At 36.6% G+C, this 72,089-nt stretch overlaps 2 protein-coding genes, 1 long non-coding RNA gene and 1 other non-coding gene across 7 annotated transcripts; 2 read left to right on the top strand and 2 right to left on the bottom strand.

Moving 5' to 3' along the window:
* Window positions 1-16,562: 16,562 nt before the first annotated feature.
* LOC116861396 lies at window positions 16,563-37,945 on the bottom strand. Its single transcript, XR_004381471.1, has 3 exons — window positions 37,888-37,945; window positions 17,007-17,026; window positions 16,563-16,584 (listed from the first exon to the last, which is right to left on the bottom strand). It is a non-coding gene; the product is annotated as an uncharacterized LOC116861396 (long non-coding RNA).
* A 155-nt stretch (window positions 37,946-38,100) lies between these two features.
* On the top strand, window positions 38,101-52,028 carry EIF5A2 (eukaryotic translation initiation factor 5A2). 3 transcript variants are annotated; one of them, XM_032847920.1, is made up of 5 exons: window positions 38,101-38,239; window positions 38,954-39,153; window positions 39,688-39,792; window positions 46,607-46,694; window positions 47,297-52,028. In XM_032847920.1, exons 2-5 carry the CDS (start codon window positions 38,989-38,991, stop codon window positions 47,320-47,322), a joined length of 384 nt encoding a protein of 127 aa, XP_032703811.1. In that variant the 5' UTR covers window positions 38,101-38,239; window positions 38,954-38,988; the 3' UTR covers window positions 47,323-52,028. The 3 variants fall into 3 exon arrangements, with proteins under 3 accessions (XP_032703811.1, XP_032703809.1, XP_032703810.1); XM_032847918.1 differs by having other exon boundaries at window positions 38,103-38,239; window positions 46,607-46,738; XM_032847919.1 differs by having other exon boundaries at window positions 38,103-38,239; window positions 38,777-39,153; window positions 46,607-46,738.
* Window positions 45,955-46,093, bottom strand: LOC116861406. Its single transcript, XR_004381474.1, has one exon. It is a non-coding gene; the product is annotated as a small nucleolar RNA SNORA67 (small nucleolar RNA).
* A 9,297-nt stretch (window positions 52,029-61,325) lies between the features above and the next one.
* On the top strand, window positions 61,326-65,557 carry RPL22L1 (ribosomal protein L22 like 1). Of its 2 annotated transcripts, none has more exons than XM_032847933.1 (4): window positions 61,326-61,419; window positions 63,104-63,196; window positions 63,363-63,484; window positions 65,312-65,557. In XM_032847933.1, the coding sequence occupies exons 1-4, from the start codon at window positions 61,411-61,413 to the stop codon at window positions 65,454-65,456; spliced, it is 369 nt and encodes a 122-aa protein (XP_032703824.1). In that variant the 5' UTR covers window positions 61,326-61,410; the 3' UTR covers window positions 65,457-65,557. The 2 variants fall into 2 exon arrangements, with proteins under 2 accessions (XP_032703824.1, XP_032703825.1); XM_032847934.1 differs by having other exon boundaries at window positions 61,346-61,419; window positions 63,107-63,196.
* Window positions 65,558-72,089: the final 6,532 nt, after the last annotated feature.

Raw genomic sequence — 72,089 nt, 5'->3', positions numbered from 1 at the left:
GAATTCTCTCCCCAGACATGTTATCAATTGAGTGTGAAAGTAAAATAAAAATATTTCCAGACATACATGACTCAAAATTTTACCTCTTCTGCACCTTCTCTCATGAAACAAGTAGATAGTGTACTCTACCAAAACAAAGAAGAAAACCACAAGAGAGTAAGGTGTGGAATTCAGAAAAAGGGAAGAAAGGAAGATGAATCTGAGGACATAGTCATGGGTGAAGAGCTAGCATCAGGGCCAAGAAAGCAACTGATTAAACCTGAAGCAAGGAAAAGAATATTCCAGGGAAAAATAGAACTGAAAGATTCACTGATGTGTTTGGCCATATGAAGAATAATTTGGGAAATTTAGGGGAAAAAAATAGTGACAAACACATAGAAAACTATACAAATGAAGACATGGGGTAATTATGAATTTCTGGAGCTAGAGTAAGGTAGGGAATGGTATAAAATGGAAACATCATAGTACACTACTTGGCTGGGCAGTGAATAATTATTTACATAATTATGTAAAACACTGGATATTGCTATAATTTTTGTTTCAAAATAAATAAAGTACTACACTATAAGATATATAGAAAGAAAAGGTGAGAAAGTGTGAGAAAAAGCACTCAATTATTATCACAGTTGTCAACATATAAATTCATAAAGCAAAAAATATTAGTATAGGCCTATGTGCTGGTAATTTTCCCTGTGCTCTTGCACATCTATTGTAACCCTTTCTAACCTGTACTGTGCCTCAGAAGGCTGGTCTCTTCAGACTATCATCTGGGTTCTTGTCTTCAGCTTCTAGCTGGGTTTGCTTAATGGGATGTATTAGCGGAAACCAGGAGGACAGGAAGAGGTAGAAAGTAGGCTATTGGTTCCTATAGCTCCCACCGTCCCAACCTTGGCTGGACAGTGTCTGCATTTCTCTACCTATGGTCACAACTCTGAAAGGTGGGCCCTCTCCTCCACCTACTGTTCATCTTGTGTTCTGGTAATTGCTTCTCTGACCTTGCCCTGTCAATCCTAGAGTTGATAATGGCATCCTACTATTATTAGTTCCACTAATACAAGTCCCAGGTGCTTTCTCATCCCTTCTTGCTTCCTTAACTTGGCCTTCTCCTTTGTAAATCATCTCTTCATTAAACTTCTTTAATCATCTCTTTTTCTACTGGGACCCTGAGCAATACAGCATATAAATTAGAATATAAAAATTAAAGTTTTAAGGGATAGCTAAAAACTTTTCAAGTGTTCATCTATATGGAGATGCATGAGTGGAAAGGAATGGAGCAAGAAACTGCTGTGTATGGTTTTTTAATAGGTTTAATATAAGCTTTGTGTTGTTATTGACCTTTATAGACTTGCATTATTTTATAAAAATAAAAATAATTCAATAGCATTTTAACTTAAAATAGTAAATCAACCTTAAAAAAAACTATGTAGCACAAAGGCAAATGAGATTATATATAAACAATAGATTTTAGAGAGATGAGAGAGACTGAGAAAGTAAAAAGGGGTATAAAGAGGGGGAAATGGTTGAAGAGGGAGAGAGAGTGGGAGAGAGAGAGATTGAGAGAGAGAGAACAATGTTAACAGAGGTTGGTGGTTATCTATGGGTGGTAGGATTTCAGATAGTGTGTGTGTGAGTATGCGGTCTAAGTTGTTTTCATTGTGCATGTATATTATGTTTGTAATAGGATAAAAATAAATGTGGGAGAAATTAACCTTCTTTTAGAAATATGTGGTGAGAAAAAAAAAGATAAAGTGGTCTGTAATCTGAAAAACAATATGAAGTTTCATTACTTTGGGAAATGTGTAAATGTGTTTGTAGACTAAAGGAAAAGAAAAATAGAGGAAGAATTTTAGGATGAGAGGAGGATAAGCAAAGCATGGGAAAGTGTGTTACAGAAATCACAGGTAGTGATATTAGGAAGGAGGAGACGGAAAGGTGAGAGAAAAGTGAAAACTGAATAAAGATATGGAAACATTTTGGGATAAAGAGTAGAAAAATTGAGGTTGCTTGTATCAGATTAACTGTCCCTTTTCAGCAAATAAAGTGGTAGATAAGCTCATACCCAGAGCAGGAAGGAATCTTGGAGATAAGTGATTCCTGGACTAACCCCAATAAATCAATTGTACCCCAATGTTCAGCCTTGATTATAAGGTTAACAGCCGAGTCATTTTGGGTAGGTTATATAATCTCCTAAAGTGTCAATCATTTGCTTGTATGTAAAATGAAAATGAAAATGAAGATGGCACAATTTTGCTTTAATTATAGGATTTTTTTGAAACATAATTGTTTCCAATTTTTTTACCTGAAATGTGCTGTATAATACACAAATAGTTTAGTCAGTAAATGGTGTATTAATGAGCTCAGGCTGTCATAATAAAATACCATAGACTATATGGTTTAAACAACAGAAATTTATTTCTCACAGTTCTAGAGTCTAACAAGTCCAAGATTAAGTTTCCAGCTGATTTTCTTCCTTGGTGAAAGCTCTTTTCCAGGCTTGGAGACAGTCATCTTCTCACTGTGTCTTCACATAGCAGAGAAAGGGCTCTAGTTTCTCTTCCTCTTCTTATAAGGGGACCAACTTTATCAGATTAGGGTCTCACCCTTATAAACTCCGATCACCCTTATCACTTCCTCACAGGCCCTATCTCCAAGTCACACTGGGGCTTAAGTGTTCAGCATAAGAGTGGAAGGAGTAGGGAGTGGGAGAAGACACAAACATTTAGTCCATGACAAATGGTAAAGAACTTTTATCTCCAGGATAAAAGGGAAGGGTGGAGTAGGGAAAGAGCCAACTAGCCTCGGAGGAATTAATGTGTTTTAAAATTAGGCTGTTGTGAAGAATGAAAAGTAACCCATTTTTGTTTTCTTTTGTTGGTATAGCCATTAATCACACTTAAATACTTCCCCAAAGAATCTATCCACCAATTTTTAAAGGACTCTTTAAAAAAATAATAAGTAACAGAACACTTTTAAAAGGGGGGAAAGATTGGAGGCAACCTGTATGGCTAGATAGTGGAATGTAGGGTTGCCAGATAAAATACAGTATACTCAGTTAAATTTGAATTTCAGAATCTCATGCAATATTTGGAACATACATATACTAAAAATATTATTCATTACTTATCTGAAATTCAAATTTTACTGGGTGTTCTGTGTTTTCATTTGCTAACTCTGGCAATATAAATAATAATTATTATAAAAGCGTGGCACAGCACAAATACATAGGCTGGCATAATATAGTTAAAAACCCAGAAATAGTCACAACTCCATAAAAGTAATTAATACTTAACAAAGTAGGAGGGGCACCTGGCTGGTTCAGTCAGTAAAGTGTGTAACTCTTGATCTCAGAGTTGTGAATGGAAACCCCATGTTGGGCATAAAACTTATTTAAAGAAAAAATAAATAAAGAACAAAGAAAACAAAAAACAACTTTGTATTTACCTAAAGAATACAAAAACATTCATTCAAATGGATATATGCACCTCTATGTTCATAGCAGTATTATTTACATAGCCAAGATATGGAAGCAGCCCAAGTGCTCATCTGTTGATGAATGGATAAGGAAGAGGTGGTATATATATACAATATAAAAGACTATTCAGCCATAAAAAAGAATGAAATCTTGACATTTGCAATGAATGAATGGAGCTAGAGAGTAAAATGCTAAGCAAAGTAAGTCAGTCAGAGAAAGATCAATATCATATGACTTCACCTACATGTAGAATTTAAGAAACAAAACAAGCAATGGGATAAAAATAAGAGAGAAAGAAAAGGACTCTTAATTATAGAGAACAATCTGATTGTTATCAAAGGCAAGGAGGGTGAGGGGATGGGTGAAATAGGTGATGGGGATTGTCTTGATGAGCACAGGGTGAGGTATGGAAGTGTTGAATCACTTTATATTGTACACCTAAAGCTAATATAACACTGTACATTAACTAACTGGAATTAAATTAAAAATTAAAAAATACTTAACAAAGTAGGTATTTCAAACAAGGGGAAAGTATATGTAACTTGATAAATGTTACTGAACATATTTACTAGTTAGAAAAAATAAAGTTTGATGCCTACCTCACACTAACAAAAACAATTAGGCAAATGGAGAAGAGTGCTAAATTTAGGAAACAACCACTAAAAGAGTCAAAAGAAAATGCAGATGAATATTTATTTAACCTTGGGGTGTAAAACATCTTTCTAAATAAAAGCAAAGGGAAAAAAAGAGCTTTTCTACCTAGAAATTAAACACTTGAGTATGTCTTTTACAAATCCATAATAAAGTGGGGGGAACGGGCGCCTGGGTGGCTCAGTGAGTTGAGCCTCTGCTTTGGCTCAGGTCATGCTCTCAGGGTCCTGGGATCAAGCCCCGCACTGAGTCCCACATCAGGCTCTCTGCTTGGCAGGGAGCCTGCTTCCCCTCTCTCTCTCTGCCTGATGCTCTGCCTACTTGTGATCTCTAGCTCTCTGTCAAATAAATAAATAAAATCTTAAAAAAAAGTGGGAAAATGGCAAATATTATTATTGCCTAAAAAATAAGATGCCATTTTTTCCTGTCAAATCAGCAAATCTATCAAAAATGGTACCATTGAATACTAGCAAGAGTGCTAAGAAAACAGGGCCCGGATATATTGCTTATGAAAACATAAGTTGGTATATCTAGGCAAAATATCTTTTAGGAATGAAGGGAAAGCAAAAGCATTTTCAGATGAAGAAAATCCAGGAGATTTATGTTGCCATTATACCTACTCTAAAGGAAATGCTGAAGACATTTCCTTAGCATTTCTTAAGGCTGAAGGAAATGATACTAAAGGGAAACTTAGAACTTCAGGAATAAAGGAAAAGCTAAGGAATCAGTAACTATCTGGGTAGATATTTTTTAAAACTATTTTCATCTTAAATTCCTTAAAACATGTACAATTGTTGAAAGCAAAGGATATAACATTGTCTGATAAGATTTTCAATGTATACAGAATAATATATACATAGAGGTAATAATTACATTATAACACACAAGCAGGGGAGCAGAATGACTTATATGTTTTTAAGGCTTATACATTTTACTTGAAGGCATAATATATTAATTTTAAGTAGTCTATAAATTGTTAGGTATGTATATTGTAATACCTACAGCCATCACTAGAAAAATAATATAAGGAAATACAGCCAAAAGCCAATAAATAAAATGGAATATTAAAAATAATTAAGTATATAAAAGAAGGCAGGGAAAAGAAAACAGAAGAAATAAGAGATAGGAAAGACAGAAAACAAATAATAAAATAGTAGACTTAAATCCAACTACATTAATAACTGTAATAAACGTAAATGGCCTAAACAACCAATTAAAAGACAGACTGTGAGATTGGACATAAAAAATAAGACTTAATTGTGTTCTGTCTACAAGGTATCCATTATAAATATAAAGACACAGATAGATGAAAAGTGAAAGAACTGAAAAATTATATCATGCAAACACTAAAAAAAAAGGCTGTAGTGGCTATATTAATATCAGATAGCTTTCAGAACAAGAAATATTAAGGGAGATAAAAGAGATATTATATAATAAAAGGGTCAATTAGCCAAGATGATATAACAATCCTAAATACATATGCACCTAACAACAAGAGTTCAAAATACATGAAGTAATAGAAATGAAAGGGAAAAAACAGCCAAACCACAACTACAGCTGAAGACTGCAATACCCCTTCTCTCAGTAAATGACAGAACTAGTAGACAGAAAAATCAGTAAAAACAACAACAACAACAACAACAACAACAACAAAAATGACATTTTAAAAACACTAATCAACATTTTAAAAACAATCTATGCTACAAAAGAACACACATTCTTTTCAAGTGCACATGAAACACTCACCAAGATAGACCATATTCTGAGCCACAGAACATGTCTTAATAAATGAAAAAAAAAAAAACACAAAAAACTAAACTAAAATCATATAAAGTATGTTCTCTAATCAGAAAAAATTAAGCCAGAAATCAATAACAGAAAACTACCAAATTATACCAACTGCTAGTAGGGATACAAAATAACTGGAACCCTTATTCATTCCTGGCAGGAATGCATAATGGTAAAGCCATTTTGGAAAACATTTTGGTGGTTTCTTATACTGTTAAATATATACTTAACCACCTCCATCTTAAGCCACCTCCATCTGACGGCCTCTCTAACTAATTTAACACATGCAACAACATGAATGAATCACAAATATGTTAGACTAACTGAACAAAACCAGACTCAAAAGGCTACCTAATCTATGATTCCACTAATATAATATCTGAAAGGACAGGACAGGACAGGATAGGATAGGACAGGACAGGACAGGACTAGAAATCAGAGTATGGTAGTATCTGCAAAGGATCAGGGTCAATTTGTAAAGGGGTTGCATGAGGGAATTTGGGGGAGTAACGGAACTGTTCTTTATCTTGATTGTAGCAGTGGTTTACTGGACTATATTATTTGTCCAAATGCATCGAACTATATACCAAAAGGAGTGAATTTTACTGTACATAAAATTTAAAACATCAGCTTAATGTTTTTAAAAAATTTGGATAAAATGAAAGGCAGAGAAGTTATCTTCTCAGGTTACTTGAGGATTTTTTCCCCATGTTTTCTGCCTATGGTCAGTTATCAAAACATGAACCAAAACCAAACCATTTAAGCCTTGTTTATTCTGTTAACTTTAGGTGATTTGCAGCAGAGAGGAATATGCTAATCATCAAAATCCACAGATAATCCTAAAGCACAATTTTACCTTCTCTTCACAGTCTCTGAGCTACACTCAAAACCTCTTTCCACAACTGCCAAGGAGGCTTGAGTTTCAGCATTATTTCCAGACCTCTCCAAGTGGAGCCATTAATAATCAGTGAAATGGCCCAAAAAGAGCACTGAAAGGAACATGAGTTTCAAAAATCTGCTAACTGCATCATCAGTCTCTGATTGATTGAGAACTGAATATCAAGGCCATGGTACCTCTGCATGTTTCACACACCTACAACACTCTGGAGCAGGAATGAACCTATAACAATGACATCAAGATATTGCATAACCCTAAGTAGACAGGGTGAAGCTGGCTCAGTCTGGAGCTGTGTTGGTTGTCATCCATCAATCTGCAAAGTCAGGAACATCCATAGTCAGAGCCTCTGACAACCAGATCCAGTTTAGACTTGTTTCCAAGGGACACAGGTGATTATTTTTATCTCCTAACGTTATAGTTTAACTAATTCACTAATGATTAAGGCAATTTGAAAGACTGAGCAGGCCCCACTAACTAAATGGCTGCTGCACTTTAGTTAATATGCAAGGGGTGTCCGCTGCCTGCAGCTAGCTAATAATGCATTATAATTAATAGTACTTGGCAAAAGTGTCCTGTCAGCAGGAGCCTGGAGGTTGTTTTCCTAATGCTCCAAGATGATCTCCATCAGGCCTTCTCTTGTTTCATCAGATAAGTGATTGTGCTGTCCCTACTCTGATTCTTTTAATTCTAAAAGTAATTTGGTTCTGGTTCCAAAAACCTCACAGAATTTTCTTCATTAGCATTTTCTTGAACTGACATGTGGGTTGCTGTGGCGATAAAAGTGAATAACCACCTTCTTATTTACTCATCTTCAACCCCGCTTTGCAAAAGCACATCTATCTCAGCAGGAGGGCTTCAGCAAGCAAAACCCAGGGGAAGTTAGGACAATGATTCATCCACCGCAGTATAGATTTCTTCATTTGCTTGCACTGCCTCATGCTCTTCTAATTGTTTTTTTTTTTAATTTTTTATTTCCTTGTGTATAGGATCTGCTTTGCCCCACTATTCTTAATTGGTGCTAAGAAGACTATGTTGTGTGTTGGGAAACCAATCTTGAATGTCCTAGGCAATTAACTATTACATAACCTAACACCACTTTGCTGGAATAAGAAACAGATGATGATGAAATCAGAGCAGTTCAGTGAAAGCCAAGAAAATAACAACAAATAATTGCATGACAACATGGCCAAAGACCTATCTTCATCTTATTTTTGGAAATTCAGTGCCCATCTCCAGATGCCCCTTCCCATCTCTGCCATCCGCCACTGCCCAACTACATTCCAGCACAGGGGAGGGATCAATGAGGTACACGTCCCTCACAAAAGCAGAAAGCATCTAAATCATGTAAATATGATAGAACTATCAGAAGGGGGAAAATGGGAGATGAATTTTATATATATATATATATATAGTGAAGTAAGAATCATTGTTCTCTTGGCTCTGCAATTGCATAAATTTTCATTTTTTGTCAAGTTAGAAATTAGATACAAAGAAAACCTCTAATAACTTTGGCATTAGGTCAGCTGGCAGAGAGTCTAGTTGTGTGGTCTGTGTCATGGGTTAGAGTGTTCTCTGAATGTCAATCAGGTCAGTAGTGTTAATAGTGGTTAACAGTGCTGTTCAGGTCTCCTCTGTTTCTTACCGATGATTTTTCCTCTCTTGTTCTCTGATTACTGAGAGAAATTTTGAAATCTACAACTGTAACTGGATTTGCCTAGTTGTAAAACCTATGCCACCCCCATAGATACTCCTCCCTAACATTTTTTACCATTCTAAACTCTACTGTTATTATAATCGCCATTTTAAAAATAAGGAAACTGAGACACAAGGAAGGGTAAGTAAATGTACAAGGCCACTTAGATTGCAGATTGGGGCAGTTTGCTCCAGAGTCCTTGCTCTTCACCCTGTCTGATATGCTAAACTCTGTCTCATCTGTGAATTTCAAGAGCAGGTAAGATGAGGCCATGACTTTATGTGCCCTTTACAAGGTATTTGTAAAGGTATTTGTGGTACAAGCCAACTTCCGGGCTTGCTCAAATGCCATCCCAGCCCCCACTCTCTCCCATCTCCACCACTCAACACAATCTTATCCTCCCTTCAAGGAGCACTAGAGGGGACATTCTAAAGATGTGTTGTTAGGAAATACAGCTTTCACTGGGTCCAAGAAGGTAAAAGACCTTGCTTTGGCATGAAGGGCTATATGGAGTTATGTCTTTCTTTCCAGCTTCTCTCAGTTCTTAGTTAGCTACCTTAGCTTTTATTCCCTTCCAGGATGTTTCTGTGAATAGGTCTGAATCCTGCCTTAAGAGAGTCCCCCTGCCCTGGAGAGGCCTGGAGGTAGGGAGTTAAAGCCAACATTACTCTGGGGTTTAGCAATTCACCTGTTCTTGCTTCTTTTTGTCATCAGTGTGGTAAGACCTTAAAGGTCAAGTAGGAAGTGTGGGCTTTGAGAAAGAGGCGATGAAGACCTATTCAGATTTGGCCTTAGGTTAGAAAGGCAAAAGGAGTCCTCCTCCTTCACTCACAGTTCACCTAGTTTAGCAAGGTGAGGATGTCTTGGGGTCAACAGGAGTTGGGGTCAAAGTTATACAGGAAAAAGCAATGTATATTCTCCTGGAATATGTCCACTATGTATGGATCTCTTAAGGAGACTGTAATGGTGAGTGGTTGGCCACCTCTTTTTTCTTCAAAGAAAAATCTACACCATAAGACTGCCCATGGGAATGGAATAACCATTTCTAATGAAAGAAATGTAAATCTTCACTCAGAATATGGCTAAAGAAATGTTCCATTGTATGCCTCAGAGATTTTTTTTTTTTTTTTTTTCCAGTCCTGAGGGTCCTTCCAGTTCAGATTAGGGCAATCTTTGGATCCAAAGAAAAATAAGCTGAAATCTCAGTGAAGGCCAGTGCATTTGGTATCTTCAAAGCAAGAGATGACCCATCACTCCCTTCAGTCAGTTGAGGAAAGGCTATGAGATCTAAGTCTTACGATCAGTGTCCGGTATATAGTTAATGCTCTATGAGTGTTATCACAAAATTAATAAAACACTGGTCACAATACCAGAGTGATAAATTATTTTTCAATGATGAAACATAGTTGTCAAACAACCTGGATACTCCTGTTGACTTAACCTGATCCCAAGGGAAGCCAAAACAACATGGTTCTCAGTAAACAAGGAATGCTAGCAAGTGAGGGGAGTTGTTAACGATTTAAGTATCTTGTAGCATTAGGCTCTGAGATTGGTTCAGATTGGAACATTCCTGCTATAGTCATATTAGTATATTTATCAGGCAAGAATTATGGGCCTAGAGGGTCATCTGGTCTGCACTCATCTATTGTAGCAGTTATGATAATGCTATAATAATAACTTGGTAAGCACTTATTATGTCCTTTATAAAAATAAATATTCTCTCATTTATTCTTCATGACAATCCTGTAAACTAAACACTATTACAGATAAGGAAACTAAAATTTAGAAAGATACACATGGTCCCTTTGGGATTTTGCCCTCATAGTTTTCTTGCCAGGAACACACATTTGTCAGTCCTATTCATCCTCAAGACTTAGTTCTAGTGCCCCCTATTCTAGACACTCCCCTTCTTGGAGCTGCTCCTAAGCTAGGCATCCTTCCTCTCTTCCCCCAGTTCTCTGCATTACCTCTGCAAAGCACTTGCTGTATTAAAATTTCTCAGCTGTCTCTAAGGCAGGCTGCATCTTGTTATGACTAAATCTTTCTTTCTTTCCAAAGATGCTCAGTATCTGGCAGCAATTATTATTCTGTAGAATGAATACTATAACTGGTATTGAGTAGATGCTCAAATACTTGGGGAATCACAACTTAGAGGATGGTAAAGCCTTTAAGTATTAAATGAATGACTGGGCTAAGAACTCTTCAAGGTGCCTTCTAATCCTGAGACTATAGTTTTGAGACTCAGATTTGAGCCTACCTGGCTTGAGTAGATGATGTTAATCTTCACTGAGAAAAGAGAAGTGGGTTCAAGAGGAAGATAAGGAAGTCAGTTCTGAATTCAAATGCCCTCCCTCCCAAAATTGCCCCTTCAAAGTTGGTAAACTCATCTAAAAGTAGAAGAACCAAACATTTTCTTAAAGGGAAAAAAAAAAAAAAACCCAGAATTATTATAATGCTATCCTATATGACACCACTTCTAATTAAATCGCTACATAGTTTTTTTTTTTACAAATAATCCAATGTAAATAATATCTTCAAAGAATAAACTGCTTAGTTGTATAATATAGATTATATCTTAAAGGACATGAAAATGCTATATAGGAAGAGATAAGAGACAGGCCACAGAGTCAGCCCCCCTCTATTACCAAATGACTACTACAACAATAGCAGTGGGCTTCTGCTAGGCTCCATTCACAACACTCATGCACTGCTTGGAACATCTGGAACAACATACAGAACAATAAACAACATACTGATTATTCCTGTGACCTTCGCCAAGGTGTCTCATGCAGTAGTCATTCTTTTCTGCCATCTAAGGGCTTCATGAATTGTAAATCAGTTCAAAATTGATAAGCACTCATCAATTCCCACTTAAACTCTGTTCCAAACCATAGTTGTTTCTATTAGTCCAAAATCTGTCATAAACCTTTCACTCTAGGAAACCCATTATGAGAATTTCCCTCAGTAGTAAGCATATTTGTTTCACTTAAAACTTGGAAACAAGCTTAGCAAAATGTAAAATGATTCCTTTTGTCTTATTTTTAATGTCTCTTTATTGCAGGAAAAATATTTTGAAGGGTCTCTGGTAGAAGGCAGGTTTTGATTGCCAATACCATAATCTAAATTTCACCACAAATACTGACTGACTCAAAAACAGCAAAAGAGAGAGGTCTCCAATTACCTATTAGAGAGCCAAGTTTAATCTGAGTATTGTAGGCATATTAAACTCATTTGTGGAATTGAATACAAGATAATACACTCATGTTCTGATGCAAATCTATAATTTCAAGTCGAGTTTGCCAATAACAGTGTTACTGTGGTACAAATTCAAAGTTTAACATGCCTGTGTTCACGTGCTTTCCAAACACATTTCAGAGTCCACTTGTTGTACAGATAAGCTCTGAAATCTGCTATTTTGGATTTTATCCAAGAAACGTTCTGCAACCAAAAGGGGTTTGGTTATTTTAATCACCTCTCCTTAAGCAATCCATTTCTTTTAGCCTTAAATGTTGAAAACTAGTTCATTAATTTCAACCAAAATCTGCCACCCTGAAATTTCTTCTACTTTTCAGGTGAGAACACCTTCCAGGTAAAAGTTTCAATGGCCCAATTTCAGCCTATTATGAAGAATGATTTTGGGTGGGGAGGTGGGGTGGGGAGGGCCAGAGGAAGAGGGAGAGAGAGAGTCCTAAGACACAACCTGAGATCATGACCTAAGCCAATCAAGAGTCAGATGCTTAACCAACTGAGCCACCCAGGTACCCTAAGAATGACTTTCTAACAATTCAAGGGCTTCAGTGGACACTGAGTTCCCTATCAACATGACGACTACATCAATTGAGTACACATGAATTGCACATACACTATGTGCTAGACACTCTTTTAAGTGCTTTGCCTATCTTCAATCTTTTATCACGACAACACCTTTAAGTGAGTGCTATTATTTATTCCATTTTACAGATGAAACAGGCACATGGATTTGAAACAATGTGAGTCAAATCAGACACGCAGATAGTAAATAAATAGAGTCAGGACTCAAATCCAGGCAGTTTAAATCCACTGACCATACTGCAAAGCCCTGTGACATAAAATCAGCACTGGACACAGGTAATTCCAGTAGCATAGGATGTTTGAACTAAATGACATTTGAAGTCTTTTCCAATCATGAGAATATGTCACACAGAATTTTCATGCAATGTGAACGTTTTCACTTAACCACTCCTTCCCCAGAGTCTAAAATAGTTACCTCTCTAATGTGCTCCCTTGGATGCTTGTACTTCCTCTATAATGACACCTACCCAATTGCTTTACAAAACCGAACTTCCTCAGAATAAGGACTATTTCTGCCTTCTCTCTCTCTCTTTTTTTTTAAAGATTTTATTTATTTATTGGACAGACAGAGATTACAAGTAGGCAGAGAGGCAGGCCGAGAGAGAGGAGGAAGCAGGCTCCCCGCTGAGCAGAGAGTCCAATGCAGGACTAGATCCCACGACCCTGAGATCATGACCTGAGCCGAAGGCAGAGGCTTTACCCAACTGAGTCACCCAGATGCCCCTATTTCTGCCTTCTTAATCATTATACCCTGAATATCTAACACAGTGCCTGGCACAAAGTTGGCACTGAATTTGTTGAGCAAGTGAATAAAAGATATAACAAATCATTAACATCAGTAACATCCCATTTTTCTTCAATTTAGTCTTACTGCAGAACTAGACTCTAAAATGAAGACTAGAGGAAAACAGATACATACTAGAAATTAACTGTCTTTAAAAAGCATATTCCATATCCCTTTCTGCTTACTGTATGTTGCTTACTGAAATATGTATGTACATATTTAACAAGAGATTAGTTAAATAAATTACTATCTGTTCACACAGTAGAATATTGGACTTATATTAAAAATGATGTTGGAAAAATAAGTTAATCACACAGAAACACATTTTCAACGCACTGATTTTTTTTAAATTAACCAATCAACCCACTTTTTGTTCATTTGAGAAAAGAAAAAAGAAAAAAATTAAATGGTATTTATACATAAACATTACTGAAAGGATGTGTTAGAACCCTAAGTAGCAATAATGTTTCTGTCTGTTACAGAATTGGAGATGAATTTTTCTTTTTACAGGTGAAGTTTTTTTCTATTTCATTTTTCTTTATGTTCTAAATTTTCCACAATGAACATGTAAAGAGAAAAAATAAAGAGTTGTGGGTTTTGTTTCATTTTTGCTAAATAAAAATGAATTACTTACATAAAATAATTAGAAAGGAATGTGTTCAACTTCTACCCTATACTCAATTTTCTCTTTTTTCCCAATACTTTTTTAAAAATTTTATTTATTTTTATTTGACAGAGATCACAAGTAGGCAGAGGCAGGCAGAGAGAGAGTGAGGAGGAAGTACGCTCCCTGTGGAGCACAGAGCCCAACTCTGGCGGGGCTCCATCCCAGGACCATGGGATCATGACCTGAGAAGGCAGAGGCTTTACCCCACTGAGCCACCCAGGCGCCCCTTTTTTCCCAATACTTTAAATGAAATGCCATATGTGACTTTGTGTAAGGGGGAGGGGTGGCTCTTGGGAAATATTTTTTCAAAGTGGAAACAAAGCAGAATACCATCCTCACCCAAACTTGACTAACATATTCAGAGGCTAACTGTGCTGGCATGAATTTCTTCATGGTTTTGCCTTTCTCTGTGCATTGTAATAATGATACTAACTCCCCAATGAAGTGATTTAAACAAACAAGAAAGCAGTAACAAATCCTGTATAACAGCGTACCGCTAAAGAGAAAAATGAGAGCTAGATGCAGAAATGGAAAAAAATAAACAAGTTTAAGGCAGTGATAGTTCCTGGCCTAGAACTATGTATTTTATGGGGGAAATCATATACAAACATTCCAGGCAAAAAAAAAAAATTCTAGATGTTTTCTTTAGTTCTTCTTATTTTTTCCCTCCAGTGATTCCAGATTTGGCAACTCCTGAAAAATGTTATGCCAATATTCTAACTTCTTAATTTATTCCTTCGCCATAACAACAGGAAAGAAAGCGTGGAAAGAGACAAGGGAGGAGGATAAGAAAGAAGATAGAAGGTGGTGAGCAATGCTGGCTGTTGTTCCTTGTAATAGAATCCAATTGTCAGCTGATACAAATAATGGTTAGGAAATTTTTTTTTTAAAAAGGAGGGAGAGGTGCATATGTGAAGGAGGGTGTGCCTGCAAGTCATTGAAAACTGGCTTTCTTTCCATCTATTTGGGAAAGGATTGAAGTTTGATGACCAAAATCGGTAGTAGGAATAGAAAGTGTGGAGGTAACACTCTAAATGACAGCATGAGGTAATCAGAAGATAAACAGCTCCATATCTCCATACCTTGGAGTCATATAAGCAGTAATCTGGGGGGGGTGGGCAACTGGGTGGCTCAGCAGGTTAAGCCTCTGCCTTCGGCTCAAGTCATGATCTCAGGGTCCTAGGATGGAGCCCCACATTGGGTTCTCTGCTCAGTGGGGAGCCTGCTTTCCCCTCTCACACTCTATGCCTGCTGCTCTGCCTACTTGTGATCTCTCTCTCAGTCAAATAGATAAATAAAATCCTAAAAAAAAAAAAAAAAAAAGGAAACAAAAAAAACCTGGGAACCAGGTCCACCTACCCAAAGGACCCACCTCTGCATAGATAGGAAAGATAAGAGGCCATTTTCTGACGAACACTGGACTTAAAATCATACATGAGATGTTCTATGTACTAGCAGCTTGACTTGAATAGATTTTTGCATATGCCTGCCAACTACAGTTCCTGAAGTTCTCCAGAGTCCCCCCAGGGGAGAGCACTCCTTGGTGAGATATATACTAAATATTTAGTGAGATTTTATGTAAAATGACATATTATTTCTAGTTTCTTGATTAATTACAAAATCACTCTTGCCTGCTTTCCTTCTCACTGAGCAAGTCTCTCTTTCCTTTTTGAAATTGGCATCATCGCATCCCATACTAATTTACCTGTTCAGCTCTCCACAACAAAGGTATACCTGGTCCAAAATGCCAGGATTGTTAATGTTGAGAAACCCTAGCTTATATATATATACGACTTCATTTATATTTTCTGAGTGCCATTTTATTAATCTGTAAAATGGAAATAAAAATACCTCCAAAGTATTTACTGATCCGTAAAAATACAAATTTGGGGGGCACTGGGGTGGCTCAGTCATTAAGTGTCTGCCTTTGGCTCAGGTCATGATCCTAGGGTCCTGGGATCCAGGCCCACATTGGGCTCCCTGATCCTCGGGAAGCCTGCTTCTCCCTCTCCCACTGTGTCTCTGTCAAATAAATAAATAAAATCTTTAAATATATATACAAATTTTTTATTCAAGACCACCTACCTCATACGCAATAATACTAAACATTACTAAATCTTGGACGTAGATATCTAAGTGTAGTTATCTCTGTGCTATATTACAATCTTGGTACTTGCTTGATGTCTATGGTTCTACTTGTACTCCTGACTCCTTTTGTTGCTGAGCATGATAATTGTACTCCTGGACCCTCATCTTTTTCTGCCTGGGTTCCTTACGTATTCTGTCTGCTAATATTGTCTTCCCTTGTGTAATCATTTGACCCTCACTGTTCCTTGGCTCTATGTGAAGCCCAAGGAATAGTGTTAGAGCTTGAAATTCTTTCATGCATTACTGAATTTTATGTATACAATAGAATAAATTTCAGGATATAATTCTTTTATAATTCTTTAAAATGAACTTTTCTTTTTGTTTTCTTAACATGCTCATCATTAAAACTTTTTAAAAAGATAGCAACAAAGATATTTGAAACATTTAATCTCCAAACCTAGAAATATCTCTGCCATTATTTTGTCTTTTTTCAATGCATGTTTTTTTTCTTCCATTAAAAAGTGTTGTGAGGGGCGCCTGGGTGGCTCAGTGGTTTAAAGCCTCTGCCTTTAGCTTAGGTCATGATCCCAGGGTCCTGGGATGGAGCCCCGCATCAGGCTCTCTGCTCAGCAGGGAGCCTGCTTCCCTCCCTCTCTCTCTGCCTGCCTCTCTGCCTACTGTGATCTCTGTCTGTCAAATAAATAAATAAAATCTTTAAAAAAAAAAAAGTGTTGTGATGTTAATACTCTTCTGTAATTTTTTCCCATTTAATAATACATTGGGAACCTCTTTCCATTCTCTAGCATCATTTTTAATGCTTCATAGTAATCCAGTATACAAGTATATTAATTTATTTAACCAACTCTGTATTGTTCGTAATTAGACTGTATTGTTGGGTAATTTTTACTTTCTACAAATATGTCCTTCTAAATATTTCTAAAGCAAATCTTTGAGCATTCTTACCACATTCTTACCAAAAACTGGGATACACGAATCAAATGACATGCAAAAGTTTTGAGTTTTGACATACAGTGTCAAATTGAATGGGAATTTTACTTCAAATTAATGAATTTTTTGGTTAGTAGGGGTTCATAAGCCATGGGACATTCTTCATCCAGGTTGGTTTCTCGCTACAGTGGCGTCTCATCACATATCTGTGAAATGAAAGCCGAAATAAGGCTAGCAATTGGTGGTGATTAGTCAGTACCATCATCCCTACTGTTAGCTAGCTTTGAGTTATCCTGAGATTCAATTCCACTGAACTTGAGTGACTACTACGTAGTACTTAAAAACAATGTGGAGACTACAAACTGCCCACCTTGAAAGTGTTTATAATTTAGTGTTCACATATAATTATTACACAATACAAAATGTGGTAAGTTCAGTAAAAAAAATTACAAAGTGCTATGGGAAAAGGAATATTTCTGAATAGAATGTTTGGGAGGTTTACATAAAGGAAGTGGAATTTAATCTGGACTTTGATAAAGATAAGGTCAGACTTTGACTAGCTGTGGGCAGAAAGGTTTCCTGGGTATGAAGACATACAAAGTAAAATGCCCAAGGACAAGAAGGTGTGTGATATTCACAACAAAGGGAAGGGGGGGCAGCAACTGAGATGCCTCATGAGTATGGTTAATGTAAGGCAATAATGGGAGATACACCAGGGAAGCAGACTGATAATCAAATTTTAATACATTGCTGAGAAGCAGAAACTATATGGAGGGAAATAGGGAGTTAATGAAGGGGAGAGATATGTTGCAGAAAGGTTAGTGTGTCAGCAATGTCGATCACAGAGGTACCTCATATTGGGAAGTACTTAGAAGTCCCATAAGAAGTAAATAAGGATCCCCATCCCCTCCAAAACCCATAGTTTGTTTCTCAGGGAGGGTGGTAGGGGACTGGGTGAGCCTGGTGATGGGTATTAAGGAGGGCACGTATTGCACGGAGCATTGGGTGTGGTGCATGAACAGCAAATCTTGGAACACTGAAAAAATTTAAAAATTAAATTAAAAAAAAAGAGGAAGTAAATAAGGACCTGGAAAGTAAAGGGGCAGGTAAAGAGGCAGGCTGTGAGGCAAAGAAAATGTATAGCTGAAACTCGTTAAGTTACATAGGATATAATAACAAAAGGAAGAGTGAAAACCGGCAAAATTAAAAAGCTGAATTTGTAGTCTGTGTTCCCCTACACACGCACCCAAGTTTTTTCCTAAATAAACATCCAATTGTCAACAGACTGGTCACCTGTTTATTTAGCTTTATTTGAAAAGCACCAGCACCACCTGGTGACAATATTTCAGATTGCCCCTCCCTAACAGCCCTGATTCCTTCTTTCAGTTGTTTTTTTGAAAAAATTTCACACATACATAAAAGTTGAGAGAATACTAAAATAAACACCCTTATACTATCACCTATATTTACCAAAAGTTAATGTTTTGCTACATTGGCTTTATCTTTTTCTATATGTGTTCATATACTAAACCATTTGAAAATAAATTATAGACACAAAAACACTTAAGCTCCAAAATTTTCTGCATCAATCTCCTAAGAAAAGGATATCCTCTACATAAACACAGTATCGTCACCTGAACTGAAAAATCAACAATTTTACATCATTATATAATAGGCTATATATGTTCAAATTTTCCCAGTTTTCATAAAGATGTATGTTTTTTATCCAAGATCCAATCAAGATTTATACTTTGCAATTGGTTGTTGTTTCTAAGGTCTCTTTTAATCTAGAACAATAGAACAATTTTCACTACCTTTTTTTTTCACTTCTCATGACATTGCCACTTTTTAAACATCCCAACCAGTTAACTTAGAGAATGTCCCATATTCTGAATTTGCCTGATTATTATCCCCATGATTAGGTTCATAGTAAACATTTTGGCAAGAATTCATAGGTGACTCTGTAGTTTAATTGCACCTCTTCAGGAAAAGTTAATGTCAGCTTGTTCTACTACTGGTGTCAGGAAGTTTGATCACTTGGTTAAAGTCATGACTGCAAAATTTACCCCCTATAATTAATGTCATGAGTGGAGTGTTACTTTGAGACCACCCCAACAAATCTTTACACAAAGGTTTTGACATACATTGACAACCAGTTATTACACTGGAAATTGCAAAATGATGATTTTCTATCTCTATCATTCTTTTAACATTAATTATTAAAGATAAACAAAAATAAATTAACCTACCTATAAATCAAACTGATAAGAAAAGGGAAAACAATGATTCAAGCAGATTTGACCAAGGATTCTGTACATCTTTAGTGAGCTATATTTCAAAGACAAAAAGAACAGAAAATGAAATTTTAAACTTTACTTAGTGGTACATTATTAATAATCCTATAGGTATCATAATTCTGAAGCTTTTCATGTAATTATAGAATAAAACAAATAAGCAGATATAGTCATAAAATTAGGACCCAGAATTTCATTGTAAGAGCAAAAAAATACACATATAAAACAAAATCAGGTGAGGAAAAATGCTATAATGTTACATTTAAATTAGAACTATCAATACTAACCATGATTTAAGAAAAAAAAAATTACTTCTTAGTTAAACAAAGACACTGCAGTAGCAATAGCATAACTAGCTCCCAGATCTTGGTTTCTCATGTGCTTACTAGCCATTTGTGTATCTCCTTTGTGAAATGTCTGCTCAAATCTTCTACCTATTTTTATTGGATTGATGGAGTGGAAGGACTTTTTGTATTCTAGGTTAAGAGCTCATTATCAGATCTATGTTTGTGAATATTTTCTCTCACTGTATGTCTATATTATTTATTTTCTTAACAGTTTTTTGTTTTGTTTTATTTTGGGGTTTCCTTGTGTGTGAAGGGATGGAGGGAGGAGCAGAGGGCGAGGGAGAGGGAGAATCCCAAGCAGGCTCCACACCCAATGCAGAGCCCAATGTGGAACTCAAACTCAAAACCCTGAGATCATGACCTGAGCCAGAATCAAGAGCTGGACACTTAACCAACTGAGCCACCCAGGCACCACTTAAACAGTGTGTTTTTGATGAATAACTTTTAATTATGGTGAAGTCCAATTTACCCATTTTTTTCTTTTATGGTTATTGCCTTTTTGTGTCCTGCCCAAAAAACTTTTGCCTACTCACAAATCACAGATACTCTTCTCAGATCTTTATAGCTTTAGTTTTAAGAATTTTTTTCAATTTAAGTAAGTCAATTGAGTTTCAAAAAAATCTTTATACCTTTACTTTTTAATGTATTAGTCTATGATCTATCTGTGTATGATATGAAGTAAGCATGAAGGCTAATTTTTCTATATGGGTATCCAATTATTCCAAAATCACTTGTTAAAAAGATTTCCCTTTACCTATCAAATGACTTTGGCATCTTTGTAAAATCAAATACCTGTATAATTGTGAGTCTAATTCTCTCTCTTCTGTCCTCTGATTTACATGTCAATTCTTATGCTAGTGCCATACAGCTTTGATTACTATAGCTTTATAGTAGCCTTTGAAATAAGTAGTTAGGTCTTTCAACTTTGCTCTTTTTCAAGATGCTTCGAATATTATAGATCCTCTGCATTTCCAAGTAAATTCTAGAAAAAGTTTGTCAATTTCTACCAAAAGCATGGTGAAACTGTGGCTAGATTATGCTGAATCTACAATTAGTTTGGGAAGAACTAACATTTGAGTCAGTTCAATATTAAATCCATGAACACGGTATGTATTTCCATATAAAGTAATCCTTTTTTCTCAGCAAGATTTCATAGTTTTCAATGAAAATATCTTGCAGTTCTTTTATTAAACTTATTCCTAAGTATTTTAACTTTTTTGATGCTATTGTGAGTGAAGTTAATTTCTTATTTTGTTTTCTAGTAGTTTAGGATAATATACGAAAATAGCATATTAACCTTGTATCCTGAAATTTTCTAATAGGTATTTTGTAGATGTCTTAAAATTTTCTCTGTAACATCTGCCCAAAAAAAAACAGGACAAAAAACAAAACAAAACAAAAACAAAAACAGGTTTTCTCTTCTAATCTTTATGCCTTTCATTACTTTTTCTCATCTTATTGAAAGGGCTAAGATCTTAAAGGCAATGAGTATAAATAATGAGAATGGGTATTCGTGCCTAATTCTTAATCTTTGGGGAAGCATTCAATATTTCACCATTATGTAGTACTGTTAGTTTTTCATATATGCCATTTCACATATTCCATTTATTAGATTGAGGAAGTTCTCTTCTATTTCATGTTTCTGAGAGTTTTTAACAGCAAATGAATAAAGTTTATCAAATGCTTTTTCTGTATCTATTGAAATGACAATATAGTTTTTTTCCTTTTTCTGTTAATATGGTGACTTACTTTCACTGATTTTCAAATATAAAGCAACCTTTTAATCCCGGGAATAAAACTGACTTGTCACCAAATATTATCCTTTTTATGTATCATTGGATTTGATTCACTAATAGTTGATTATGGATATTTGTGTAAAGATTATTGGGGATACTGATCTGTAATTTTCTTTTCTTATAAGGTCTCTGTTAGGTGTTGTATTGGATTGTGCTGGCCTCTTAAAATGAATGGGAAGGTAGTAGTTCCTTTATTTTTTGAAGGAGTTTGTTGGAATCGGTTTTATATCTTCCTTAAATGCTGGATAGAATTAAACAATAAAACCACCTGGACTTGGGAGTTTTTGTTATGGGAAGGTTTTTAATAATGAATCCACTTTTTAATGGAAATAGGATTACTTAATCATATGTCAATTTAAGTTTTCTTTTGTCCATTTTAGCCAAGATGTCAAATGCATTGCTTTAAAGTTGTTCAAAACATTCTCTTATTATCCTGTTACTTTCTTTAGAGTTTTAGTGATCACTCCTCTTTAATTCCTAATACTGGTTATTTTGGTCTCTTTTTCTTAATCAGTTTGGATAGGAGCCCATCAGCTTTGTTGATCTTTCCAAAGAATAAACTTTAAGATTTATGAAATTTCCATATTGTTTTTCTGTTTTCCCCTTTCATTGATTCCTAGTTCAGTCTTTATTTTTCTTTTTTTTCTACTTATTTTGGGTTTACTTTGCTCTACTTTCTCTGGTTTCTTAAGATAAAATCTTAGGTTCCTGAGTTTAGACCTTTCTTCTTTTCCAAAATAAACCTTTAAAGCTATAAATCCTCTAGCTGCATCCCACAATTTTTGATATATTTTATTTTCATTAACATTTACTTTTAAATATTTTCTAGTTTCCCTTGGAATTTTTCCTTTGACCCACAGGTAATTTGAAAATATATTAAATTGCAAAGTAACTGGATTTTTCCATATATCATATTGTTCTTTAATATAATTGCTTTCTTGTCAAAAAATATCTTCTGTGAAATTTCAATACTTGGGAGATTTTTTTTTTAAAGATTTTATTTATTTGACAGGGAGAGAGATCACAAGTTGGCAGAGAGGCAGGCAGAGAGAGAGTGGGGTAGGAGGCTCCCTGCTGAGCAGAGAGCCCAATGTGGGGCTCGATCCCAGGACCCTGAGATAATGACCCGAGCCAAAGGCAGAGGCTTAACCCACTGAGCCACCCAGACGCCCTTGGGAGATTTTTTGACTTGTTTTATGACACAGCACACATTCCAGTCTGGTAAACTTAGCAATGTCCACTTGAAAAGACTGTGTGTTCTTCAGTTGTTTAGTGAATTGTTCCACTAATGTCAGTTAGGTAAATGTGGTTAATAAGAGTTATTCAAATCTTTTATGTCTTCCCCGATTTAAAAAATCTATCAATTACTAACAGAAAGGTATTAAAATCTCCAACTATAATTGAGAAGTTATCTATATTTCCATTTAATTCCATCAATTCTTATTTCATGGTTTGAAGTTCTGTTGTTACACACATATACAATTGTGATTCTTATGTCTTTCTGATAAATTACTTTTTGTATGATTATAACATATCTCTCTTTATTGCAGTACTATCTCCAAGTAATACTTTTCCTTGAGTCTACTTTACCAATATTAATATAGCACTCCAGATTTTTGTTTACTTATTGCATCATGTAACTTTTTCTATTTTTATTTTCAAAAACATTGTATGTCCCATGTGTGCATGTATGATATTCATCTATAAATATATATGGCATGCCATCTATACATATATTTATATTTATATTTATTTCTATATTTTTCTCCTCTCTTGCAGATAGCAAATAGTTGGGTCTAACTTTTTTATACAATTTGAAAATCTCTGCATTAGTTGGAGTGTTTCTAGGTGTCTTCTTATAATTATTGAATGTGATTAATGACATGCTTTAAGTCTACCATTTTATTACTTTGCTTTCTGCCTATGTTCCCTGTTCTTTGCTCCCCTAATCCTCCTTTTGTCTGTTTTTGAATGAACTACTGTAAAAACACAGAAAATCATTGTATCTGCTCCCTTCTACTTATACCACTTTCCATGAAACTTTTAATGGTCACTATAGAGATTTCAATATATATCCTTAACTTTTCTCAGTCTACTTAACATCAACACTGACCACTTCATATAAAATGTGGTAACTATACAATCTGTGGATTGCCTTTTTTTTTTAACAAAATTTTTTTAATTTTCAAAAAGTCCAAACTGTCTAGTTTTTCTTGGTGTCATATCTAAGAAATCATTGCCGAATCTAAAGTCAGGAATTTTGTCCTGTTTTCTTCTAAAAGTTTTATAGTTTTAGTTCTTATATTTGTGCCTTTGTTCCATTTTGAGTTAATTTTTGTACATGGTGTTAGGTGAGGGTCCACTTCATTCTTTTGCATGTGGATATCCCGCTTCCCAGCATTAATTGTTAGTTCTAACAATACTTTTGTGGACCACTCAGGATTTCCTATATATAAGAGCCTTTCATCTATAAACATAAATAATTTTATTTCTTCTTTTGCCTGATATGGATGTCTTTTATTTATCTTTCTTGCCTAATTCCTGTGGCTAGAACTCCTAGTACTTGAACAGAAGTGGCTAAAGTGAACATCCTTGCCTTGTTCTAATGTTAAAGGAAGTTTTCAGTTTTAACTTCAATAACATGCAAAAGCTCTCCTCCTTTACAACTTTATCCTCACATCTTTCAGTTGTTAATGTCACAAAATGGTATCTTTATACACTGTGTAATTTGATAATCATCTAATATAATCTAGTATAATCTAATAATTCTTTTAAATGCATTAATCTCTTAAATTATATAGAAAAATATGTGGAGTTACAAACCAAAGTTGTAATAATACTAGCTTTTAAACTACTATTTTTTAAATGTATTAGTCTTTTCAATCATGTAAAAAACAAAAAGTAGAGTTACAAACCATTGTTATAATACACTAGTTTTTTAAAATTTCTCAGGTATTTAGCTTTACTGAGATCTTTATTTCTCCATATGGCTTCAGTTTACTATCTAGTGACCTTTCATTAAAACTTGCAGTATTTCCATTAGCATTTATTGCAGGGGAGGCCTAATGGTAACAAATCCCCTCAGCTTTTGTTTATCTGCTAATGTTTTAATTTCTCCCTCACTTTTGAAGGGCAGTTTTGCTAGATAAAAAAATTCTTGGTTGACAGGGTTTTTGTTTGTTTGTTTGGGGTTTTTGTTTATTTGTTTGTTTATCACATTGACTATGTCATCTCACTGTCTTCTGGCATGGCCTCCAAAGTCAACCAATAACTCACCAATTCACCAATAATTGCTGAAGGCAAAACCCACATTAATGCTATAATTCCAGAGCAACATTTTAAGGAGAAACAGAATATGTGCATAACCTTGAAATATCTACCCCAAAATGTTTATTAAGAATTATGCTAGTTTTTAACATATGTCCAAGAATTCTTTGATATTTCTCCTACCAAGGTGTGGAACTTAATTCCACTTCTCAAATGTTAGATCTAGTGACTTATTTCTATTGAATAGAATAAAGAAAGGGAAAAATATTAACTTTACGGCAGAGAAACCTGATCAAGCATTACCTTAACCAAATATTCAAGGTTAATGTAACCAATAATAAATCATATTGGTATCATGTGCCCCTAAAATGATAAGAACATTTTGCTTCTATAGTATTCTTCCCTCTAACTCATAACTCTTGACTAATAAAGACAAAACTGTATTAAAATGTACCCATGGCATTTTAATTTACGGAGGTGAATAAGTGATGACATGGAGACACTTAATATCCTTGAAAGAATTTATTACTTACAATTCCCAAGAGAAAAGGATATGCCATGCCAAGCAGGACCACAGAGGGAAGCACCAAATTTGGTGAGGAGGGAGAAGTAGGAGTGAGGGGGAAGCACGGCCTAAAACTATTGTACTTTCCATGGAACAGGCAAGACAGGACAGGAGAAACAGCTTAGGACTGGTTACTTCAAATAAGATCAACTGACTCTGAGCCAAAGTAGTATGGTACCTGGCCCTGGGTGATTTAAAGTGGAGGAAATATTGGCTTAGTATGTGAGAGTTAGATAAAGACTGTGGTTGAGAGTACAGACCAGAATTGGTTGGGGGGTTTATAATATGATTTCCATGTAGCTGTGAATGCTAGATCATAGGGGTGATGAAAAGAACTCTGGCTGTTAGTCTGGCCCTGTCATCTCTGGAAACAAATAAATGAATACATGATCTAAGAAAACACAGAACAAAAGACATTACATAAACTCATATTGAGGAATACTCTACAGAATACCTTGAGCAGTACTCTCCAAAACTATCTAAGTCATGAAAAACACCGAAAAACTGTCTCATATTCAAGGAGACTAGCTAAATAGAATGGTATGGTGTCCAAAATTGGATCTTGGAACAAAAAAGAGAATCAGTGGGAAAAGTCAAAGAAAATTTCTACCTTAGTAACAATATTGTCCTAATAAGAATTTCTGAAATAAAGGTACAATGATTATATAAGATATAAACATAGGTTAAGGGTGTATGGAAACTTTATTCTATCTTCACAATACTTCCTTAAGTTTAAAATTCATTCAAAATAAAAAATTTAGGGAGGAATCAAGATGGCGGAGGAGTATCAGGCTGAGATGACATCAGGTAGCAGATCAGCTAGGTAGTTTCTCAAATCATTCTGAACACCTACAAATCCAACAGGAGATCAAAGAGAAGAAGAGCAGCAATTCTAGAAACAGAAAATCGACCGCTTTCTGAAAGGTAGGACCTGTGGAGAAGTGAGTCCAAAGTGACGGGAAGATAGACTGCGGGGGGAGGGACCAGCTCCCAGCAAGCAGGAGAGCAATGGGGCACAAAATCAGAACTTTTAAAAGTCTGCTCCACTGAGGGACATACTTCAGAGGCTAAGCTGGGGTGAAGCCTACATGGGGACAGCGTGATCTCCGGTCCCGCGGGGTCACAGAAGATCAGGGATGTCTGAGTGTCGCAGAGCTCACAGGCATTAGAGCGGGAAAGCCGGCTACAGAGATGGAGCCGAGGAGTGAGTTCTCAATTCGGGATTACTTTAAACTGTGATCCATGGCACAATCATGCTACTGCTCTTTAAGCAGGGACCCCACGAGGGGCAGATCCAGGGAGACCCCCCTGGAAGAGCGGCAGGGATCTGCTGGGATTGGAGACTACAGGTGAGGCTGTGTGCCAGAAACAGAGATGCTTGGTCACAGGCTGGGTGAGTTCAGAGCGCAGCCAAAGGCTAGGGAGACGGGAGTGATTGAGAGCTTTTCTCTGAGGATGCACTGAGGAGTAGGGCCGAGACTCTCGGCTCCTCCGGCCAGAGATTGGGAGGCTGCCATTTTCATTCCTGTCCTCCAGAGCTCTACGGAAAGCATTCAGGGAACAAAAGCTCCCAAGAGCAAACCCTAGCAAATTACTTAGTCCAGCCCCTGGCAAGGGCAGTACAATTCCGACTCGGGAATAAACACTTAAGAATCACTAAAACAGGCCCCTCCCCTAGAAGATTAGCAAGAAATCCAGCCAAGACCAAGTTCACTTATCAAGGAGAACAGCAGAATTCCAGAGGAGGAGAAAGCAAAGCACAGAATTCATGGCTTCCTCCCCATGATTCTTTAGTCTTGCTAAGTTAATTAACTTTTTAAATTTTACTTTTTTTTCTTATTCTAATTTTTTAAACTTTTACTCTTTCCTCTTTTAAAAAGTTTTTTAACTAGTTTATCTTAACAATACCTTTCATTAAAAAAATCATTTTGAACCTTCATTATTATAGTCATATTTTATCCTTCATTGTATCTAACTTTTTTGTATACATAGGGTTTTTTCTAAAAAATTTGGGACACAACTTCTTCTAATAGATTGAAATATACCCTGATTCTAGCAAAGGGCTTTGTTCTAGTCTCCAGCATGGGCAAATTCTCTCCACTTTCTTTTTCTTTCTTTTCCCAACCAACTTATCTTATCAACTCCTTTATAGAATTTTTTAAAAATTTTCATCTTTATACTCATATTCCATCCCTACATCATGTTTACTCTTATTTGTATGTGTGTGTGTGTGTGTGTGTGTGTGTGTGTGTGTTTTATTTTCTTTAAAATTTTGGGAGGTAGTTTCTTTTACGAGACCAAAATACTCCCAAAATTAAGTGGGTGGCTCTGTTCTACTCCCAGTCTAATATATATATTCTCTTCTTTTTCTTTAAAAAGAATTTTTTTTAACTTCTTTTTATGCCCTTTCTTCCCCCTATGATTTTGGGTCTCTTTTGATTTGGTTAAATCACATTTTCCTGGGGTCTTTCCCACCCTTTTAGTATTTTATTTTCTCCTTCATACATTCTTATCTGGATATAATGACAAGGTGGAAAAACTCACCACAAAAAAAAAAAAAAAAGAACAAGAGACAGTACTGATGGCTAGGGACCTAATCAATATGGACATTGGTAATATGTCAGATCTAGAGTTCAGAATGACAATTCTCAAGGTGCTAGCTGGGCTTGAAAAAGACATGGAAGATATTAGAGAAACCCTGTCTGGAGAAATAAAAGGCCTTTCTGGAGAAATAAAAGAACTAAAATCTAACCAAGCTGAAATCAAAAAAGCTATTAATGAGGTGCAATAAAAAATGGAGGCTCTTACTGCTAGGATGAAAGAGGCAGAAGAGAGAATTAGTGACATAGAAGACCAAATGACAGAGAATAAAGCAGCTGAGCAAAAGAGAGACAAATAACTACTGGACCACAAGGGGAGAATTCGAGACATAAGTGATACCATAAGATGAAACAACATTAGAATAATTGGGATTCCACAAGAAGAAGAAAGAGAGAGAGGAGCAGAAGGTATATTGGAGTAAATTATGGTAGAGCATTTCCCTAATATGGTAAAGGGAACAAGCATCAAATTCCAGAGGTGCAGAGAACCCCCCTCAGAATCAATCAAAATAGGTCCACACCCCATTATCTAACAGTAAAACTTACAAGTCTTAGTGACAAAGAGAAAATCCTGAAAGCAGCCCGGGACAAGAAGTCTGTAACATACAACGGTAAAAATATTAGACTGGCAACAGCCTTATCCACAGAGACCTGGCAGGCCAGAAAGAACTGGCATGATATATTCAGAGCACTAAACGAGAAAAACATGCAGCCAAGAATACTATATCCAGCTAGGCTATCACTGAAAATAGAAGGAGAGATAAAAATCTTCCAGGACAAACAAAAACTAAAAGAATTTGTAAACACCAAACGAGGTATACAGGAAATATCAAAAGGGGTCCTCTAAGCAAAGAGAGAGCTAAAAGTAGTAGACCAGAAAGGAACAGAGATACTATACAGTAACATCACCTTACAGGTAATACAATGACACTAAATTCATATCTCTCAATAGTTACCCTGAATGTAAAGGGGCTAAATGCCCCAATCAAAAGACACATGGATAAAAAAACAAATCCATCAATATTCTGTCCACAAGAAACCCATTTTACACCCAAAGACACCTCCAGATTTAAAGTGAGGGGGTGGAAAACAATTTACCATACTAATGGACATCAAAAGAAAGCTGGGGTGGCAATCCTTATATCAGATATATGAGATTTTAAGCCGAAGACTATAGTAAGAGATGAGGAATGACACTATATCATACACAAAGGGTCTGTCCAAGAAGAACATCTAAGAATTTTAAATATCTATGCCCCTAACATGGGAGCAGCTAACTATATAAAACCAATTAATAACAAAATCAAACAAACACATTGACAATAATGCGATAATAGTAGGGGACTTTAACACCCCCCTCACTGAAATGGACAGATCATCCAAGCAAAAGATCAACAAGGAAATAAAGTCCTTAAGTGACACACTGGACCAGATGGACATCACAGATATATTCACATCATTTCATCCTCAAGCAACAGAATACACATTCTTCTCTAGTGTACATGGAACATTCTTCAGAATAGATCACACCCTGGGTCACAAAGCAGGTCTCAACCAGTATCAAAAGACAGGGATCATTCCCTGCATATTTTCAGACCACAGTGTTCTGAAGCTAGAACTCAATCACAAGAGGAAAGTTGGAAAGAACCCAAATGCATGGAGGCTAAAGAGCATCCTTCTAAAGAATGAATGGGCCAACCAGGAAACTAAAGAAGAATTTTAAAAATTCATGGAAACAAATGAAAATGAAAACATAATGATTCAAAATCTTTGGGACACAGCAAGAAAGTGTATAGCAACACAAGCCTTTCTCAAGAAACAAGAAAGGAAGGTCTCAAATACACAACCTAACCCTACTACACCTAAAGGAGCTGGAGAAAGAACAGCAAAGAAAGCCTAAACCCAGCAGGAGAAGAGAAATAATAAAGATCAGAGCAGAAATCAATGAAATAGAAACCGAAAGAACGAAAGAACAAATCAACAAAACTAGAAGCTGATTCTTTGAAAGAATTAATAAGATTGATTAACCCCTGGACAGACTTATCAAAAAGAAAAGAGAAATGAGGGGCACCTGGGTGCTCAGTGGGTTAAAGCCTCTGCCTTCAGCTCAGGTCATAATCTCAGGGTTCTGGGATCGAGCCCCACGTCGGGCTCTCTGCTCAGCAGGGAGACTGCTTCCTCCTCCTCTCTCTGCCTGCCTCTCTGCCTACTTGTGATCTCTGTCTAATAAGTAAATAAATTAAATCTTAAAGAAAAAAAGAAAGAAAGAAAGAAAGAAAGAAAGAAAGAAAGAAGGAAGAAAGGACCAAAGAAATAAAATCATGAATGAAAGAAGAGCAATCACAACCAAAACCAAAGAAATACAAACAATTATAAGAACATACTATGAGCAACAATATGCCAGCAAATTTGACAATCTGGAAGAAATGGATGCATTCCTAGAGACACATAAACTACCACAACTGAACCAGGAAGAAATAGAAAACCTGAACAGACCCATAACCAGTAACGAGATTGAAGCAGTCACCAAAAATCTCCCAACAAACAAGAGCCCAGGGCCAGATGGCTTCCCAGGGGAATTCTACCAAACATCTAAAGAAGAATTAATTCCTATTCTCCTGAAACTGTACCAAAAAACAGAAATGGAAGGAAAACTTCCAAACCCATTTTATGAGGCCAGCATTACCTTGATCCCAAAACCAGACAAACACCCCATCAAAAAAGATGAGAGACCATTATCCTCGATAAACAGAGATGCAGAAATTCTCACAAAATACTAGCCAATAGGATCCAACAGTACATTAAAAGGATTATTTACCACGACCAAGTGGGATTTATTCCTTGGCTGCAAGGTTGGTTCAAGAGCCACAAATCAATCAATGTGATACAATACCTTAAAAAAAGAAAGAACAAGAACCATATGATACTCTCAATAGATGCTGAAAAAGCATTTGACAAAATACAGCATCCTTTCTTGATCAAAACTCTTCACAGTGTAGGGATAGAGGGTATATACCTCAATATCATCAAAGCCATCTATGAAAAACCCACAGCAAATATCATTCTCAATGGGGAAAAACTGAGAGCTTTTCTGCTAAGGTCAGGAACACGGGAGGGATGTCCGCTATCACTGCTATTCAACATAGTACTAGAAGTCCTAGCCTCAGCAATCAGACAACAAAAAGAAATTAAAGGTATGCAAATCAGCAAAGAAGTAGTTAAACTCACACTCTTTGCAGATGATATGATACTTTATGTGGAAAACCCAAGAGACTCCACTCCAAATCTGCTAGAACTTGTACAGGAATTCAGTAAAGTGTCAGGATATAAAATCAATGCACAAAAATCAGTTGCATTTCTATACACCAACAACAAGACAGAAGAAAGAGAAATTAAGGAGTGAATCCCATTTACAATTGCACCCAAAACCATAAGATATGTTATGACAGATATTGGCGAGGATTCGGAGAAAGGGGAACCCTCCTATGTTGTCAGTGGGAATGGAAGGTGGTGCAGCCACTCTGGAAAACAGTATGGAGTTTCCTCAAAAAGTTGAAAATTCAGTTACCCTATGACCCAGCAATTACACTACTGGGTATTTACCTTAAAGATACAAATGTAGTGATCCAAAGGGGCATGTGCACCCCAATGTTTATAGCAGCAATGTCCATAATAGCAAAATTATGGAAAGAACCTAGATGTCCATCAACAGATGAATGGATAAAGAAGATGTGGTGTATGTATATACAATGAAATACTGTGCAGCCATCAAGAGAAATGAAATATTGCCATTTACACGACATGGATGGAACTAGAGGGTATTATGCTAAGCAAAATAAGTCAATCAGAGAGAGACAATTATCATATGATCTCTCTGATATGAGGAATTTGAGAGGTGGGGAGGGAATGAAACAAGATGGGATCAGGAGGGAGACAAACCACAAGAGACTCTTAGTCTCATGAAACAAACTGAGGGTTGCTGGGGGGTAGGGGGGTTAGGGATAGGGTGGCTAGGTTATGGACATTGGGGAAGGTATGTGCTATGGTGAGTGCTGTGAAATGTGTAAGCCTGATGAAACCTGTACCCTTGGGGCAAATAATACATTATATGTTAATTTTAAAAAGCTAAGAAAAAATAACTATATAAAACTTAAATTTTATAGAAATGTAAACCATTTAAAATGTAAATATATATAATGTATTTTATATAAAAATATAAAATATAAACATATAAAATGTACTATATAAAATGTAAATATGTAACATATATATTTATGTTAATAAAAATGTTAAAAAATAACTATATAAAATGTAAATATATATATATGGTCATAATTGGTTATAATACTACTATCTTTATTATGTATAGGATCTATGATGGTATCCCTTCTTTCATTCCTGACATTTGTCATTTGCATATTCCTTTTTTTTTAATTTACCAGTCTAGCAAGGTTTTTATCAACTTAACTAATGTTTTCAATAACAAACATTCAGCATTGGCTGAATTTTTTAAATACCTTTTTTTATTTTTAAAAAATTTTTATAAATTTTTAAAAATTTTTTAAATTTTTAAATACAATGGCTCTATTTTTTAAATACCTCATTGATAGCATGCTTATATTTTTATTTTCCTTCCTTCTACTTACTCTAGATCATGGGTTTGCAAACTACATCCCATAGGACAAATCTAGCCCCATTCTCGTTTTTGTAAGCAACATTTTATTGAAATAAAGTCATACTTGTGAGTAGCTACAATAGACCATGTATGACCTGCACAGTCCAAAGTATTTATTACCTGGCCTTTAACTGGAAAAGTTTACAGACCTCTGCTATAGATTTACTTTGACTTTCTTCCATTAGCATAGGTGGAAATCTAGGCCATTGGTTTAAATTTTTTCTCCTTTTCTAAAATAAACACTTAAAGCTATCACTTTTTTCTCTAAAGGTGTTTTTAACTATAGCCTATAAATTTTAATATATCATATTTTTGTTATTCAATTTAAAATATTTTTCTCATCTTCTTTGTTTTTGCTACTTTAATCTACAGGTTACATGCAAATGTCTTAATTTCTAAATATTTTCAGTTTTTAAATCTATCTTACTGATTTCCAATTTAATTCCACTGAGGTGAGCCAATGGTTTCTGAAAATTCATCAAACATATTTTGGATGCTGATCAACGTGCACTTGAATTTAATGTATTCTACCAGTTTTAAGTTCAGCACTCTGAAAACGTCCATTAGATCAAGATGGATTATGATCTTAAGTTACACCACATTCTCTTTTTTTAAAGATTTTATTTGTTTATTTGACACACAGAGAGAAAGAGCGAGAGCGTGCACAAGTAAACCGAGTGGCAGGCAGAGGGAAAAGGAGAAGGAGTCTCCCCAGTGAGCAGGGAGCCTGAAACAGGGCTCAATCCCAGGACCTTAGGAACATGACCTGAGCTGAAGGCAGCTACTTTACCAACTGAGATACCCAGGCACTCTAAGTTATACCACATTCTTAATGATGCTGTGTCTGTTGAGAGAAGTATTTTAAAATATCCAACTATGACTGTAGACCAGGCTATGTATTTAGTTCTGTCAATTATTGCTTCATGTATATGACTAATATACATACTTAAATTAGATTTTCCTAATGATTTGATCCTTTTATTATTATGCAATGTCTCTTTTCCTTTGGTAATACTCTTGTCTTGAGGTCTACATTATCTGTTATTGGTAAAGCCACTCTAGCATTTTAATGCTTACTGTTTGATTGACATCTTTTTTAAAATCCCTTTATTTTCAACCTAGATGTATCTTTATTTTTAAAGTGCATCTGCTAGAGGGCATACAGTTGGGTATGAGATTCTCCAGTCTGATAATCTCTGCCTTTTAATTGGAATGTTTAATCTATTTTTAATTGGAATGTTTAATCCATTTATATTTAATGTAATTTTTGATATGGTTAAAATAAATCTCTTTATTTGTTCCTATTTGCCCCCATCTAATTCTTTTGAAATTGATGACATATATTTACTCTAACATATCCAAATTACCATTTCAACATGTAACCAATATAAGACATTATTAGATGTTTTACCTTCTTTTTTTAAACTTTATTGAGGTATAATTGACAAATAAATTGTAAAAAAATTAAAGGCAACATCATGATGATATGATATACATACATACCATTCTGAAATGATTCCTCCCATCTAATGAATTAACATATCCATCATTTTGCAAGCTTAGGTTTTTTGGAGGGTTTTTTCTTTTGGTGAGAGCATTTAAGTTCTACTCTCATACAATCTAGTTTTATCAATTGTAATCACCATGTTACACATTAGATCCTTTTTTATCGTATAGGTGAAAGTTTATACCCTTTTACCGACTTCTCCCTATTCCCCCATCTCCCCAATCCCTGGCAATAATATTCTACTCTGCTTCTATGAGTTTGACATTTTTTGATTCCACACATAATGAATCTAAATGCAGTATTTGTCTTTTTCCATTTGGCTTACGTCACTTAGAATAATGTCCTCAAGGTCCATCTGTGTGTTGCAAATGGAAACCGTTTGGGGTCTTATGTTCAAATCTTTATTCCATTTTGAATTAATTTTCTGTGTGATGTAAGATAAGGGCCCAGTTTCATTTTTTTCCATGTGGCTACCCAGTTTTTCCAATACCACTTGTTGAAAAGATTATCTTTTACCCATTGTATATTCATGCCTTTGTTCTAAATTAATTGGCCATACAGATATGGGTTTATTGCTGGATCCTTCTCTAGTCCATTGATCTATGTGTCTGTTTTTATGCCAATACTATACAGTTTTGATTACTAAAGCTTTGTAATATAGTTTGAAATCAAAAAGTGTGGTGCCTCCAGCTTTGTTCTTGTCAAGAGTATTTTGGTTACTTGGGATGTTTTATGGTTCCCTGCAAATTTAAGGAGTTTCTCTTTATATGAAAAATGCCATTAGAATTTTGATAGGATTTGCCCTGAATCTGTAGATTGCTTTGGGTAGTATGGCATTTTAAAAATATTCAACCTTCCAAACCATGAACACAGAAAATATTTCTATTTATTGGTGTCTTCCTCAATTTCTTTAAACAACATCTTATAGTTATCAGTGTATAGGTCTTTCACCACCTTGGTTAAATTTATTGTTAAATATTTTATTCTTTTTTATGCAATTATAAATGGATCATTTTTTTAATTTCTCTGATAGTTCATTGCTAGTTGCAGAAACACATCTGTTCTTCTACATTAATTTTTTGTCCTGTACCTTTACTGAATTCATTTATTCTAATAGTTTTTTGGTAGAGATCTTAGGGTTTCCTATACACAATATAATGTCACCTGCAAATAGAGATAATTTTACTTCTTTTCCAATATGAATGCCACTTATTACTTTTCTTACCTAATCTCTCTGGTTAGTACTTCCAATACTATGTTGAATAGGGTGGTGAGAGTGGGTATCTTTGTCTTGGTCCTGATTTTAGAGGCATAGCCTACAGCTTTTCACCATTAAGATATTAACTATAATGCCACGATTTTCTCATCTGTAAGTCTTTGTACTCCCAATCCCTTTGGCTAAAATGCCCTTTTTCAAAGCCCTCCTCACTGCTAACTTTCTACTCATTTTTCTCATGTCAGATTAATATATTCAGTCCTAGAGAAGCAGTCTTGAAATCTTTTAGACCTGTGATGTCCAATGAGATAGCCACCAGTCATAAATACCTACCAAGTACTTAAAATACAGATAGCCTGAATTGAGATGTGCTCTACATAGGAGATTGAAGGCTCAGTTTACAAAATTATAAAATTATGTTATTAATAATTTTATATTGGTTACATATGAGATATTTTGGATGTATTGGGTTAATTAATCTAAAAAGGGTAAAATATATTATTGAAATTTATTTTTATCTTTTTTAACTTTTTTAATGTAGCTATAACAAAACTCAAAATTACATGTGGCTTACATTATATTTCGATTGGACACACCTAGACTAGATGAAGAGGAGACCCTTTTTTCAATACCCTGTAGTTTTTTTCTTTAGTAGTGTTTATTTTATGTGTTATGGTAAATTTTATCCTGTAGGAAACTACAAGCACCTAATGAACAAGGGGCTGTCTTGTTAACATGGTGATTTCAGTGCTAAGGGTACTAAAATAAAAAAGTGAATCCCCATTATTCATAGACCTCATATTTGTAAATTTTCCTGTGCATCCAATTTACTTGTAATCAGTACTAGCACTGTTTTCACAGTCATTTATGGACAAGCAGAGAACAGCAAAAGATACAAGCCATTCAATGTATATTTTCCTAGCTGCGGTCAAATGAGGTGATGTACTGCCTTCTTATTACAGCTGTCAAATTAAACAAGTGTTTCTTTTCAGTCTATTAGTGCCACTTCTCACATTTTTGTAACTTCTTTTGGTGACACGGCTATTTAAAGTGGCCTTGGAGCATAGTGCTAAAATGCTGTGTAGTATTTTGTAGCACAAGAGGCTGTGATGTGTCTTATAGAGAAAATACATGTGTTGGATAGGCTCCTGCGGAGAAATTATAGTGCTCTTGGCTCTTGGCTGTGTGTTCTTAAACTAAAACACACATAAAACAAGATTATGTATTGGTCAGTTGACAAAAATGTTATGACCAGAGGCTCACAGGAACCTAACTGCATTTCCCCTAGGAGCAATGGTTCAGTATTTGCTGATTCAGTGTTCCAGCAACTTCACTAGAATTTACCATATTTGCTGAATGAATGAAGCCATATCATTTGATTCCAAATCCAAATCTTATGCAAATGCAGTAATGGTATTAGTTAAAGCAGTGATGGTGGAGCCAACTGCCTAGAGTTCAATCTTGGCCCTCTGATTTGCTAACTGTGTGATTGTGGGCAAATTACTTTTCTCTGCTTTTTTCTGACCATTAAAACAGTAGTTGTTAATGGTTGCCAGTGGCTGGGTGTGGGCAGAGGGGACTGACCACAAGGAGGCAGGAGGAAACTTTTGGAATGAAGCAAATATTGTTTATCTTGATTATAGTGATAGTTACATAACTGTCGATGTTTTTCAAAACTCACAGAGCTAAAAAGGGTAAATTCTACTTTGTATGAATTATAACTTACTAAACCTGAGGTTAAAAAAAGAGTAAGAGTTAAGATTAAAAGAATAAAGCACATGAAACATTTAATGCCCTACCCACTCACATAAATGCTAGCCATCATTCTGGTAACACTAGACAGGGAAAAGTTAGGAGGTATAAGGAAAAGCTGAATGAACTCATGAACCAGTGTTCTAATTTGACTCTTTAAATATTAGCTACAGGCTGAATTCGGTTTATGAGAGTTCCCTTGCTTCTTATAGAGGTTAAATTCCGTATGTGTGAAATATCTGTCCAAACCAGTGAGCCACACAGTAATGCGAGAAAGGGGGCTGACTCTTCATGAGACAGCAATTCAGAATTACAGGACCACATACACCGGGGAGTGTAGGTCACCTCTCCAAAGAAGAATGTAGTGCATTGTGAAATGGAACATAAAGCAGCGCATTTCTTTTCAGAACCTTGGTACTTAATCCTAGTCAAGTCTCTATGGTTCCTGGTAGATTATGAAGACAACCCAACTGCTCTAATGGAGTATGAACATACCTAAAACTCACAGAAATGCCAGTGCCGAGAGGAAAGAAGAGCCAAATTTATCGGAACTGTACTGGTCTGAGTTTCTGGACGCGACTATACGGTAGGAGTCGGACACCCATTCACGTCCACAGCTCCACAACAGCCTAGTGTGAGGAATGGGTTGGGTCACTTCACGCTGCTATTTGGTTCGGGGATGTCTCAGCAGTTCCCACCCCCCAGGGCGCTGGTGACCCTGCCCAGGCACCCACTGGCAGTTACTGCCAGAATCTCATGGATGGCTGGGGCAGAGCCGGTAATAAAATACTGCACTTGGTCTCTTCTTCGAGGGGCAAGTGTGGTTTCGACCACCAACCTGGGCCAGAAGTTCGACCCCAAAGTTCCCTCCATAAATCCCGCGGGACACCCGTTGAATTCGCGTGCCTCGCGCGTCCTGACAACAGTCGCGCGACAACCACCACGCACCTGAAGGCAAGGGCCACCAAGCGCGCAGTTTGGTTCCAGCTAACTTCGACTGGGACCCTGGCGCAACGAACCCAAAAGTTTGAGGTACAAGCTTACTTACCTTTGAGTTCACCCTCTGCAACCGCACTCCAGAAAGTGCTCTTCACGCCGGAAGTGCATTAATCCGCAGCACGTGGGGTTGCCAGGGCGCGCTTCACGTGACTGGGCGGGGCCTCAGGAACGTTGTAACCAATGGTAGCCCGAGGGGGCGGTGCCTGTGACGCGCCGGGACCTATCCCGGAAGTGGGACTTAGGTGGGGGCGGGAAAGGGCGGGGAGGCCGGGGTGTGGAAAGTGTGGCGGCCCCGCCCCGTCTCTTGGAACTGCCGGGGCCGCCACCGCTGCTGCCGCCGCCGCAGCTGTAGGGGACCGGCGCCGGTGCGCAGGCGAAAGGATCTCTTAACCTGCTGAAAGGTGAAGACAGGGGGAAAGCTGGGGGGCCGGGACCGGCCCTAGGCAGAGCCGGAGAAGGCGGCCGGAGAAGGCGGCGGGCGCCGAGTCCAGAACGAGGGAAGGAGGAAGGATGGCTGGGGAAACGGAGGCGAGCGCGGGACCTGCTAGGGCTCAGGCCCACGCGGGGCCGGGCCCGGCTGGGCCGGGGATGCCGGCAGGACAAGGGGGCGCCTGAGAGGCCGGGGCGACGGCACGGCAGGCTGGAGGGCGGAATGCAAGCCCGCTGCCAGAGGGCCAGGTGCTTTTGGCTAGGTCCCGTTATCCCCATCCTTCGCGGGGACGTGCGGCCTGGGCTGGGTCCCCCGCAGTGGGATCAGGGCGGCGGCGGAGGGCCGGGTGGCGCGGCGCGATGCGGGAAGGTCGCCGGCTTCTCTTTCGGTGGGACAATGGGGGCCGGGATTTGCTGCCCCCAGCGCGGGTGAGTGCCCAGGGCGGGTATCCCCCTCACCCCCAGCGAGCTCATCTGCGACTTCCCTCCCCATCTCCCCACTTCTCCAGCAATGGTTGGAAAAGTTTATAGAGGCCGGAGTTAGAACGTGCCCACTCTTCTTGGGTGGGTGTTCTATAAATGAAAAAATCTATTGATCCATGATGCTTGGAACGTAACCTGCCCGAGATGCGATGTTTCTCTGCCTGCGTTCCCGTTGTTAAAAAGCAAACAAACTTTTTGCGTAGTTCCCTCGGAAAAGCTACCATCTCCCCAGCCTACCATGGCGGATGAAATTGATTTCACTACTGGAGATGCTGGAGCTTCCAGCACTTACCCTATGCAGTGCTCGGCCCTGCGCAAAAACGGCTTCGTGGTTCTCAAAGGACGACCATGCAAAATAGTGGAGATGTCAACTTCCAAAACTGGAAAGCACGGTCATGCCAAGGTAAGTGCCCTTCCAGATCTCTTTGCGTTGGGATTTTGATCATTTGTGTTCCAGTACGGAACATGAGAGTTCCATATTTATAACTTTGCAATAATTACATTTTCTTCTTACCACAATTCCGGGGTGACCAGCTATTGCTTTGAACACTGAAAGGTAGCATTTCCTTTTTGGGCCTTTACAATGTTTCATTAGCTGGTAACTGAAACTTTCCTGAATCCTAGTGACTTAGAATATCTGTTCAGTTTATAGATGAGAAATCCTGTTCTAACATTAACTTCATTTCTCTTATGCACTCTTATAATTGAATTACTGGGCTGTATATGATCCTGGGTCTCTGCATGTCACGAAAGTGTTTAGTTGTTCACTGCTTCTGAATTCTATGACCACTGCATTTTATTTTTAAGAAAATAAAATTAGATGACCTTGGAAGGAGAAAGAATCTGTCATAATCAGCTTTGGTATTGTGCTATGTGTATGTAATGAGTGATATACTTGGCAAAGATAACAGGTTTCCTGTTCTCCCTTCTTTGTTAGGTTCACCTTGTTGGAATTGATATTTTCACCGGCAAAAAATATGAAGATATTTGCCCTTCTACTCACAACATGGATGTTCCAAATATTAAGAGAAATGATTATCAAGTGAGTACTAACTTTCTTTAAAATGATGCTTTATTTCTTAAAGTTGCAAATACATTCTATCGACTGTAATTTAACAAAAGCTGGTAGTAGTTTTGTAGATTTTTCTAACCAAATATTAGGCACCACCTATCTTAGAAATTGGAAAGATAGTGATAGTTATCCCTTGTACCTTATCTAGAATTATGGTTAATTTGCTATTTTAAAAAATATTTTTGCATTTTTAGTTGAACATGTCTCAGACCACATGACTGTATATTGTGACTGAATAAGGTCAAGGTTTAGGAAACTACTATTGTCTTTGTTGTAAAATACTGCCAATTTAGATAACTCCCTCCCCAATGTTTTATTTCTTTTCACTTCTCAAACCTAAGATTTTTTTTTTTTTTAAGATTTATTTATTTGACAGAGAGAGATCACAAGTAAGTGGGTGGGGGAGCTGCAGAGCAGGCTCTCTGCTGAGCAGAGAGCCCAATGCGGGACTCGATCCCAGGACCCTGGGATCATGACCTGAGCCCAAGGCAGAGGCTTAACCCACTGAGCCACCCAGGCGCCCCTCAAACCTAAGATTTTTAAGAAATCATTGGAATTCATGTTCCACCACGCAAGTTTGTGTATTAATGCATATAAGTCAGAATTTGGTATTCTTAAATAGGAAGTAACTTGAAAGCCATTAATATAAAGAAAGTACATGGCCGCTGCATATGGTAAAAAACATGCAAAACTATATAATTGTTTTATTTACATTCAGTGACCATGCTGTGACCTTTGGTTAAATTATAGGTATATACTTCCAACTTTTACTTCCAGTTATGCATTTGGATAGGTCATGTTTAATGATAGCATTTTGTTGTTGTGGAATATTGGTGGTAACCAACCATTGACCTCATAGGATGTGGGAGCTCAGATTAATCATAACTAAAGTCTATCTTGTAAGTCTTCAATCTCACTGTCAAGCATACATTCATAGAACTCTTTTCTGTTCATTTTACACAGTGAAAAATACAAGTTTGACACTTAGAGTTTTTGTTCATTTTAAACTAATTTCTTACTTACTATACCTTTTATTGTGTTGCATAATCTTCAAAGCATGCTACCATCAACTACAGTTAACATATGATTTCCTTTTACTCTTTGTCCACATGTAAAAATATTTTACATAGTTTTAGTCTAGTAAGCAGTTTTATATTTTTACTTTCCCTCTTATAAATGTTTTCAAGGTTGTTTTGGAGTCTTTGTAGAAATTTGAATTGTCTTATTATAATAATAGCATATGGGGTTTCTTTTTCATCAGGTAATTTGGGTTTGGATCTAGTTCTGTCACTTTCTAGCTGGATGACCTTGGACAAATTACACAATCTCTCTGAGCCTCAGTTTTCCTTTCTACAAAGTAAGGATTAAATGAGAAAATGTATCCCATAATTACCTCATCACTAGATATGTACCAAAAAGTAGTTCTATTCTGCTCCCCCTTTCCTTGTATAAATATTCCATCTCATCATTTCATTATACTTGGAGCACCTTATTTAGACATGGCTTATAGTGGGTGCTCAATAAACTTTTGTTAAATGCATATGGGAGTATTCATTAAAGTAAGTATAGTGCAGCTAAGGCTAAGCATAGAGTTTTCTTTTGCCAAAAATGGATTTCTCTTTTCATCCCTAACATGTGAATGCTTTGAATGTTCAATATTCATTGTATATATTAATATGCATTCAATATAGAATGGTTTTGCCTTTAAGTGTTTCAGAAAGATAGTATCAGTAATTTATCAGTAATTACTACTATGATCAAATTAATCAATCATTGATTGGACCTCAAGATTTAACATAAAGGAAAAATTTGGTTTGGGTTTTATTTGGGAATATAGCAGGCTATAGGGGAATGAGGTAAGTGAGCTCAAGATTTTAAATAAAAACAGGACTACTGACAATGTCAAGTCACATAGCAACCTTAGGCAAAAAGGAAAAATCAGTAATTCAAATTCTGTCTTATTTAAATTTTGAAATTGTGTTTATCATGGAATTTTTGCATTAATTCTAATTTTAAAATATTTGATCACTGAAAAGTTTTTCTGGTGCCACCTTAAATTTTGCCCTCAAAATTAGTGCCTCACTTGCCTTATCCTGTCTCAACCTTTGGTATGTAGTCTACACTGTATCATGGATAAAAGAATGACTCAAGCCAGACAGGCTGGGTCCAAATCCTTACTTTAACACTTAAGAATTATATGACCTTACGTGGCAAGTTACTTAACCTCTTGCCTTTTTTTCTCTATTTATAAAATGAGGATAAGAATAATAAACTCCTCATGGGATCATTGTGAGGTTTAGTTAGTTAACACTTAGAGCAGTGCCTTGTACAGTAAGTACTCAGCATATCCCTTTGTTATCAAGTCAACATATAATACTTATTTCTGTTCATTTAAAAATTTTAGCTCTGTGAGTCTTTTCAGTTATATTTATTGTGCTGTGGTGGTCTTCATGAACCTGTCCACACTGAATAAATACAAGGTATGAACCTGGAGTTGGGAGGAAAAAGCTTCTATCAAAGACAATATTGGAACAATTGGCAAGTTTGAGTGGACTATATATTAAATAATATTTTAGCAATACTACATTTTTTAATTTTGAAAAATAAGCTAATTATATAAGAGTTTGCTTTCTTAGGAAAACACACTGAAGTATTAATCGCTAAAGAGTTGCGATGTTTGAACATACTCTCAAATGGTTCGGTAAAAAGAAGAAAAGAATAAGAATGTATATTGTATGTATTTTATGTATTCCTATACCCAGAAAGAGAAAAAATGCACATGTAGTTAAATGTTAACAGTGGACAAGTCTGGGGAAAAAATATGGGAATTTGATTTATTATTTTTGTAACTTTTTGGTATATCTGAATATTTATAATTTATACAGAAAGATAAAATAATTTTCATTAATTTATTTTTCTATAGTTTAGTTTTATTTTTGAAAACTTTAGTTTTATTTCACATTATTTTAGTAAGATGTTTAATTTTTAAAATATGTTTTACTGGATGTTTTATAATGTCTATATATTTTTTATTTGAAATGCTTTTTATTTCATCCCACATTTTAACTTCTGGATTCTTAACTCTTTAGAAATAAAAACCAATATTATATAAATAAATACTGAGTATCAGTATTATTATTTGGCTTTTATGTTTTAGTCACTAATGACAGTGGAAACTTTAATTCTTAAAATAGACAAATTCTACTTCAGGGAATTGCTAAAAGGGCCTAAATCAAAAAGATCTACCTTGTAAGCCTGTGGCTAATTGTTTAAAATTATACAATAAATGATCTGGGAAAACTGGACAACCACATGCAAAAGAATGAAATTAGACTATCATACATCATACTCAAAAATTAACTCAAAATGGGTTAAAGACTTGAATATAAGACCTGAAACCACAAAACTAGAAGAAAATGTTGTGGCAAGCTTCCTGACATTGGCCTTGGCATTAAGTTTTTGGATCTGACACCAAAAGCAAAGGCAGCAAAAGCAAAAATAAACAAGTGGGACTACCTCAAACTAAGAAACTTCTGTAAGAAACTTTCTTTTTTTTTTTTTTTTAAGATTTTTTTTAATTTATTTATTAGAGTGAGAGAGAGCATGAAGAAGGTCAGAGGGAGAAGCAGACTCCCTGCAGAGCTGGGAGACCGATGTGGGACTCGATCCCGGGACTCTGGGATCATGACCTGAGCCAAAGGCAGTGGCTTAACCAACTGAGCCACCCAGGCACCCTGTAAGAAACTTTCTGCAAAGGAAACCATCAAGATGAAAGGGCAATCTACTGAATGGGAGAAAATATTTGCAAAACATATATCCAGTAATATCCAAAATATATAAATAATTCAACTCAGTGGGGGGAAAAAAAAACCCCAAAAAACAAAAAACACAAGCAATTTGATTTAAAAATAGGCAGAGGATTTAAATAGACATTTTTCTGAGAAAGAGATAAAAATGGCCAGTGGGTATAGGAGAAGTTCAACATCACTAATTGCCAGGGAAATTCAAGTTAAAATCACAATGAGATATCACCTCATACCTGTTAGAATGGCTATTATCAAAAAGACAAAAAGTAACAAGTGTTGGAGAAGATTTGGAGAAAAGGAACCTTCATGCACTGTTTCTGGGAATGTAAATTGGTACATCCACTATTGAAAACAATATGGAGGTTCCTCAAAAAATAAAAGTAGAACTACCGTATGAACCTCGTATACCACTTCTGGGTATTTATATAAAGAAAATGTAGGGACGCCTGGGTGGCTCAGTGAGTTAAAGCCTCTGCCTTCGGCTCAGGTCATGGTCCCAGGATCCTGGGGTGCTGGGGTCCTGAGATCGAGCCCTGTATCGGGCTCTCTGCTCTGCGGGGAGCCTGCTTCCTCCTCTCTCTCTCGGCCTGCCTCTCTGCCTACTTGTGATCTCAGTCTGTCAAATGAATAAATAAAATATTTAAAAAAGAAAGAAAGAAAATGTAAACACTGATTTCAAAAGATAGATGCAACTAGATGTTCATTGCAGCAATATTTACAAGTCAAGGTATGGAAACAATCTAAATGTCCATTAATGGACAAATGGATAAAGATGTGATATATATATACACAAGGGACTACTACTCAGCCATAAAAATGTTGGGAAATGTTGACCTTTGCAACAACCTGGATGGACCTTGAATATATTATGCAAAGTGAAAAAAGAGAGAGAAAGAAGTAGTGTATGATTTCACTTACATGTGAAATTAAAAAACAAATGAACAAGAACAAAACAGAACTTACAGAGCAGATTAGTAGTTGGTTATTAAAAAGGAAGGGGTGGGAGATGAGCAAAACGGGTAAAGTGGGTCAATTGTACAGTGACAGATGGTAACTAGACTTATTGTAGTGATCACTTTGTAGTATATACAAAGATTGGTATGATCAAGAAAAACTACACTTCTGCTTCAACCTCGTGTCCCATTCCTCTACCAACCACCTTACATATGTTTGAGTGACGTAAAGATGAGTTAAAAGTATTTGTGGTTGCTTTGTAGGATGGTTTTTTGTTTTTGAGATTTTAGACATGCATAAAAGCTGAAATCTCTTGTTGGGGTATCTGTGGAAAGCCATAGCCAGATTTGGTAGTGCCATAGAAGAGAGCTTTGAAATCTATCTCTATGGTATGCTTGTGTTATGTCATAGTAGTTACAGGAAGGTAAGGATCATATCTTTGACCCCTTTTGTGTTTGTCAATGTTAGCATCTTGAATTCTAAACAACTGCCTTTTATAAAATCTGTTAAAAATACAGGCATACTGATGGTGTATATGCTTTGAGAATAAATGAGTACAGCCTATTTCCTCATTCCTATAATAAAAAAAAAAATTGAGTGATATCAGAATTGCCCTTTCGAAGGTTAGACTGGGTTTGTCTCATTAATGTCATCAACATTCGTGTTTGTCTTTTAAAAAATCTAATGTTGTTAGTAGTAAACTGAACACCCAAAAGTTTTCCACCGAAGTTTGTCATAATCAAATTATAAAACACATTGTAATCATAGAAAACGAAAATTAACTTTATCCCCATGAATGGGAAAACAGTTAAATCAGTTAACAATCTATCTATACAGTTGTGAAGTGATTAAAGAGACTAAGGTAGGTCCTTAGTTTCCAATTTGGAAAGATTTCTAAGACATATTGTTAAGTGAAAACAACTTGCTGAAAAATACCTGTAATGTCCCATGTATTTTTTTCCTCTTGCCTCAAAAAGTGACATTTATTAAAGAAAAAAAAAAAGGCAAGATGTCCATCCCATGGCTCCCTTCCCTCCCCATGCCTGAACCCCAGGTAGGGATAGAGAGCAGGGCAGCCCCTCAGATAATGTAGCAACATTAGGTGCATCTCCTCAACGGAGGTGTTGTAGAAGGTGTCAATGTCTTGAAGAGTCCTCTTGTCATCTTCTGTCACCATGTTGATGGCCACATCCCAAGAGCCAAATCGTCCACCACAACCAATTCTGTGGATATAGTTTTCCCCTTTGGGGGGAATGTCATAGTTGTGACTAAAGAAACCTGCTATCCATTGATGCCTCTGGTCTAGTGTGAAGGGAGAGGATAGCTTCAGCATGTGAATGAGAAGAGGGCACAATCTGTCCAGAATGGATTGAAGTGTATGTGTAGGAAAGCAAAGGAAACAAACATCCCCTCTCCCCCAACAACCTAAGGCATGCCAGATTTTATTCCAAGTTGCTACTTTCCTGGAGAGGGGCACAAGCAGGCCCCTTGGAAAGGGAATCACTTTGGATTCCCTTTTATTTTTTTTTAAACAGATATATTTGTATTGTGTACATAAATGTGAATTCTTGGGGCGCCTGAGTGGCTCAGTGGGTTAAGCCTCTGCCTTCGGCTCAGGTCATGGTCTCAGGGTCCTGGGATCGAGCCCCGCATCGGGCTCTCTGCTCAGCGGGGAGCCTGCTTCCCTTCCGCTCTCTCTCTGCCTGCCTCTCTGCCTACTTGTGATCTCTCTCTGTCAAATAAATAAATAAAATCTTTAAAAAAATAAATAAATAAATGTGAATTCTTTAGGACATACTATATATAGATTTGGGGGAAGGTGGTATGCAGGAAGAAGTGAACTTACACTTTTAGTCTCTACGGCTCTTACACTTTTGTATGTTCAGCATTTTTAAGCTCTAAGAGTATATTAATGTGTTACTGTGTACCTATACAAATGAATGTGAATTGCAACTTAACTATGTAAATATTACAAAGACTGAATATAATCTAATCAGTGCAAATTGTATAATTTATTTTAATAGCTAATATGCATTCAGGATGGTTACCTTTCCCTGCTGACAGAAACTGGTGAAGTTCGTGAGGATCTTAAGCTGCCAGAAGGTGAACTAGGTAAAGAAATAGAAGGAAAATACAATGCAGGTGAAGATGTACAGGTAAAGACCTATGGGGGGATTGCTTTTTATAAAAACTTCGGCCTAATCTAGTTAGCAAAATATGCCAACTATGAAATACAGTTCTTAAATACTGCTGAAATGGAAAATGATCTCTGTTAAGAGTTTTCCCATGATACCCTTAAAGACCCATTACCAAAGAAAATTTTAAAGTTCACCTTTTGCTAGGTAGACACTGCCAACCCCAAATTTGTTTTGAAGATCAGCATCTGCACTATTAAGAATGAGAAAAGTGTTATGGGAATGCTAAAGCATGAAGATGATTTACCCCATCTTTGTTATAACTCTCAGAAGTGTAACATCTAATGAATATTGAGGCAATTATAGCTCTTTTCTCCCTGTTCCCTGGAATTTTTCTTAAAACCACAATTAGAGAAATTGTGCTTTGGAAATCTATGAAGGAAGTCAATTATCTAGTCTTGGGATGCTTCTTTCCAAAGTCAGTGTGTATAAAATATCCGTAAATACCCAGTATGTAATAATATATCTTATAGAGTATTGCCTTCTAAATAACTTTTTGCCCGCATTTTTCCATTCTAGGTGTCCGTTATGTGTGCAATGAGTGAAGAATATGCTGTAGCCATAAAGCCCTGCAAATAAATGGGACCATCAGGCATGAGCAAAATGTTTAGGTCTGGACCAACCACAGATCTAAAGTTTGGTTCTAAGTTGTCACCAAAGCTATTGCCTTCATAAGCAACCTCATTTCTTTTTTAATTGTTTTGAAATTGTACTGAGTTCGTTTTACAGGCATTTGGTAACTTAAAAGAATCAAGATGTAGAATTCTGGGTTTTTTTAGTTTTGTAGGTGTCTCCCCTATACCTTTCCTGTGGTTTTCAGTGAGTCCAAGAAACAGATAAGATGGCTTCAGCAGATATGATTTGTCTGAGCAAATCGTTCCTGAATTTTAGTTGATAAATAAACCAGGGTTTTAAATCAGACAATGTAGCATCTAGTGGTATTGAAGTACCACAGTTAAGTTAAATTGTTCTGCATTAACTTCAGACTTACAGAATAAGTAGATTATGGATTGGAATTGTCACAGCTTCAGCCTGTGTGTGGCAAGCACAAATCCTTAAACAGAAATCATGTTATCGAAAAGTGTCGGTTATCTTGGTAGGCATGTGCAGCCACCTGTATTACCTCAGTCATACTTTTCTTTGCCAAATTGTTGGAGGACTAAACATAACCTATATAGTGATTTGATACCTGCTAGTGGTTGACAAAGAGGCATTGAACTGTCTGGTGACTATTATTAGCCAGACATTATAAAGGAGTCTGCAAGGAACAGTGGCACAGTGCGTTGGTTAGAACTCCAGGTCTTTACTGGAGGCCTGTGTAATCAGCATAAAAATAGGAAGTTTCTTTCTAGTTATGTTTTTGCTTTTTCCTTTTGTTCTCTTTCTGTATTTAAAGGAGTGACCTGCTTTATAGGATATTATACAGTGCTTTTTACCAATTATGTTAAATAAATTGTTGTTATTTATAGTAGTCACTCCTTGCCAACCATTTTTAAGGAGTTTTTTTGACATTAAAATATTTAATTGTCAGACAAAAACTGGAAATTCTTACTTTAAATTGGTTTGGAACATTGTTAAATTTATGTACACTTTTTCTAAAGTGAAATGAAAGTAAATCATGGAAGAAGAGTTATTTTATACGATAATTATTTTACTTATTTTAAGAAGTACATGTATTTTTTCTTCTGATTGTTATTTACTTAATTCAGTTACTGGTATGAAACATAACTAGGAAAGAATTCTACAAACCAAATTATTTTAAAAACTGTTTTAGGTGAGTCAGCTACATTTCTCTTTAGTCTTTTGGATTGTGATATCTTATTTCCAGGATTCTAGACATGGTCACAGGGTTTGTGAGGACCTTTGACTTAATAACAATCATATTGAAATGAAACTTAGAACAAAATCACTACTTTACTAATGCCTTCATTCTCTAAGACTGAATATGAAACCGTTCCCATCATCCTTGCCCTCTGGAAGGCCTTTGTTTCTATCATCTAGAGGAAAACATACATGATGCTGTAACTCATCTAATCAGTGACTGAATATAGCATTAGGAATAGAAGATCCCAAAAGTTTCAGTTACTTAATTTGTGCACATTTTAAAATCTTGTATTGGCTTCAGCAAACCCATTTGGAAAGAAACAAGATACTTTAAGAGAAATGCAAGGAGAATTCTAAAGCACAAGAAATACTGAGATTGTAGTTAATCATTTTAGTGTAACATTTTAGCTTTTTCCTATCTAAAGCACAATTAGGAATTAGGCTAAATTCTTTCCAGTATTCCGTTTAAGTATCTACTATATTCTGCTCTAGTTTTTTAGTACTCTGTACCATGTGTTTTACTTGTTGCTGGTTAGTATTGTTACCCACAGGAATCCCAGGAAGTTCTCAATCTGTGCTGCTTGCTGGTCACTCATATGACCCCAGTTAACCATATTAGTGTTCTGGTTTACTATTAATTCTGGATTAGCATGCCCTTGTTGTTCCTAACTTGTCAAACTTCACATAAATACATTTCCAGTTGTGAGGTAAGCATATATAAATTATAATAATGCATCTCTTATCTTCCTACCTTGAATGGCAAAAGCTATTTATGCATAAATATTTTAAGTACAATAATGAAGTGTAAATACTCTTCTGACATATAATTATAAGTATAGATTTTAAAGATACGGGACTGTTTATTTTCACATAAGTCAATATATGTTTCTCTAGAACAAAATATTTCATTTAGTAAAGCTTTATAAATTGTATTAAAAAGGAAGCAGGTAAACATATTTTTTAACATAGAACAGAAGTGACTTCATTCTTTTTTGACATCAGAAATATTAAAAGTTGACTCCTAGTATTTGTTGTACTTTTTTGTAGCAAATGTTAAATATCACAGGTTACCATGTATAGAGTGTAGACTGTCCTGTTGCTAGATTATACAATGATAAATCATTTTTGTCTCCAGGCATTTCACCAATTTATATACAATATTAACAAATGAAATATTTGTTTCTTTCTAGAGCAACTTTTATTTCTACTGTGAAGACTTTGTTATATCTTATTTGCTACTACAAAGTTGTATACCCTCTGAAATAGATCAAGTCATTGCTACTTTGACTTAGCATTTGCATCATCAACATAATTATGATGTTTCTTTCACTCTCCCCTCCAAGGGCTGTCTGTCACTTGAAATCGTTGCTAACCAAGCTCTTGAATCCGTTACCATTTATGGTATGAAATACTGTACCAATGCTTTATAGCAATTACCAAAACTCTCCTGCAGCCAGAGCATGATATCTTTAATAGGAGATGCTATCATAAAATGTTTAGGCTATAAAATTTGGGGACACAATTTTTCATTACAGCACAACATGAGTGTGTGCAAATGCACACATAGCTTTGTATGTTTGTTCTTTTTACAAAATCCTTCCAACTCTTAAAAGTACTGTAGTCTGGTAGTGCCTCAAATGTTGGTAACTTTTTTTTTAATTTACAACTTTTCCAGAATTTGTTTTTATAACTAAAGTTTCTCAATTAGATTATTTCTAGTTGAGCTGTAATTTGAATGCATTGTTCTCAGGGCTGTTTATGCTAAGAGCTGAAGTTGCATTATTTTAAAGCTAACTGCCTGAAAATATATTGCAAAAATTTCCCAAATTATAATACAATGATACATGCAAATAGAAAAATCCTTAACATCAACATACTTAACCTATATGCTAAGTATTAAAGAAAAAAAAAATGGGAACACTGGTAACCTCTATACTGGAATCTTGCCATATTTTTTTCATTTTGGAATAGAATTTGGTAGTCTTATCTTAGAACCCAAACCTTAATGATATACCTGAAAGCATTCCTTTGGCATGGACCCCAAAGACAGTTTTTAGAGCCAGAGAAAGATGTAGTGGCTCTCAAACATATTTAGGGACAACAGATCAAAAATTCATAATGCTCTTTTGTGTACATGAAAATGTTTACATACTGAATTCTATAGTATGAACTGGAAACAAATTTACTATGAGAAAATGTGGCTCTTGGGCAAAATAAGAGCAAACTATAAGCATATTTCCATAAACCATGTGTTATATTGAACTGATCAACAGATTAAAATTTTCTAACTTAGGCATAATATTTTATAGTTTTTAAACTTTTTTTCCTCCTAGCATTCAGACAAGTAATAGACAACAAAGGCTATGAAAAATTTATTGTGGAAAAAATCTTAAAATTGAGGAAATTCAATCTACTAACTTTATTCTATTAAATTTTTTTCCCTGAATTGGATATATGGCATCATTATTTGATTTTAGCAGGGAACATTTGGATTTAGCTTATGGAACACAGATGTTCTGTGAGAACATGACTTGAAGTCACTATATAATTTAATGTTTCCCCATTAAGTATACATCTACACATCAACTTAACTACCAAGTGAGGTCAAGTGCCTGAAAAGTGCTGTCTACATCTAATTAGCTAGTTTTCCTCATGTCAAAGATGCATCTTATAGCAATGCATATCAGGCTTTCACCTACTAGAAATATACTTGTTGCCAAACTTTACCAACCACCACTATTCCTCTCGCCTTAGAATTGGGTGAAACCCATTTTACAATTGAGAGAGAGGTTCTTTTATTTATATGAAGAAGTCCCTAACACTATTTCTTGGTATTGGTAGACTTAGATTTAATCTTAGTTTGAGATTGTATTTTTTAAAAACTCTGGATGCCAAACTATATTCAGTGATGACTGTACAGCTTGTCGTAAGTCATAGTTATGATCTTTCTTGAGAGGAATTCTTTATTATGGTTAATACCTACTATAAATAAGCACTCTTGTGCTTGTTATAAAATATAATGCAAATACTAGTTCTATGCTAGAACAATGAAAATGACTAGTTCCATACTATTATGTACCTGTGTTCTCCTCTCCAAAAGGGAAATAGTGAAATGGCATTGTCTAATCCAGTGACACGATATTAGTAACACACTTGGTTTTAGGTATAGGAGAATTCTTGCTTTTATCTACAGAGACTCATGTTTTAGCTAAAACTTTAAAATCGTAAGATCTGTAGTATGGATATTATAATTGTGCATTTTACATTTCAGAAATGGGTAAAATTCAAGTGTTGTCTTTGGCTATACTAAAATATTGAAATCCTTTACATTATAGATAATGAACATCAATTGTAACTTTTTGTTACATTAGATATATTTGTCTGGTAACTTCATCAGTTATATTAAATAAAAATAAAGTCAACTTAACAGCTTGCCCTATTCTTGTACATGTACATTCCTAAAACCATTTCGTACTAGAAAACAGTGTGGATTAATGTGTTTAGCACTATTAAAAGAAAATCTAACTTGTCTTTACCATGTTTGTATAGTCTGAATCCTTACTAGAGAACACCCTAGCTTTAGGGCTAAGTGTTAATTTTTAAGTTTAGTTCTGTATTTGAGTACAATTTTGTTTTTATTTTTAAGGTTTTAATAGTTTTAAAATATGTAAAATAGTCCCATGGTTCAAAATTCTGTAGTTACAAGAGTGAAAACATATTCCCATCTTCATCCTTTTCCTTGCATTCTTCCAAAGACATTTACTGCAAGAGCAATTAATGTACCTCCCCTACCCCTGATCTCCCAGACTCAGGTGTTCTCTACCAACATTGCTTTCCTCTTCCCACAGTGATATGAATGGTGTGATGAGTCCCTGAAGCAAACCCTTCATCCTTTTTTCAATCCTATGTGTAATCTACACCATTTGGACAGTTTTATCCCTAGATAGCCCAACTGTTTCTTCCTTTTACACACAGTACCATTCTAGAACATCTCCCACTCCGGCATATGAATCATGCCAAAAGACTACCATGGCAGTTGTGACCTCATATCCATGGCCAATATTATTGATATCCATACCTTTCCAAATCCAGTGAGATAATTACGCAATAAAGGAAGTACCAGATTAGAGTCTTCCAGCTCTTAGTCCCATTCTTTTTGCCATTAGCAAATATCAGTAGCCTGGTCTCCCAGAGGGAAGCATGGGAGGAAAAAAAGAAGAGTGGAAAAGCTAATTATTTATTATGTGTCAGCCTGTCTTAATCTCCTCTCCTCCATCCCCAATCTTGTAATTAAATTCTATCCAAATAGGAGGTGTTCTGTGGAATTGCCACATTTAGAACTCATACTATCTATCTAAAGTACCTAGTGTTCCACTAGGAATTTAAAATATCTATATGTGTATGGCAGAGATATTGCGGGCTGGGTTCCAGACCACTGCAATAAAGCGAATATCAAAACAAAGAGAGTCAAATGAATTTTTTGGTTTACCAGTACATGTAAAAGTTACATTAACAGTATACTATATTAAGTGTGCAATCCCATTATGTCTAAAAAGGCAAGGTACATACATGAATTTTAAAAGACCTTATTGCTAAAAAAATGCTAACCATTATCTGAACTTTCAGCAAGTCATAATCTTTTTGTTGGTGGAGAGTTTTGCCTCAGTGTTGATGGCTGCTGACTAGTCAGGTTGAGTGACTTTGGCAAGTTATTAAAATAAGGCAACAATGGAATTTGCTGCATTAATTATTCCTTTCATAAACCATTTCTCTGAGGCATGCAAAGCTGTTTGATAGCATTTTACCCATAGTAGAACTTCTTTCAAAATTGGAGTCAATCCTCTCAAACCTCAAACACTGCCGCTACTGTATCAACTTTTATATTCTAAATCCTTTATCGTCATTTCAGTAATCTTTACAGCATCTTCACGAGGAGTAAATTCCATCTTAAGAAACCCGCTTTCCTTGTTCATCCATAAAAAGCAATCCCCAAACCATTAAAGTTTAATGTGATTTCAGCAATTCAAATATGGTAATAATGAAAAAGCGAAATATTGTGAGAATTACCAAAATGTGACACAGAGATACGAAGTAAGCAAATGGTGTTGGAAGAAACGATGGGTTTGCTGGACTCAGTTGCTGCAACCTTCAATTTGTAAACAACAACAAGAACAACAACAAAGCAACAAACAAGTATCTGTGAAGTGCAGTCAAGCAAAGCACCAGATGGGATATGTTAACACTCCCCTGATACATTCAGTAGGATCAGTTGCAACCACTGGGTGTGTTTGGGCTAAAAGTGGCCCACCTACAAGGTTACATTAATTCATTGTCCAATTTGAGATTTATTTCTGGATCCAGTTAAAATAATTTTGGGGCCACACCCTGGGCATGTTGACTTGTGTCCCAGTGTTTTGGAGGGCGGAAAAAGCTTGGCAACCTCAGTTGCCATCAGATTCCTAGCACAGATTTTAATTAGGAGAATGGAAGCTCACCTACCTCCTTGTTAGGTTATTCTTCGTTCACAGTTATGCATATGAGTTTCACTTAAAATTGTTGTCTCTGTAGTTCATTTTAATTGCTGTGCAATCAATTAGATAAATCTTTGGAGATTTTATATACATATCAATAGCACCCTGGTATTAAAGAATATACCTTCTTTTCAAAGGCAAATGGAAATTTCAGAATAAAGAATATTTAGGACACAAAGAAAACAATAGTTTCTATAAGGTAGAAATATTTAAAATAGCATTCTGATACCAATTCCAAGTGAAATTAAAAAAAAATTGAAAAATAAGAAAACTCTTCTACCTGGAAATTTAAAGACCTGTTACATAATTCTATGCTGAAAAGGGTAATACAAACAGAAGCAATTCCTGAAATACAATGATAGTGAAAGCACTGTATATTAGAATCTATATAAAGCAGTAGGAAAAAAAAATATGTAGCCTTAACACCTGTATCAATAAAAATGAAAGAATGAACATAGGTGAAATTAAAGTCCTAAGTCAAACAACTAGAAAAATAGCAGCAAATAAACCAAAAGAGAGCACAAGGGAAGAAATAATAAATATAAAAGCAGAAATTAGTGAGGTGAATAGAAAGATACCACATTAAAAAATAAAATTCTGGTCCTTTGAAAAATTAACAAAACAAACCCCCAGCCAATTTATTTAAAGTGGAGGAAGAAAACACAAATATAAAAAATGAGAAATAATAGGAGGAATGACTAATAATGTAGAGGAAATAAAAATAAAACAAATTCTATTCAAATTTGAAAAACTAAATGATATATAGTATAATTTCTCAGGAAAATGTGGTTATTAGAGTCAACCTTAGTAGAAATAGCCTAAACGGAACATTTTAATAAAAAAATGAAAAGATTATCAAGAAACCACCCCAGGGGCACCTGGGGGCTCAGTGGGTTAAGCTTCTGCCTTTGGCTCAGGTCATGATCTCAGGGTCCTGGGATTGAGCCCTGCATCAGGCTCTCTGCTCAGCAAGGAGCCTGCTTCCCCCTCTCTACCTGCCTCTCTGCCTACTTGTGATCTCTCTATCTCTCTCTCTGTGAAATAAATAAATAAATACAGTCTTAAAAAAAAAAAAAACCCACAAACGCTATGGTCAAATAATCTTCAACAAAGCAGGAAAAAATATACAGTGGAAAAAAGACAGTCTCTTTAATAAATAGTGCTGGGAAAATTGGACAGCTATGTATAGAAGAATGGAACTCCACCAGTCTCTTACATCATACACAAAGATAAACTTGAAATGGATCAAAGACCTCAACATGAGGCAGGAATCTATCAAAATCCTAGAGGAGAACATAGGCAGTAACCTCTTCGACATTGGCCACAGCAACTTCTTTCAAGGCATGTCTCCAAAGGCAAAGAAACCAAAGCGAAAATGAACTTTTGGGACTTCATCAAGATCAAAAGTTTCTGCACAGCAAAGGAAACAGTCAATAAAACAATGAGGCAACCCACAGAATGGGAGAAGATATTCGCAAATGACATTACAGACAAAGGGCTGATATCTAAGATCTATAAAGAACTCCTCAAACTCAACACACACAAAATAGATAATCATGTCAAAAAATGGCAGAAGACATGAACAGAAACTTCTCCAAAGAAGACATACAAATGGCTGACAGACACATGAAAAAATGTTCATCATCACTAGCCATCAGGGAGATTCAAATCAAAACCACATTAAGAAACCAACTTACACCAGTCAGAATGGCCAAAATCAACAAGACAGTAGACAACAAGTATTGGAGAGGTTGTGGAGAAAGGGGAACCCTCTTACACTGCTGATGGGAATGCAAGTTGGTGCAGCCACTTTGGAAAACAGTGTGGAGATTCCTTAAGAAATTAAAAATAGAGCTACCCTATGACCCTGCAATTGCACTACTGGGTATTTACCCCAAAGATACAGATGTAGTGAAAAGAAGGGCCACCTGTACCCCAATGTTCAAAGCAGCAATGGCCACAGTCACCAAACTATGGAAAGAGCCAAGATACCCTTCAACAGACGAATGGATAAAGAAGATACAGTCCATATATACAATGGAGTATTATGCCTCCATCAGAAACTTTTGTATCAACATGGATGGGACTGGAGAAGATTATGCTGAGTGAATAAGTCAAGCATACAAAGTCAATTATATGGTTTCACTTACTTGTCGAGTATAAGGAATAACACGGAGGACATTGGGAGATGGAGAGGAGAAGTGAGTTGGGGGAAATCGGAGGGGGAGACAAACTGTGAGAGACTGTGAACTCTGAGAAACAGAGGGTTTTGGAGGGGAGGGGTGAGCCTCGTGGTGGGTATTGTGGAGGGCACGTATTGCACGGAGTACTGGGCATGGTGCATAAACAATGAATTTTGGTACACTGAAAACAAATAAAAACAAAAGCACCTATTATGTGCCAAGCACTAAAGAAAAAAAAAGAAAACCATCCCACAAAAATTTACAGATGTAGATATAGATGGAGAGAAAGGAAAACAAATGATAAATAATAGGGCAAAGTGTTATTTATAGGTAAAAATATGAATAAAGGATATATAGACACATGTATGTATTTATATATATTTTGTCCAGATTTTTACATATTTATATGTGTAAGTGTGTGTGTGTGTGTGTGTTCTTTGAACTATTTTCATAATTTTTACTATTTTAAGTATGGTAATTATTTCTAATAATTTTTTAATTCAGAAAACGTATAGTACCATCTAATTTTTATAAATGAATGTAATTATTTGTGTAATCTAAATGATTTATATTTATACATACATATCCACAAACATCCATGCCCCCGAAGCATTAAATAGCTATTTCCAAACAAGTGGGCTTTTAGATATTTTTATGCATTATCTTTTTTGCCTCTCTGTATTTCTTTCCATGAGCATTTCTTTTGGCTTAAGATACTAATTTTGTTAATTTAAGAAGTTCCTTAAAGTATTGTTTATAACAATATAAAAGAAAAATTTAAATGACCACCAGTAGATGAATGACCAAGCTAAAAATAACAAGACAAAAATGACAAAAATTAAGCAATTAAAAAAGATATTTGTTGGGTCCCCAATGTTGGGTCCCCCAATAATGGGTCCTCCAATAATGGGTCCATGGTCAAAGGAGTGAGACTGATACAAAGCGAAGGTCAAGCAAAGCTTTATTTCGCGCCAAGCATCAAAAATCAGACTGACCATCAAACAGGTCGGAGCCACCCCTTACAGAGAGGACGACCCCTCCCTGCTTTCCAGACTAACTTTTATAGAGCAAAGGCCATGTGGTTGGGCCTGGCCACACACAGCTGGCTAATTGAATTACAATTCACCCCATAGTAGCCATGGAAACTAGCCCATCACCTTGGTAGCTAGGAGACAGTATGCACCCCCCACTGATTGAATGTCTCCACCTGACCTGACCCACCCTTGTATTTGGGCTGTTACCTGCGACTGGTTTCCCAGACTTGCTTTTAAGTAAGTTCCGGGGGCTGGGGGGTGGGGGGGTGGGGGGGGGGGGGGGGGCAGGGTCCATTTAAGTTTTACTGCATAAACAACAAAATGGCAGTTCAAGCGGGGTGGGGCTGCTTGGCTGAATAGGCCCTTACATACTTACTCTCATTTTAAAGTTTGATCAATTATTCAGAATTCCTGTGGGACTAACACGAAATCTTATTTCTGAAATTTCTCTAATGTTAGAAATAATGAGAACAAATTATCACTAAAGTTTTTCCTAAGTACACAGAGAAGAGGTGCAGTGAAGCAAGCATAATTTTTTTATTCATAGTTTTTAATGCTTTCTAAGAAAATTAGTAAAGGCAGGACAAACAGCAGTGACTTGAGTTTCTATTTCTCCTACCTGGTGCTCTGAACTTTCATTTATGAGTATTTGACAAAGAACATTAAAGGTTGGAGGAGTTAAAAGCAATGTTCTTCAGTGGTGGTAAGTTTCTCTCAGTGCCTCATTGTTTTGCACAGTTGGGCTGAGCACATCCTTTGTCAAAGCTGTGCGGTTTGTTTCCATAGGACTGCTATTGCTACAATGTCATTTGAGTATTATTTTTCTGGAGATGGGTAGTGCTTTTCTATGTTGCATTCTAAGTAATTTCCCATTCAATAATTTTCTCCGCTGCTGTGGCTACTCTCTTAACTCACCCACTCTTTCTGAGGTTTTCTATTTTTAATTTCTAGAACTTATGTTCTTTTAGTCCTAGCCAATTTGATTGTTCCTCTCTCCCTTAACATATTTTAAATACTTACAGCTTTTAAATATGCTGAAGACACTTAGTTTATATTTTGTCAATTCCAATGTATATTGGTTTGATTCCAGAGGTTTTGGGGGAGTTGATTTTCATTCATAGTGGCTTGTTTTCCTGTGTTTTTAGTGATTTAAAAAAGTTGTCAGCTCATATTTCTGTAAGTTTATCGCAGGGACACCTTTGTGCCTGGATCAAAAGTGCATCTCTACAAATAGCATCTGAATTTGCTTCTGCCTAGTGCTACCAGTCCAAGCACACTTTAAACAACGTTTTGAGGTTGAGGCTTTTCCATGCTACTTGAGCAGGGCTAATCTTAGTTCCAAACTTATATGAGCACAACTTGTCATTCCTGCTTCCAAAAAATTTTTACTTTTCACCAACTTAATCATACATTGGACATTATAAAACTGTGTTTTAACCAGTTTTTTAAGGTGGCTAGGATATGGAGGGTTTCTCTGTGAATCTAATCTGCCATAGTGTCCCTCTATGTTTTATCTTATTGATTTATTCAAGCTCCAGAATCATGTTGATCAAATGACTGAATATTAGAAATAAATCTGTCATCTATTACAGTATCTTATATTTGAATAACTGGAAGAGCAACTTCCCCTTATTCTAAATTGACTCTTTTCAGATATTTAATTCTTGTGTTTTAGAATCCATTGTCAAAATAAAAATATCTGGGAGAGGGTTGTTGACAGAAATTGTGTTCATACTATATGTGTAAAATTTGGGAAGCACTAAGTTATATACAATATTTAATCTTACCATCTGCATTTCTGGTTAATATTCTTTTTAGGGTTTTCCCCCTAATTTGGAGAAATCTTTTCTTTTCCCACTATAGTTTCTATTTATTTTGAAATTACCAGCTATTTTGAAACACATGTTTTCAATATCTCCTTTATACAAATGACTTAACAGTTCTTTAGGGGTTTTTTGGTTTTGTTTTGTTTCAGTCATAACATGGAAGTCTACCAAAACCAATGGAAATAAAAAGTACAATTAACGGCTTACTTTCAAAATACCCAATAGTGCAAGGATCATTTCTGCTCTGCAGACTGAGTAGCCTTTGAGGAGAAAATGCCAATTGCCTTTTTTTCCTTACTGTTTGAGAAATAAGTGGAATTATTATGGTTCTTGAGGTAAACAATGAAAAAAATCTTCTTGAAATGGATATCTCCCAGGAATTCAATACCTCTATTTAGACCCTACACATTATATTCTTCATTAAAGCATAGCTTCCACTATTACTAAACACTGCCATAAAAGATATATGCAGTTGTCACTTTCTAGGGTCAGTCTCCAAATGAACAACAAAAGTCCACCCCATCCCTACCCCTGACCCCAAGTATGATAGTTTCACCTCCATATAAAAAAGTGTAAAACAGGGGCTCAGTGGGTTAAAGCCTCTGCTGGTGGCTCATGTCATGATCTCAGGGCCCTGGGATCGAGTTCTGCATTGGGCTCTCTGCTCAGCGGGGAGCCTGCTTCCCTTCCTCTCTCTCTGCCTGCCTCTCTGCCTACTTGTGATCTCTTTCTGTCAAATACATAAATAAAATCTTTAAAAAAAAAAGTGTAAAACATTGAGAAGCATGTCACTTTTCTGATCTGATGTCAACTTGAAATTCTTCAAAGTTCAAAAGCTGTTTTTTCCTTTTGTCATCAAAACTGTAACCACCCCACATCCACCTTCATGTCCTTTGTCTATTTTAGTAGTTCGGTTTCAGCAAACATTCGTTGAATTTTAATTAGGAAGCGTTTTGGATGGAAGTTGAGAGTCCTAGAATGTCATGAGCACACTATGAAGGTGCACATATGAGTTGTGTCTTTCCATAATGGCAGCTTTATTCAATCATAAAGCAAGGTTAACATAATTATACAGAAGGTTCTGGATTCCAAACACAATGACATTTTATTAGTGTTTAACTTGTTTTCTTACAGATCACACAAATTAAATCACAAGAGAATCGCCTAAGATGAAAACAAGTGGTAGGAAGTTAATGAAGCAAACGCAGTCATTTTGTGAGTGTGCAGTTGAGATAAGGCCTCCTTTCGGTCTAGGTCTGCTCTCAGCACTTGCTACTTAATATGTTCAAGCAGTGAAGGATCTCTGCGCTGTCCCAAGACCATTGGGGCAGGGTCTTCAGGACAGTTGCCTTTTTGATGTGGTCAGAGATGAAAGAGTCAGCATCTGGAAAGTTTTGACAGTTTGCTGCAAAAATCCTCCCCTTTTAAAGGGATTCAATTAGTCTTGGACCTTTGCAGACCTCCTCTGGTTCCGCTGGTTATCAGTTTTTAGTGTGGTCAGCCTGCGCTAGCTCGGAAGACATCTGTCCTTAGCTGCGATGCCCTTGACTGCTTGCATCATTGCTTGACCCAAGTTCTGAGTAACTCCATCTTAATTTCTACACAGCGTTAACTAAAACCCATGATAAAAGTGAAGCAACAGTGAACTCAACAAGTGAACAAGTGAGCAATACATTGATACATTGTTGCTGTTTCTTAAGAGTTTTTTTCCCTCGAGAACGTAGTTCATTTTGGCTCAGTTATTTCCCTCAACAGTCAATTAGAAAACAGGACTCATAGACAAAACACAAATATAGAAGTAACTTTTTCGCTGTGGTATTGTAATTACAGTGTTAAGACAGAAGATCCCAGAGCAACCTGAGACACTGCCTCGCCCTGATTGGAAAGAAGATCTAGGCGATTAGTGAAAGACGATTCCTTCATCCCTCGCTTGTGTTCGTCTGGGAGCCACCTCCGCTAATTGCGGAGTCTTTTGTAGTCAACGGACGAACGTAGTCATTGGTGGAAAACAATCAATTTACTACGGCCGCTAGCCGGCGCTCCCAGAAAACCTGACTTCATCTGAAGCCAACCCTCCTCGGATCACGCCCGGGTTTCCCGGGTTTACTGGCCTCCACACGCTCTCTTCCGGGAGGCGGCGAACATACGCTCCCGGCGCGTGACGCAGCACGTCGTGATATAACTACGTGACGCGCGAGGGTAGCTTCCTCTTTGATCGCCAGACCGCCTTTCAAGATGGCGCCGGTGAGTGAGAGGGGGATTTTGGTGGGAGCATGTTTCCCCAGTGTAAATGATTTTTGCATTTGGCGAATTGGGGAGCTCTTTTTTGAGGTGAAGGGGCGGCAGAAATGGAGTCTGGTTGAGGAGCACAAGCACGATGTGAAGATTCTGAGTTGTTTTTTTCGAGACACTTGGCGACTGCCATGCGGTCTAGTGGAGTTCTAGGTGGGCCCGAAGTTTGGATGAGTGGTTGTCGCAGCACAAGGAAGGATGTTCACAACGATGAACCGGCCTAATGGGGCAGCATTGGGCCATTTCTTTTCAGTCTCGTTTCTGGTAACGCCAATGCTTACCTATTCGTTTGCGCCAGGAAGGAGATTGGGTGATGGGATCGGTCTGATGGCTTTGCTACAGAAGTTTCAGAGAACTTCAGAACTAAGTTGGGGAAGAAGTTTCTTTACTACCGCATGACGGAAGTTTTTAAAAGATAAAAGCCGAGGCTCGCGTGTATAAAAGCGTGCACCAGGGAGTTTATGTTATTAATTAACAAGGGAATCAGTAAAATGTTTAATCCAGTCCAAAGAGCATTTGAAAGAATAGGTATATGTCAACAATTAAGTTTTGGATATTTGGGAGTGGTGGTGGTACAAATTACTCGGCTCCCTAAAAGCAAACTGGCATTACTACATGGTGTACTTTTGGGTGGATCTAATTTGGAGATGGTATCCTCTACTGATTTTTCTGTTTTCAGTACATTGCCTGAATGTAATTAATAGTAATAGGCTAATTAATAGTAGCCACAGTAGCATTTTACTTGGATAGCCCAGTTATGTGTTTTTATCTAAGTTTGGGGTATGGAAAACTAATGTTAAAAATGTTTTTTTGAATTGAAAAGTCTTTACAGGATTAAAGGTCCCCCTCTCCCTCACCTATATAACAAAATAAGGATTTAATTTCTAGACTTTATTATAAGGATATACATTATAAGGATATCATATTATAAGGATTATATATAAGATTATATTATAAGGATATAATATATATTATAAGGATATACGATTTTATTATAAGGATATAATAAGGATTTAATAAATTTATTCCGGCATGTAATTGAGCTTGGGCAAGGTAGTGTATATTACCTGTGTCCCATAGGGCCTGGCCTATAGTGAACAGTACCTGATAATTTTAAAATTGAATGTCAGTGGTCTGGAAAATATTGAAAGCCCATAAAACTTAACTTAATAATTGGAACAGAATGGCTTGATTAGAGGTCCAAACCAGCCCTGGGTGCGTTTCGGTTTTAATTTACAGTAGAAAGTAGGTTGTTTCTTGTAATAGTCTTTCGTGGTTGTATATGTAGGATTCTTTGGAATTATCTGATGAGGAGAACTAATAGGGGCTTGCCATATGTTTTGAGCTTTCTTGAGTTTTGCACTTTGGAGACACTCAGGTGGTGAGTGGGGAACATTCTCACTGGATTTTACAAAAACTTGGTTTAAACAAAGTTAAGGACCCCTTTCACACAGTGTGGCTGGGGAAAACGCTATACCCAATAGATCCGAAGCAGTTTTTTATATCTTGCACGATTTCATATATATAGAAATACAACATCACAGTACATTGTACATCTTTGGGCTGCTACAGATTTTTAAGTTTTGTATACAAAGTGAATAAATTGAATAGTAGTAATTACGTTAACTATCTGTAGCAGAAAGACAAGAAACCTAAGAAGTCAACCTGGAAATTTAATTTGGACCTTACCCATCCAGTAGAAGATGGAATTTTTGATTCTGGAAATTTCGTAAGTAATGCTCTCCTCAGCTTGTTTTTTATCATTGTAATAGAGTTCTTAATGACTTAAGTATGTAATATTTGATTTTAACCTAAGCTCTATTCCTAGGGTACCTTCCCTAGTGAATATCTAGGGTTTTCTTCCCTAGTTTTGCATGTTTTCTGTTTTAAAACAGGAACAGTTTCTACGGGAGAAGGTTAAAGTCAATGGAAAAACTGGAAATCTGGGGAATGTTGTTCACATTGAACGCTTCAAGAATAAAATCACAGTTGTTTCTGAGAAACAGTTCTCTAAAAGGTTGGTATTTGTTTCCCATAATACTTGAGTGAAATTATGGTAGTTGTGAATATTTTATAGAATACACAATCCTTGTATTTTCTCTTCATAGGCAGGAGTAGATGTGGTGATAAGGTCAGGGAGATACAAACAGAAATGTTTTGAACTTACTAATGGCCTATGTGAATGGAAAATGGGTTCAGTAACTGGGCCAGTTCCTTAGGCTGGTTGTCAGTGTAATTTATTGCTGGAATATAGGAAAGTTATTTATAGGGCTCTTGTCCAGTGCATAGTAGTCCTTGAAACTCAGTTATATATAAACTTAAACAGTGTTAGGTGTTTTTGTTTGTTTTTGTTTTTAAAGATTTTATTTATTTATTTGACAGATCACAAGTAGGCAGATGGGCAGAGAAAGAGGAAGGGAAGCGGGCTCTCTGCTGAGCAGAGATTCCCGATGCGGGGCTCGATCCCAGGACCCCGGGATCACGACCCGAGCCAAAGGAAGAGGTTTTAACCCACTGAGCCACCCAGGCGCCCCACAGTGTTAGGTGTTTGGAAGATGTTGCAAGAAACCTGTCAGATGTGTAACATGAAAGTAATGTCCCAAATTAAGTAATGTACGTGTTTTCTTATACCTCGGTTTTTATGGTCTTGGTGGTTTGTTTAGTAGAGGCAGCCAGTCAAAGGTAAAGTCTAACGTTTTGCCGGTTTTAGTTCGTCTAATTTACTCAACAAATACTAAGTACTTACATGGCAGCACTCTTGTAGGACCGGATAGCCAAGCAGGCAAGTACCTATTACTAAGGAGCTCCAATTCTAGTGGAAAGAAATGATAAGGTATTAACTAGTTGACCAGTGCTGTGTAAATGCATAAAGAGGATTTCAGGGTTGATATTAGGTAAGGTAGTTAAGGAAATCTCATCTAAATGAAGTGCTGGAGTGAGACATGCAAATTAGGGGATTCATGATTATGGCTGAAAAAGACTTGGTGGTGGAAGCTGAAGACTGAGCCTGTTGTGAGAATAGGTGAGCCCGTGGTGGCTCGGACTAAAGTAGAAGTGCATGTTATCTGTGGTTATGAATTCACTAGGGATTTGGGGATGAAAGGTTATGTTCTCAAGGACTTTACAGACATGCACATAATTATTATAAAATGCAATGCTGTAATTGCTGTGTTGAAGATAAAAGATAGGGCATAGGAATTTGCGGAGAACCTGAGATGAGTAGTGTTACCTGTGGAATGAAGTATTCTAGCAAAGGGAACAGCATTAAGAACAGGGAAGTTCAAGGACTGCTTGATAGTCCAGAATTTAAAGTGTAAGTTGAAGGGAATGGCTGGAGTGATGAAATTAGACCATGTTGAAAGCTTTTTATGACTGGCCATATGTTAGTTGGAAGTATGTCGATAATCCTGAACTTGTAAATGAATTCAGCCCTGTTGTAGGTTTCCTTTTATTGATCATGGGATTGAAGTTAGGGAGGTTGATAGTAGTGAAAGGAATCTTGACATGTTAGTGCGTAATACATCTAAGGAATGAAATTGTATATTAAAAGGTAATCTGGTTATGGCAATGAAACTGATGAAGCTGCTGTTGCTCTTTTTAGTGTCAACATAAAGGATGTTTATATTAGGGAGATGGGAGAATAGGCTTTGTAGGGCACCAACTGATTGTAATTGGGGTTGAGTGGCTACCTTACTAGATCCCCAGCAGCCTTGAACAATGTTGGATACAAATAAAATAATTCTGGAGGGAACATTAAAGATGAATACAACTGCTTTTTATATAGTAAGCCTTTGCATAGTAGATAATTGTATTTCTTAATGAGATTCATGTCTTGATTTTAAAGGTATTTGAAATACCTTACCAAGAAATACCTTAAGAAGAACAATCTTCGTGATTGGCTTCGTGTGGTTGCATCTGACAAGGAGACTTATGAACTTCGTTATTTCCAGATTAGTCAAGATGAAGATGGATCTGAGTCTGAAGACTAGATGAAGCTGCCCCTTACAGGGTTTTGCTTGTTAATAAAACGAAGGAAACAGCTAGAAATGGACTTTTAGTTTATTGGTGAATAAAAAGCATTATACCCTGTTTGTTAAGCTTCTGCCTCTTTTATTTAAGTATATGCCATTTACATGATTCTGGGCTTTCCTTTGATAGTTTTTGTAAGTAATATGTAAGTAGCCTATAGCTGGTAGAATTTTTTCAGGATTTCTGAAATTTACTCCTTTTATGGATGTCCTCAAGTTAAAATGTAATGTTGTGTAGGAAATAGTGAAGCACAGTATTGTGTATGACTTTATATAGTGAAATACTTAAAATTCTCTTGGCAGTCTTAAACATTTTTATAGTTTGTTAATGCAGTTTTGAGTGCTTAGAACAGTTTTTAAACATACATGCTCATATTGAGTCACTCCTGCCCTCTGCTTCAGAGGATGCTGACTCCCTGGTTTGCATAAAAGCTCTATGGGTGAGCGTGGTACCACACTAAACCAGTGTTTAATTGCCTGTTAGACGTCTCCGACCAGATGCCTTATAGGCACTAGAAACTCAAAATCTTCAAATCAGAACTCTGATATCTTCGCCACTAAATCTGCTGCTGTGTTCCTTGTCCAAAAAATAATTTACTCAAGACAGTTGGAATCTCGTCTCCTTTTCTCAAGACTCCTTCCTGGTAATCCTTAAAGTAGTGGTTAACTCTTGTTTTGCTCTCAGTGGATAGACCCTTTCCTCCAAATAAAGTGGCCTCTGAGCAAGTAGAATGGTTTGGCAAAAATCCAGATTGTGAGAGATGGAGAATAACGGGAGGGAGGTACTAGAGCATTATCAATTTTCTTGTTTTCCAGTGGTCCCAAGTAAGGTGTCTTTTTCTACGTTTAACCTAAAAGTCGTGTCACTATCTCAGGTACTTGGGCGGTAGACCCTGATAGCAGTAGAAACATGTTGCAAAATAATGTCTTGACTATTACAGCCTAATATACAGATTTACATAATTGGTTTTGGGAATAATTTCATCGAGTGTCAATTCTCTTGATTATTAAGAACTTGCTGAAGTACCCTCCAACATTAATGTACTGCTGTAGTGCAGCAACTCCTTTGTTCTTTCCAGACAGCTATAATAACCTCTTAACTGCTCTGTTTGAATTGTTCACATTTTCTACCAGCAGTAACCAAGATCCACCTGAGATTCCTTTGTTGAGCATTGTGGATACAGGGGAGTAACAACAGCCTACTCTGGTTAGGGAAACACTGGCCAAATAATGCCATACAAACTGTTGAGTACAACAAAGGAGAGGCGTTTCTAAAAGGAATTGGATCTAGTCAAGGTAACAGGAAAAATTGAGCTGACCTACAGCAGACACGATAGTAACTGGATAAAGGGTGTTTCAGGCAGAACATGATAAGTGAAGTTCTCAGCATACTGAGAAACTGGTCGTTATAGAGTACATCTGGAATAGAGTGGTAGTTAGAATTTGGAAAGGTAAGGTGGAAACCAGCCCATGCGGAACAGAAAAACGTTTTAATCTTGAGAGAATGGGAAGCAACTGAATTTTGAGTGAACAGTAATGTGATCCAATGAGATGACCATTTTGAAAAAGATCTATGGCTGCATTATGGAAAATGGCTTTCAGTGTGGTCATAGATGTAAGGAGACAGGAAGTTATATGGCAGTATCCTGTGGCTATGGTGGGTAGCATTGGGGTGTTGGAGGAGATGGGAAGAAGTGGACAGTTTTGAGATTTCAGAGGATAAAACCTGGAGCTTGGTAGTAGGGAAAAGTGTTGAGGGTGACATAATTGGCTAGAAGATTGCATTTGCTGATCACAATAGGAGAAGGCAAGGAGTAGGGGGAAAGTTAATTTTAGGCTATGCTGAATTTGTGTTCCACAAGATGTCCTGAGGAAGGGTTTAAGTGAAGATGTCCACTGGTCTGTGCATAGGTGGTAATAATGGGGAGGGGTGGAATTGCCTGTGGGGAGTGTACAGTGAGGATTAAGTATTGCAGACACCAAGTGCCTCCATTCCTCCTCTAGAGTGATCCTTCCAAATGATCTCGTGTGTTATATTCAGATGTTTAAAATAGTGTCCAAAGTTAATTCCACATTAATGTGTGGTCAGGCCTGTGTACACTATGCCTTTAAGGAGCTGGCAAGTTAGATGAGACAAGCAAATTTATTTAACTATTGAAAGCCAGCTGTATAATGCAGTATCACAAATAGAAACTTGTCTTTGTGAAGCTTATACTCCAGTGGAGGAAGACAGTAAAGTAAAATGTATGGTACATGATAGGAGAAAAATAAGGGAGATAGGGAATGTAGTAAGGAGGAAGGTATGTTGCACTTGTAAATGGGGTCGGAAAAGGCTTTACCAAGAAGGGCTCAGTGTAGAGACCTAAAGGAGCTAATGCATCCAAACAGATACCTATGGGAGAAGCATCCAGGCAGGTAGAGACTAGCAGAACGAAGGCCCTGAGGCAGGGGTGCATCTAGTATATTCAAGGAACAATAAGGAGATCTCTGATCTGAGCTGAATGTGTAGTGGAGAGTAGAAGGTGAAATTAGAAAGGTGAAAGGGGTATGTGTGTGTGCTTGGCGGTGGGTGGGGAAGTAGAGGATGGGGTTGCATGAGTTCCATTAGCAGCTTAAAACAGTCGGCTTATGGTTTCTGAAGGTCAAGAACCTAAGAAGCAGTTTAGCTGAGCGGGTCAGATTGAGGATTTCATGAAGTTGTAGTCAGCTGTGAGACTCAGCTGCAGTCATACAAATGCTAGCAAACTACTGCTTGTTTTTGAAAATAAAGTTTTATTGGAACTGCAGTCCTGAACGTTATTTTTCGAATTGTGTAAAATGGCAGAGTTGGCTAGTTGCAATAGGGATAGTAGAACCTGCAAGACCTAACTGTTTACTATCTGGCCATTTAAAAAAAATCTTTCCTTTGGGCTTGACTGGAGCTGGATGATCTACTTCCAGGCCCCCTCACAAGGCTGTTGGTAGAATATAGCTTCTTGCCAGGTGCATTCTGCATGGAGCCGTTCATGACATAGCAGGTGTTTTTTTTCCAGAGTGAGTGAGCCAAGCCAGGGGGAGAAAGCAACCAAGACGGAGGCTCCAGTGTCTATAGCCCAACCTCAGGAGTTCTATGCCTTTGCTTCTCCTTGAGTCCATTGAGCACACAGACCAAACTTGGGAGAGTGAGAAGGGATTGCACAAGAGTTTGAACACCAGGAGGTGGGAATCTATCCAAGGCCATTTTGGAGGCTGGCTACTATAGGGGTATGAAGTAGGGAGAGCTACACAGGCCATTTGCTTCAGCTATTTTCCTGAGTACAATGAGGAACTACTAGTAGACTTGAGCTGAGAAATGTAATCTGACATATTTTAAATGAATATTTATAGTGGAATATTTTGTTAGTTTATGGTAAGAAGCTATGGAAAATCAAAATCTCAGACTATGCATTCTGGCAGATGACTTCACAGTTTGGAAGCTGTGAAGAATAAAGTCATTAGGGGCTCCTGGGTGGCTCAGTTGTTAAGCATCTGCCTTCAGCTCAGGTCATGATCCCAGGGTCCTGGGATTGAGTCCCATGTCGGGCTCCCTGCTTGGCAGGAAGCCTGCTTCTCCCTCTCCCACTCCCCCTGCTTCTGTTCCCTCTCTCAATGTGTCTCTCTCTATCAAATAAATAAATAAAATCTTAAAAAAAAGAATAAAGTCATTATTCTGAAGGGCTGAAAAATTCTCAAATTTCTTTGCTTCCAGCATCTCTATATGAACTGAAAAGTTTTTTTTTTAACCTTCCTGGTTTTTGTTTTTTAATTTTTTGATTTTGTGTATGTTCTTAATTCAAATTCTGCTACATGTATTTGTATCCATAAATAATATATAATGTTGTTTTGTGTCATGTTATAATTTACAAAGTGGTCCCAACCTATGTATATCCTTTTGAATTTATTTTATACACTGAGTACAATTGTTTATGAGGTTTTTTTTTTTTTTTTAAGATTATTTATTTATTTATTTGAGAGAGATCACAAATAGAGAGACAGGCAGAGAGGAAGGGAAGCAGGCTCCCCGCTGAGCAGAGAGCCCAATGTGAGGCTCTATCCCAGGACCCTGAGACCATGACCTGAGCCGAAGGCAGAGGCTTTAACCCACTGAGCCACCCAGGTGCCCCTGTTGATGAGTTTTGTGTTGATACGTAGCGATATGGTCAGTTTGTTTTGATTTCTATGTGGTTTTTCCATTGTATGAATATTTACATTCCCTGTGATTACCAATTATTATTGGTAATCCAATTATTGGTAATTGGTAATTGGTAATAATAATTGGTAACTAGTAATAATAATTCATAATACCAATTACTATTATTTGAATTTATTTCCCCTATTTTTATTTCGTGTTTTTTTCTGTTTATGCTTTTCCCTTCCTGCCTCATTTAGGGAGAAAGGGAATATCATGTTTTCTTTCTTCTTTTGTTTAACAGTTGGTCTTTATCTCCCATTCCCTACCTGCTGGCCCTCCACACATAGGACCTCTGGCAACCACCAATCTGTTCTTCAAATATATGGTCTTGGTGAATAGACAGATAGATAGATTCCACATATAAGAAAGATCAACAGTGTTAGTCTTTCTGGGACTTACTTCATTTAGCATATTGCCCTTGAGGTCCATCCTTATAAAAAATGTCATTATTTCATTTTTTTATGGCTGAGTAATATTCCACTGTGTGTTTGTATCACAATGTCTTTATCCATCGATGGACATTTAGGTTGTTTCCATTTCTGGGCTTCTGTAAGTAATGCTTCAGTGAACATGGTGGTACATATATCCTTTTGACTTAGTGTTTTCATTTTCCTTGGGTAAATACCCAGAATTGGAATTGCTAGATCATATAGTAGTTCTATTTGTAATTTTTTGAGGATCTCCTTATTGTTGTCCACAGTGGCTGCACCAGTTTACAGTCCTACCAACAATGTTTTTCTCTGTATCTTTACCAACATTTGTTATTTCTAGTCTTTCTGCTAACAGCCATCTTAACATGTATGAGGTGATATCTCATTGTGGTTTTGATTTGTATTTCAATGATGATTAATGATCATTGTTTAATAATCACTGTTGGCCATTTGTATATCTTCTTAGAAAAAATGTCTATTCAGACTGCCCATTTTTTAATTGGATTTTTTTTTTTTTTGCTATTGAGTTGTATGAGTTTATTAGATACATGATTTGCAAATATTTTCTCCCTTTCAGTATGTTGCCTTTTCATGTCATTGTTCATTTATTGTTCATTTCATCCATACACTTATTTGTTTCTTTAAATTTTAGTGTCTAAAAAATAAGGACTCTTAAAGTATAACTATCCTGCTATTATCACACTTATACCAAATGAATAATATTTTCTTTTTCTTTTTTTTAAAGGTTTTATTTATTTATTTATTTATTTATTTATTTGAGAGAGAGAGAGAGCATGAGAGGAGAGAGGTCAGCAGGAGAAGCAGACTCCCTGCTCAGCAGGGAGCCTGATGTGGGACTAGATCCTGGGACTCCAGGATCATGACCTGAGCTGAAGGCAGTTGCTTAACCAACTGAGCCACCCAGGCGCCCCAAATAAACAGTATTTCTTAATGTAATTCAACATCCAATTAGTGCTCAATTTCCCCGTATACCTCATAACTTCTAAATTGTGCAAATCAAGGTTGTAATAAGTTCCAAGTGTTGTAATGAAATGATGTCTCTAAAGTCTCCTTTAACCTAGAGATTCTAACTACCCTTTCTCTCTCCCTACCCCCTAGTCCCCAATTTATTTGTTGATCAAACTGAATCATTTGTTCTGTAGAAATTTCTACAATCTGAATTTCCATGACACACACATCTACAATCCCAGTGGTGTCATTTAACATATTCCTCTGTCTGCTGTGTTTCCTGTGAATTGCAAGTTAGATCTAGAAGCTTAATCAAATATTAGATTCAAGTTTGATTTTTTTTTTTTTTTTGGCTAGAATACTTATAGCTGTCATTGTGTACATCTATTAAGCGTAATATAATGTTAGCTTTCCTCTTTTTGTTATGTTAGCACCACTGATGACCACTGCCTAGATTCATTATTTCCCTTGGGGTTGTCAAATGGGGAAACTCTTAACATTCTTTTTTCATTTATTGGCTGGAAAGCACCTAAAAGAGGTACTTTCCCTATTAACCCCAAGGTACAGTTCCTTCCTATAAGGAAGGTAGGATAAGTACATACTTCTTTTCCGTTATGTACTAATTTTTCAAGTTAAAATATTTGATATGTTTTAGCCATTATAATTACTTTTATTGATTCTCAAATGGTCCCATATTTGGCCAATGGGAGCCTCTTCAACTTGGCTCCTGAGTCCTGTAATATAACCTCATTAATGTTTTATTGCTTCCTTGGTTTCTAGTATGCTAAGATGTTCTAGCTCTCCCAAATTTCCTTCCCCAGATCTGGAATCATCCATTTCTCCAAGGAGCTCTGGATCGTGCTCTAGGTGCTAGTCATGTTCACTGCTACCGTGTTGGTCATTGTTTCTTGGCCTTTTAAGTGGATAGAGCAAGGAAATACATGTTTGTTTTTCAAAATACTTAAGAAATTTATATTGATACTT

The sequence above is a fragment of the Lontra canadensis genome, unplaced genomic scaffold, assembly GCF_010015895.1.
Source record: "Lontra canadensis isolate GAN:19392208 unplaced genomic scaffold, GSC_riverotter_1.0 scaffold196, whole genome shotgun sequence".
NCBI lineage: Eukaryota > Metazoa > Chordata > Mammalia > Carnivora > Mustelidae > Lontra > Lontra canadensis.
The sequence above is the reverse complement of the archived record's forward strand: the minus strand, read 5'-3'. Positions and strand labels throughout refer to the sequence as shown.

What these genes read in the sequence shown, in the direction of transcription:
- EIF5A2 (XM_032847918.1), top strand. Translation starts at nt 38,989, where the DNA reads ATGGCGGATGAAATTGATTTCACTACTGGAGATGCTGGAGCTTCCAGC. An exon ending in GAAAGCACGGTCATGCCAAG is followed by an intron (nt 39,154 to 39,687) that starts GTAAGTGCCCTT and finishes CTTCTTTGTTAG; the next exon opens with GTTCACCTTGTTGGAATTGA. An exon ending in TTAAGAGAAATGATTATCAA is followed by an intron (nt 39,793 to 46,606) that starts GTGAGTACTAAC and finishes TTATTTTAATAG; the next exon opens with CTAATATGCATTCAGGATGG.
- RPL22L1 (XM_032847933.1), top strand. An exon ending in TTTTTGATTCTGGAAATTTC is followed by an intron (nt 63,197 to 63,362) that starts GTAAGTAATGCT and finishes GTTTTAAAACAG; the next exon opens with GAACAGTTTCTACGGGAGAA. An exon ending in GAGAAACAGTTCTCTAAAAG is followed by an intron (nt 63,485 to 65,311) that starts GTTGGTATTTGT and finishes TTGATTTTAAAG; the next exon opens with GTATTTGAAATACCTTACCA.